Source organism: Pocillopora damicornis, chromosome 5 (assembly GCF_964200805.1).
Source record: "Pocillopora damicornis chromosome 5, jaPocDami1.2, whole genome shotgun sequence".
NCBI lineage: Eukaryota > Metazoa > Cnidaria > Anthozoa > Scleractinia > Pocilloporidae > Pocillopora > Pocillopora damicornis.
In genome coordinates this window covers 17959281-18031369 of record NC_142674.1, presented here as the reverse complement: position 1 = coordinate 18031369, position 72089 = coordinate 17959281, and the positions used below count along the sequence as shown (strand labels likewise).

The window sequence follows — 72089 nt, the reverse complement described above, 5'->3', positions numbered from 1 at the left end:
GTAATTCTGTGAGAACAGTATCGTTCGCGTACTCGGGAAAAGTAGAGAAAAACTTTCGGTTGAACAAGCCATACATTAGTGTTTCCATGGAGCAGGAAAAAAATCGACAAAGATCATGTTTTCATGCTATTAGTAATTATCTGGGAATACGCTTGGAAAATGCAGCAATCGCGCGCTCGGGAAAACTATAGAAAAACGTTCTGGAAAACAAGCTATCAGTGGCGTTTTCGTGGAGTAGGAAAACAATCGACGATTTTCTTGTTTTTTTGGCATTTACCGTTTGCAATTCTGCAGGAAAACGCTCGACAAATGCAACGTTCGCGCGCTTGGGAAAATTATAGAATAACGTTCAGGAAAACAAGCTAGACACTAGCGTTTTCGTGGAGCAGGAAAACAATCGACAAACATCATGTTTTCATGGCATTTACCATTGGTAATTCTGCGAGGAAAACGCTCGGAAAATGCAGCGATCGCACGCTCGGGGAAACTTGAGTAAAATGTTCAGGAAAACAAGCTATACAATAGCGTTTTCGTGGAGCAGGAAAACAATCGACAAACATCATGTTTTCATGGCATTCACCGTTAGTTATTCTGTGGGAAAACGCTTGGAAAATGCCTTGTTCGCGCGCACGGGAAAACTATAGAAAAACGTTCAGGTGAACAGGCTATTCATTGGTATTTTCCTGGTGCTGGATAACTTGCGATGAACTTCGTGTTTTTCCCAAGTTTTACTGAGGGTGAACAATGAATTTGCCGCACGTTTTCCGATATCGGAAAACGTCAGTTTAATGTTGAATTTCTCAGTCATTCACCATTTCGGAAAATTAACAATGAACGCATGTTTTTTTGCCGTGAATCGCATTTTTGGATTTATTGAATCAAATAATCTACTTAGTAGTCATCAATATGGCTTTCGTCCTGGATACTCCTGTACCTCTCAGTTGATACACCTTTTCCATGAATGGGCCAAAGCACTAGATAAACGCCTCTCTACCGATGTAATATTTCTGGACTTCGAAAAGGCCTTCGACTCAGTTCCTCATGACCGTCTTCTACTCAAACTAGAACGCTTTGGCATTACCGGCTCTCTACTTTCCTGGCTATCCAATTTTCTCCAAGGTCGATCTCAACGTGTTGTAATCGAGGGCTGCCAATCTGACTGGGCGCCTGTCACATCTGGTGTTCCACAGGGGAGCATTCTTGCCCCCCTGTTATTTATCCTATACGTCAATGACATCCCTGAATCTTTATCAAGTCCTGCAGAAATGTTTGCTGATGATATGTTAATCTATAATTACTGTACTCCATCTCAAACGTCCATCACTGCCCAGGAGAGTCTAGATCAAGTCACTGATTGGTGTGGCTCGTGGCTTTTAGGAACAAATGCTGACAAATGCGAGTCCATGAAGTTCACCAGGGCTAGAACTCCCTCTCCGTGCAACTATACTATTAATAGCAAGCTACTTACCCAAGTATCTACACACAAACATCTTGGGGTAGTTCTTTCCAGTGATTTATCTTGGAAACCCCACGTACTGTCTGTTGTTGCAAGATCGAACAGATTATTGGGCTTACTCAAGCGGACATTTGGATCTCACTCTAGGGCTCTATTTATCCATGATCCGTCCAATACTCGAGTACGCTTGTCAAGCGTGGAATCCTCACCAAGCATATCTGATTGAAAAACTTGAATGCGTGCAAAGGAACGTTACAAGATGGATCATTGATAAAGACACTCCGTATGAAGACCAACTGAAATCCTTGAAACTAGCGACACTAGTTCAGCGCAGAGAGTTTCTTAGTTTGGTTCAGCTTTTTAAGTTGATTAAAGGACACTCTTCTGTAAACACTAATAATTACATATCCTTCAGTAACAGGCAATCAAGAAAAAGTCATCAGTTTAAACTATATAAACCATTTAGCCGTACAGACATCTTTAAGTACTCCTTTTGGCACAGACATATCGACACATGGAACAGTTTACCGTCATCAGTAGTTGAACTTGACTCAATTAATGCTTTTAAGAAAGCTCTTAAATCAACATTTTTTAACTAGGCCTATGACTAAAAATTAAATTATTCTATGTATTATACATTATTTAGTTATAATCTTAAACAAAATAGTTATCTTAGATATGTCTTCTTTATTTAGATTTTATATTTATATAGATATATGCCTGTATGTAAAATGTTTCAGTATGTATATGTATATTGCATAGTATTAAATTTTTATATCTGGGGTATAGTTTACAATGAGGATTAAGTTCCTCCCTTCTATAACCCTTTTTTAATAATAATATGTTATATGTTATTATTTAAATAAAGTTGTTATATAAAATAAAGTTCACTCAATATAAGGAAGATGGCGAGAAATTTTATTTGAGCACAATGCAGATTATATAACTGTTGCAAAAAGGGACAAAGAAATCAAGCAGCGACAGACACATTTTGTATATGACTCGAACTTCCAAAACAACGCAATTCATCAGCCCCATTCTAAGGGAAACTTTTCGCTTGAACAATAATTGTTAATTAAGAATTATTAATAGCTGTATTGCAAACCTGACTTTGATCTCGCTGCCCCGGTCACAATAAAATCCGAAGGATGACTGATCACAAATGCATAACAAAGGCAATTTTCTTTCTACCTTGGAAAAAATTGAATCGATGATGAGTTAAGCTGTATCTAGGACTGAAAACATCATACTTTCATCATACTTTTGACAGTTACGTTGAGATACTAGAATATAACATATTTCATGAGTTTTTCGATCGGAGATAGAGCGTAATGACGAAGGAATATCAAAAATAAATTATGATAAAAAAAATACTTAAATCTGAGACGTTCTTGCTTCTTAATTATCGCTTTTTTCAATTGCTTTCAATCGTCTAACTAACACCATTCGATTTCTACGTTAGGAGGCAGCCGAGAACCCAAATCCTTGCAAGTTTCAGTTGAATCTTACCATAAATTTTCTCAGATTTTTTCTTTGTCAGAACAAAGATGTTTTTCAGAAATAGTAATTTTCATAGATTATTATCTATCTTTAGGTGAAAATTTCCCGGAACCTGCTGCTCTGACCAACAGTTTTCATTAAGACCATCCACCACCTAAGAATTACTTCTCTAGGCCACTCACAGCAAATTTCTGTGTATGTTGAAGAGCAATGTGACCATTGGTTCACCGATCTTTTAAGTACCTGCTCTCATAAGGCTGATTTCGCATAAAGATTGAGGCGAATCTTTTGCATGCAAACAATAAGGAATTTTCGCAAGAGATTTCCAAAGCCTTTTTGCCAGTCCCGCTTCTTCTTGGTAAAGATCTTTGTAGTCATATCAAAGACTGCAAACTATAGTTACTCCTTAGTATGTTTACCACATGATTTGATAAGAACATTATGATTCCTATAATCAATTTTCATTTTGTGTTGGCCCATCAGAAAATGTTGATGGGACAAAGCCTGAGAGATTTAACTTCTAAAGTATAAGGGGAGTTTCATCTCTTTCCTAATTCGGATCTTGAATGTCGATGAAAGGAGGGGAGGAACCCGTCGATTTAATATTGATCAGGTGCACTGCTACTAGGTTATATTAAACGAATTCTGAACAGGACGTAGATAGTTTCCACAAGTGTAATTTTCATATGGTAAATCTTCTAATCTGAGGGCTAGGAAATAATTTTTTTTTTTTTTTTTTACGAGAATTGGTCGAAATGCAAAACGTGACATGAACTGATAAATTAACTTCCGTCGTGTTCTAAATAGCTCAGATATCAAATTTCAATACAAGATAGAATTTCTTGATTTATTACGATAAAAGTCGTCGGAGACTCCGCGGTGAGCGAGGTCTATTACTAAGTTCATTCGACACACGTCCTGCATACTGCTATATGAACTTGGTAATAGACCTCCCTCACCGTGGAGTCGCTGTGACTCAGTAGTAGAGCATCGGGGCGCGGAATCTGAAGGTCCGAGGCTCGATTCCTCATGGGAATTTTTTCTTTGTCCCACGCTCGTGACAAGAGGAAAAACATCATTCTCTATCATCTTTCTTACATCAACTATATTCACTATCTCGTTACCAAGGCGAAGATACGGAAGAGGATAGAGAGAGGGCATCTTTAAAGTTCGGAAAGAAGACTTGAGTGACAATCAAGGGAGTAGATACTGAAGAAGATGAACAGGCAAATGTCGTCACCAAACCCCAGACGAGGCCATCATATTATTAACAATGGTGTGAAGGACATATACCGTGACATTATAAAACGTTTTGTCGATACCTTCGGTACAACTTATCTTGATAGCAATAATTACTTAAACCTTGTACAGCTGAATATCATAAATGAGGTTAGAAGGGGTGGTCTACCTGCAGACTGCGTGCTTCGGACCGCACCTTTACCTCATGAAACAAAGAGAGAAATTGTAGAAAACACTGTGTACACCCCAGAGAGAGAGATTTATACGAATTATAGAAACGCTGAAAGATTCGGTCGGGCTAAACAAATCCTTTTACTCAAAGTCACAATATTAATGCGTGATATTTGCCTCTCACTCAGAGAGGAAAACAAAATGCCTGACGATCTTGATGATAAAATGGGTGGGCTCCGTCAGTTCATTACTGACGACTTTAATAGTGATGTCTTTGTTGATGAGCAAGCTAAAGCTTGGTGGGAAAGAGAAAGAGGTCCAGGTGACGCCGATAGGCTCCAAAACTGGATACAGCAAGTGAATGAAATGTTGATGAAAACAGCTGGCAAGGGCACGATACAGCTTGTTATACATTGGGGACAATGGGCTTTTCGTGTGTCAGATACAATAATTTGCAATGAACCGGAAAATATTAAGTTCATAAGTTCTTTTCCATCCATACCCCAAATGGAAACACTGAAGGTTCAATTGTGAATTAATGATTGGCTTGAAGGAATCCATGTCGGTGTGCCGATATCTAATATACACAGTATAATAGCTGTCAATAGAGAATACGAAGGGGAAAATAATGATCAACGGCACGTAAGCGAATCAAGAACTAGGTTAGTTTTTTTTAATCGGGATTAATAAATACTTAATTTCTTCTGAATAACTGGATCAAACTGTTTATACAGGCAACAGAGATTGTTTATTGGATCGCAGCTTTCGCAATTAGTGCAGTTATTTGATCTTTTTGGCCTTGAATTCGGGCAGCTTAATCTCAGAAGTAATGTAATCTATTTTTCCAATATGATCGCTGGAGTTAGTCAGGTTAAGAGTCAGATGACTTTAAGCGACGATCTCTCCATAAAAATAAGAAATAACTTAAATAAACGAAAAAAGCTCCTTGCGAGTCCATCGGAAACCGAGTTGTTTAATATCCTCAAAAAAGCGCCAGTGATTTTCGATATTTGTGTATCTTAGTTTAGTGTTTGATAAGTTTTTACCTTTGCTGATAAACTTAGACTAACGTTGGGTCTACGATAGTTTAAGCACGACAACGGCAAAGGATAGACGGTTTCCTCCAATGTTCTTCGTAGTCGATGATTTCCCGAAGAAACCCATGCAATGTAGGGGGGGGGGGCCTCTAAGCTTTGTCTCGATCGGAAATTGTACTTTTGCTGAACAATTTCATCACACGGTTCTATCGATCAAGTTGGTCACGGATCACACTGGTTTTCATTTTGAAAACCTCTCACTAACTGAGTTGAGGTTGTAGTATTTTCCTGTCAAGTTCGATACACCTTTGCTCCTGCTCCTTTGAAACTAGTTATGATTACATGACCGAGCACGTTTAGTCAAAATATGACACTGCAGTTTAATCACAAGAAAGGGAAAAAAAAGAGCCAGTTTCGTGAACTCTAGCCAACTCGAAAATTTCCAGAGTCTCATTTACGACAAACACATCTTAAAATCTTGTTTGCATTAGGTCTTGAATAGGAGTCCTTACTTAGTGGGTAACTGCTATATGTATTAGAACAGAAATAAAGTTATTATTACGACATTTATTATTATTTAAATCAAGAGTTTCAAACAGTTTTTTGTGGTTTGTATAAACAGTTATGTTGCCTCTATATGATAGGTCACCCGGTGTCTACCCAAACTGTCTTAGAAGAGACATTCTTGCCAAGTCAACCATCATTTCATTTCATGTTATGGGGAGCACTTATGGACATGTTCTTGTTTGGCCAAATTAACAAAAATTGCTTCTTTATCAACTCTTTGTCGCAAGCGGAATAGAACCTTTTCAGGTCATACCAACATATTAGCCTGGAGAGGAACCTCCTCAGGAGGAGAATGTAGAACAGAAGGTAGAAGCCCAAGAATAACACACTAGTTCAAGGATGGGAAACACCATGTTCGTGTTTGATCTTCGTGCGGCACTTGTGTGCTTATGCGCTTATGCCAGTGGCAAATGAATGTCACTGCTGCCGAGAACTAGAGGAGCTTAATCAGAAGTGCAACAATTCAGGTTTGACTTATTATGTGATTATTCTCACGAGTATTCTGTTTGAGGCAGCCACTTCTAAGCTAAGAGTGACAAAAGGTCACCTACCATGTCTGATGGATGAAAATTATTGAAAGAGAGGGAAAGAAGACATTTTCTCTTCTTTTTGGGTACTGATAGGTGTTAGATTTATAACAGAACATCCAAAATTTGGCAATGTATGCTTGGACACGGGTGTTTTAAGCACAGCATCGGTCGTAATCCAGAATGCACAGCTCAATCCAATTCCCGACCACTATCATCAACAGGTAAACTGTCTTTTTCTTTCTTTTTCTGTAAGCATAATTAAGTCAATCACTTTTGTGACATTATATCATTTTGTTCTCTAGAACTTGGCGTTTGGCAGGCTACAGACAGTTTACTTGGGGGGCACATGGGCTTTAGGGAAAAAAAACCGGCGGAGAATCATGCCAGCATGCATCGTCACGGCCATACGGAAAACATTTCCTGAAGAGAGTGGCAATTATGTGGGGTTTTGAGAGGCAGATTTTGACTTTTGAACTTAATCCATAAACATCCTTTAATAATTATTAGTGGCATATCTTTTGCTAGTATAACATCAGAAGCTCCTATTTCCTTACATTTCTTTTTAAAATTTGCGTAAAATATACAATTACTCCTCAAGGATATGAATTACTGACACATTCTGCATAGTGATTCACTCAAAAGCCATGCAGAGCCAAATAAATGTCATCCTTACTGCAGTTATTAAATTATCCACATTGCCAGGAATAACTACGTGGCCTGAATGAAACAAACCTCAAACCTGTTATTGACAAAGTTATAGAAATTATCAAATAATTGACATCGATTTAATTACCTTTCGATATTTGTCATTCTGATAATGTATATATTTTAAAGTCTAGAGTTAAGAAATTTATTAGTGATCCTTCAGCATTTTTCCTTTTCATAAATGCTTTTCTTGAATTTATTATATTTAGTGTATTTATATTAGTTCATAGGTGATCTGTTTTTTGGGGGGTTGCAAACTCCTTTGCAGATTATCCTTTAGCCTCTTTGACCATAGATTGTAATAAATAAAAAGTAAATATAGTAGCGAAGGCTAGTAAATTGTCAAGAACATTTAGAAGAATAAACTCAAAGCCACGTTTCTGCATTTGTACATCCTTTCTTGCATAAGCCAAGAATTCAACCCATTATAGAGAACTTATAAACCAAGTTTAACACCAATTTCAAAATTTGATTTTCTTTTGGACTTCTAGCGACATTTTTAACAGTGTGCATTATCATACATGCCATTGCAAAATCCAGACTACAAACGCATTGCAAACTAATGTTAAAAAAGTAAAACCTGGTAAACAGAATGGAATATGAAATATCTTAAATTACCAGTCTATAAGAAAAATTGAAGTGGATCACGTACTAAGGGCAGATACTGAAGGTTTTCCAGACCATTCCTGCCAAAGAAAGAATCAGGCCCTCTTATCACACCTTTCAAAAAGATATGTGTTTCCACAATGCTTATGATGGGGCTATGGATAAATCCCAGGCCAGCAAGCTAGCAGCTGGCACAGGCTGTTATAGCTCTCATGCGCTTGCTCAAAAGTTTCCTTGGTTTGATCATGTTCAACAGAGTATGCCAGATGCAATGCATACTATTGCTGTGCAACATAAGCATCTGTACAGGTGCTTTGCTGGAAAAGCCTCAGAAAATTCCACAGTTGTAATAATGCAAGAGAAGGCCTTGAACAGGTATTGTCATCCAGACATGGCAAAGGCAAAACGGCACCAAAAAATTTAAAGTGAGGATCAAAGATCTGGGTCATTGCCATAAGCCCCATTTGTCTTAACAAAGGAGCAAATTGAAGATGCTGACAGAAGTTTTCATCAGTTAATGGAAACCTTTAGTTTTGTTATTCTTCTAATTATGCTTATAGGTTGCAGTTCAAGGGGTGCTCAAATACTGTGTGAGTGGTATGCTCGGAGAGAGACAACAGGAAGCTTTCGGGGCACTCCCCGTGTTAATGAGTAATACTGTTTTTCGTACTCTTTAGTTATGCTGACCTCAGTGTCAGGGAACTTTCTGGAACGTTTTGTCGAGTAATGCAATTATTGCATCATAATTTTTACGCAGCTATGCGTGATGCATGTACATCACAAGATTCGTTACCTGGCGCTTAGGTAGTCACTGCTCACGTGGGTTGTTTCAATGAGAGATACACTTGGGAGGGAAAAAAGCAACACGGTGCAGGAGTGCAAAGAAGCTTTTCATGGGGGTTTGCCTTTAAGGATTGTGGTGTGCATGGAACTTTGGAGGAAGTGGTGAGTTTGTGTTGAGGGTTCAAGTAAGATACTTAGGATCTAGGTTATTGTATTGTAAGTTATTATAAGGGTTCGGGTTAGGGTTAACCCTAAGTCGCTCCTAAGTAAGAATATTACCTGTAGTTTAATAAAGTAGTTTAGTTTATCAGAGCAGTGTTTCGCTGTCTGTTAGATGCCCACCCTTAAAAAAAAAGAGGGATAGAGAACTAACATCAAGCGGAAAAGTAGCTTTTAGGGCTACCTTTATGCTTTCTTCCTAACCTACATTTAAGCTTGCCCATTTATGAGCACAATTAACCAAGCTTTATCGACCTTACACTGTTTCCAGGAAATGCAGCTTTCAGTACTAAGAAATAAGTATTTTACAGCCGTAAGATTAGCATTTAAAAATTTTTAAGCAGCATTCAATTGCATTCATCATCATTATGTATGGCCTTAATGTAAGAACTGTTGTATATCTTAAGTCATTCGTTACTTTGCTTGTTTTTCTTTTAATCCAACTTAACTATTTTCCTTTTTAATCCCACCATAGGTAATAACAAATCACATACTGCATCACCCTCCTTCATTTGAAGGGATTGAGAGATTTGGACCTGTTCGTGGTACGTGGATGTTTGCCTATGAAAGGTTCAACTCATGGTTATGCAGAAGGGCTAAGAGTAGGAAAAATCCTGAGGCAACCAGCATCAGAACCTACAGGGTAATTATTTATCCTTTAAGTGGCCACCATGTATTCCTGGAAGTGTAAGAGGTCAATTTGTAGAGACTTTGGCAAACAGCAAGTGGGGTTTTAAAAGAGTTGGTTGAAATGTGCTACAGTCAATTATCTCTTACTGGACCACCATCAGTGCACAAGAATGTTGTTACTTATTGGCATAACTTGCAAAATAAGCCACACACTTGAATCTATTGACTAGTTCAAAAGTTATTGGCTAAAACTGGGCAGTTAAATGAAGCTACTCCCTTAGCTTAAGCGAGTCTTTGAAAGAATGTTTTAGGGGAAAACGAGGAGTAATTTACAAAGTATTAAATATGGTAGGTGCTTTCCTTCAAGAAATCCTCACTTCCAGGGTGTCAACTGTGTACACATCTCTAATAATTGTTGTTGATACACATAGCGCAAAATTGATTGAAAGCTGATCAACACTTTATCTAAAATCAGATAAAGTTTTCTCTTTTATCGTATATTTTTGAATGGTACCAGTTCATGGAAATGTCTGGAGTAATGAAAGATAACTTGCCCTTTAAACTGCCATCTACAGAGGAAATTGCCACCACCAATACCTCGCAGGATAATTCAATATTGCACCCTGTTATCAATAAATCCAGCAATAACCTCGAGCAGATGGAAAAAAAAACTTCAAAGGAAAAAAATTCATTATCAAATTGAGTGAATGGAGCAAGAAAAGCCCACTGGAAATGAAGGCTAACAAAGTTTCCCAAACCCATTTCACAATGGAGACCTCAAGAAGGCAAGTTGGAAGCACAGGCTGAAGAGGTGCTGTTGCAACACAGCAGTTTGGGGAAATTGGGCAAAGTTTTCCACACTCTTTTATCTCAAAAAAGTGCATGTGGGTTGCAGTGAATACATTTAAGGAGGAACAATTCAATGCCAGGGGCGGTTTTAATTGGGAAGAGAATGCCATAGATCCGCAGAGGGTTATTCTTCTTCCCAATGGTTCACCTCCTCCCACAGTGCCAACACAGGGCTCTACCATCTGGTTTCTCAATGAACCAACATTTAATTTGTAAATGCGGGGATCTATTTCCTTGGTTGACTGCTGGGCGTTAAGCCTTTGATAGGAAGTTGCACAACAAAGCTGGTGGTACTTCAAGCGGTACCTTCAGTGAGTCTCATACATTGCTGTACATGGAAATGCCGAAAGAGGTGAGATTGCCCTCTCTTTCCTCAATATGCTACTAACAGTACTCCTAAAGAGGAAGAATACCTCCTGACAAATTGGACAAGTCTTGTTACCAATAAATCAAAAGCAGAACAATTTCTGAGAAAAAGGAATAAATTTCTTCAAGAAGGGCTTTGATATCCACAGAGCCATTGTTTAGAATATAAAATTCTCGTGGAAATTTCTCAGAATTTTAGTGTAAGTGGTTGTTTTTTATGGATATTGTAATCAATTCTGTGAATGGCGGATTCAGTTGAGTGCACGTAGTGGGATTTGCTCCTGCAACTGTCGGATTACAGAATAATAACTAGAGAGAATATAGCAGGAGATACAACAATCACATTTGAGATTGTAATGGTTATGATTGTTAATAATAACTCACCTAGTAATCTACAAAAAGATATGTCATTGTTTACAACTGTCATAATTTTGAGATTTCTTGTACTTTTTACGTTAACTTAGACCACCTGGGATAGCATATGACAATTATTTAGCACTGTACACCAAAACTCCTACAGAGGATAAATTTATAACAAATCAGTTCTACAGGTTATGAAAGTCATCTTAATGATAAAGCAGGGATCGTGATGAACTCATTAACACCTCTTTTAAAGGCCTATGAATATATCATTGAAATTCATGGACCACAAGTTCAATACATCCATGTATGGATTTCAGGGAATATTCATGGCCCATTATTTTTGTTCTCCCAAAACAAATGTATTGTTAGCCCAAAAATGCTCACTGATTAGAAATCATGGGTCTAAACCCTAATTCATGGAAAATGCAGGGCTTAAAATAACCACATGAATTTCCATTTTGCAGCAATCAATAATTTCAAGGCCTTGGCATTTGACAAGTTCACTATAAAAGTAATCAATAGGAATAGTTCATAAATACTTTCATTAAACAGTGCCCAGCTTTTGATTGCTCCCTACAGTAGTGTTTCTGACAGCTGTTGGTTATTATAGGATATCGAATTAAGTGTACAAATAAGGGGCATGTGATTTTGACTCGAGAGGGTTTTGCACGATAGTTTTGAGTGGAATAAATCGAATTTATGACAAAAACGACCATGCCTTCTTCGTGTTTCTAACAGTAATGATGAGTTAGGCCATGCTGCAGGTTGTGCAATGACCAGTTTCTGCACCCTTGTTTCTTGTTTTGTCTGGTCCCGTAAGAATGTACAAACATTTTTGGTTCAATAAAAGGGAACTCTTTTGCCTCAAATAACTCTTATGCTTTTTTCTTCCTTAGCAACCACAGCTAAGTGGATACATATATACAAAAAATAGTATGGTCCATAAACAAGATGGTTTTGACTCAGACATCAAAGGATTCCAAAAATGAAAAGGACAAAGCTACTTCAGAAGCCAGATAATGACAAAAATGATTTGAGAAACATCATCATTGAGGATAAAGAAGAGGAGGCAGATAATGACAATGTAAGAGCATCAGGAAGGCCACATAATTATCTTTTTAATCATTTGAAATGGACAGAGGCATCCTAAGATGTACAAGCACTTCCTGAGTTTCAATGTCCCTGCTGGATAACCTTTTCCTTGTTACAAACAGCATGGTCTGCGGTTTAAAGTCGACGTGGAAAAGGAATCCCATCTTGTGGAGAGAACTGACTTTACGGAGACTATTTTCGAGGTTGGTAATTGCCATGAGCATCCATTATTTGTCATCACTTATAGAGTATTGGAAACATCATTAAGTTTGGGGCACCCCTAAATTTGCAAAGGTGATGCCAAGAAACAGACTCCTGGACATAAATATATATATTTACATCTGAGAGAAAACTCTAAGATACCAGCTTGTGACTCTGCTGACGGAGATACACTTTACCAACCAAGGCCATTCCTAGCGAGCTTAACAGCCAATTTATTTCACTGTTATAACCCATATAGCAAGTAGGCAGTGGAAGAAGCAAGGATCCAGTATAAGAGGTGCACCTCTCTCAAACAGTATATGCCAATGAAATCCATCAAACATGTAGTGAAAAGCTGAACCTCAGAAAACCTGAGGTCAAGTTCATGGGACATGTCCTCACCAGTGGAGGACTCAAACCTAACCCAAACAAAGGTTTGGGTTAGGTTAGAAACTCTCAGACAGGTCTTACCTTGTAGAAACGAGTGGAGAAGTGGTGCGCTACAACAGGCAGGCAATTAAACCATCCAAGCCCAAGCTTGTAGCAGAGGAAGACAGACCTAAAGCTGAAGGTGCAGTACCACAAACGTCCTCATCATCAACAAGCACAGACCGTGCAACTAGCACAACTACACCAGCAACAAGATCAAGCTCCAGGAACATTAGGAAACCTTTACAGTTCCAGGATTACATGTGCTAGAGACACTAAGTTTGCAGACTAATCTTACAAACATAGATACTTGTTTCCTGGACTTTAGAGTTCACATACTACGTTCAGAACTGCTGAACTTTTTTGCACAAACATTATTCTATGCAGGCTCCCATTCAATCCAGCTTGCCAGCCTGGATAAATGCAGCTCATAAATTAATACATAAAATTAATTTTCACTTTCAGCTTGTAAACATTATCAACTTAAAATCTGCATTTATAGATTCAGATTTGTCAACATATTTCACTTTTGATTGATTTGTTTATATTTATTATTAACTATTATCATTATTATTATTGCACAATACACAAAGAGATCCATTTCACAATGACGGCCTCAATGAGTTGGAGCCACACTATGAAGAGGTCTAAACGCTCTCCATGCATGCCTTCAAACTGTAGCTGCAATGTTTGCACAACACTGCAATGTTTGCACAACATTGGAAGAGCAAGTATTGTTTATTTTCCAACTGTGAATCAGGTGAGAAGTTTTGAGTAGTTGAACAAACTGTTCAATAACTTTGCTTCAGAGAAATTTGCATGGACAGCTCTTAATGTATTTACGAAAGAACAATTTGACTTCAAGTTTGGTCTATGGTGGGCAGAGAATTTGACAAAAAACTGTCACACTTCTATCGAATGTTTTACCACCTTTAACAGTTGCAACTGAGGACTACGCCATGTAGTTCCTTTCACATGAACATTGCAGTGGTACAGGCCAAGAGTAAGCCTGTTTACCAGAAATATGGTTGATCAGGCCTGTATTTGACTCCATTTTCAGTAGCATGAGTTGACTAAGAATATTTGGGAAAGAGAAGTCCTTATACTCATTGATTAACACGTCTATGTAACTGCTTTGTCTACATACTGTGGATTGTTCATCCAGCTTCCCTATTGTCAATTACCAGAGAAATTATTGTTTCCAACAAAAGAAACACACTAAAGTAACCTGAAACATTTTTTAAAAACAATGTGTTTTTACATCAGTCAAATTTTCTTTATGCATGTATTATTTTTCTTTTTTTTGGTAAATGCCATAACCAATCATATCCTGTAACAGCCTAACTACGTTTGAGAAATATCTGAACTTCTCTTTAAGAAAGTGTATATTAGTTTATAATACTTGGTGTAATTGGTGTAATGTAAAGCACTTTTAAATAATTGCATAGTTTTAAGCACAATATAAATGTTTGTTATTACAATTATGAAAAACTAGATAAATTCAACTTAATTTTTTTGAAATGTTAATTCATCTTGATTCTGACTATCTGCAGCCAAAGGCACTTCTTTCATTAAAACATATTTGTAGCGAGTCATTTCCAGGGGCAGTGTTTTCAATAAAGGCTGGCGGCCGGCAAAACTCGCCGGCTATTTCACACCAACTTACCGCCTACTTTGAAAATAAATAACCCCAATTTTTTTTTAATATCATGAGAAACATTCGCCCTGGATAAGGTTGCCATCGGTGGTGATGGTGCACTATTTGGGAATATGATCAGTCTTGGTCATGGTTAGTCAGCTTTTTGAATGTCGGAAAACGTTTCCTGAGAAGTGATGACAACTTTTTAAAACAGTTAAGTTTCAGTATGCTGAAATGCCAAATGATATAGATATGCTTTCTTCCAAAGGGGGAGAAAACTAGCAACAGCACCATATATTTGTTACAACTATAAAATATGATCTATATGAAAAAGTGCACATCGAGCCCCTGCACCTGAAAAATAATGGATGTGCCTTTCTCTTCACCTTAATCCTGGACTTTGCAATTGAAGCGTACAAATTACCAGAGAATATTGGTGGATTTCAGAGGGTAAACACAAGCTCTTCTTTCTCCAGGCTAATTACTAGCCTGAAAACAGAGGCAAGCCTTTCCAGCTCAGCGGAAAAGGTAGTCAGGTAGTTTGATGAGAGAAAAGGAAATCCTAGAGCATTTTCTTATTGATTTACAGGTGAAGAATCACATAGATTCCTGCACAATTCAGTGTACCTGATAAAGGCAATGGAAGTTGCAAGAGATCCCCAAACTGTTGGATCTAAACTACATGTGTTTACCTTTACATTGCCTTTTATTGCGTGATGTTGTCTCGCTGTTTTGTAGACTGCAAATTGACGAAAAAACAACTTGATAATCTTGAGAAAGCATGGCGGATTTTTTTTTGTTTCTTCAAGTAAACACTACAGTGTGGACCCTTGGCACTGTCGACCACACTGGGGAGACGTTTCAAATATACACGTGGGGTTTGGCCCTTAACTCAATGAAGGATGGGGAGGCCAAACATCAAGTAACTTCCAGGTATGCCCAAAACTAAAATTCCGCGAATCACTGAAAACAAGTTTTCCAACACAAGTTTGTTTCCTTTTTGCGCACACGATACCCTAAAAGGCACTGGTTATTTCGTCGATGCTTAAGAGGGTTCACCTTAAGAATCTGAGGTGAGTACTTCCCATTATGAGAAGAATGGAGGTGTAGAGGGAAATACCCCAGGGAATTGTGCAGTTGAACCTACACACTTGATATTCACCAGGGAGGGGAATGGACGTATTTGGCCTTCGGCTATTCCCTATTGAGTACAATGATGTAGGAAGAGCATTTGAAGGTCTCCAAAGCTGCGTAGTCATCCTTGTGGGAGTCCGAACTTCCTACACATGTGCATTGTGTATAGCCCAAATGACATCAACCGTGCTGTGTGCACACAATTTTTTTTTGTGTTTCTGCATTTCATTTTCACAAAGATGGAGCTGCTAACCCATGAAGCTAAAATTAAAGGGAAACATTTGGCATCCCTCGAGCTGTTCCTCCAATCTTCTATTAAAATCCCCTTGACTAGCAAAAAATGCCTGCAACTGCTCTATAACTCTTGAACTCTTATGAGCGATTTGACTGTCAAGTTATCTTCTTGATGGTCTAGTCGACCACAAGCTTGCACTTCATGTGAAACAATCAGTGTGGTCGAAGTTCTGGTGGACTTGGTGGTAGTACTACAAGTGTTAGAGCCTCTGGAACGTCTTTTTGGTTTCTCTACCACGAAAAGGTGTTTCGACTTACTCAGGATTTGCCTTGCCATGGATTTCGAGATAAAAAGCGAAGAACTATTCTGCCTAAAGCTCAAACACAACTCATCATCTCGTCATGGCTGTTATTAACCACTTTGAAGATCATTTTGATACTTAACTGGTCCATTCAGTTCTCTGGTTGAATCCCCCCTGGCTCTGTCCAGTCTGATCCTCTTTACTGCAAGCAAATGCATAGTATTTCTTCTGCTGACCAGAGAGCCCAAGTTCATCATCATCGAAAAAAAATTATAGGATCGGTGTATATTTCGCTGCACATAAACGGTTAAACGGGTCATTGGTTTTCTTTTTTGCAGCAACCAACGTCAACTAAACAAAAATTCTGCGAGCATTGCCGAGACTTTGTCTATACTATAACGTGCAGGCAGCATTTGGTGCACAACTGTGCAGTCCTCTTGCCCCCACCTACAAAAAAATGCAAGCATTGCCAAGACTTTGTCTATACTAGAACGTACAGGCAGCATTTAGTGCACAACTATGCGGTCCTCTTGCCTCCACCTGCAAAAACATGCAAATTAGATGGGGTCAAGAACCAAGTCCCTTTCATAGTGTGCCTTTGTGTTTTAGAAGTTGTTCCTGTCCCCCTTCAGGGAGGTGTAAGTTACTCAAGGCTTGACTGTATTTTTTATGTTGTCATGGTCCATTCAGCACTACATGTACATATAACAGTATTACACCAACTGCTATCAATTTTGAAGTGTTAATACCTTATGAAAAAATGTGTGCAGAATAACAGATGCGTAATTCTTTCAAAAAAATTATCAGATTTGGATGATGTTCCTATCCACAATCTCGAAGAAAAAGATTACCATTTAGTTCACAGTTTTAAAGAAATTGTCTATGGTGCAAGTCCACCTTCGCATGTCAGTGATATGTTCTATTTATTTATTTATTTGAGTATTTTTCGTAATGAATATTTTGGTAATAACATTTCCCTTTGGCTATAACAAAAAAACGATCTAAAAAAAACCTGATAAAATTTCAATACAAAACTGGAAAGTTTTGGTTTCTTGGTATGTTCCTAACATAGAATCGTAGGGTGTAGGCTGATCGATCATTAATGTCAATTTTAATTGCGTCAGATTAATCTGGAAATAATGTCCTAACATCCATCAATAAATTACATATACACAACTATGAATTCTTATAATTACTACTTCTGAAAACCATCTCTTTCTGACAAAGATAATAGTTCAAGAAAAGTCCTGATATAAATTCAACAAAAACTAACAAGTTTTTTTTTTCTCGGCTGGCTCCTAACACAGACATCGTAGGGCATTAATTGGTGGATTGAAAATGTAATCATTGACAAAAGCAGTAAATAAAGGGAAGTCAAGTTTACTTTGAATTTACGTTGGGATGTTAATAACTTGTAAACTCAAGGCATTTTAGGCTTAAGGAAAGTGTGTGTGTTCTGTGGTGTCCAAATACAAACAGAAACAAGCCTGTTACAAAATTATCCGGCCCCCTTTGTTGTTTTAAACAACAGGTAACATAGGTGTTAGATAAAAACAAGACGTCAATGAAAAGGAGAAGATATAATGGATTTTAATGAGATGGGGTGCATTCGGTTGCAAGATTGCATAAAAAAAATAAATTTAAAAAAAAAAAAAAACAGTAGGAACAGCAATCATCCCAAGACAAACCAGCCAGTTATTGTAAGGATGGAAAGGAACCAGCGGCTTAGGACCGAAAACAACGTTTCCATGAATTATTTTGTAATAGGCTATCGAAATGACCCTTAAGAAACGAAAATATAATTCATAAGAAGCTAAAGAGGGGTCGTTTTGACGCCATATAGATTCTAAAAGCTTGTAAATAAAAAGCTTTGCATAAGTTCTTTCATCAAACTGCGAGATGCTTGTACAAAAGTGTGCACGTACAAAGCGGGCGTGAAACTGCCTTATCGTTTAATGATATAACATGCTGCTCTGAACCAAATATGAATTTTCTTAGTCCTTCCATTTTAACGGTACTTTTACTCGGAATTTTAGCTCGTATTACCAGGATATTTCCCATTAATTGTTCTGTTTGGAATGGGAAATGGATGAAGAAAAATCTCTTTGTTTAATCTAAACATGTTCGATTTTACATTGAGGCCTCACTGTTCTGGAGAAAGCGTTATTTTATGAAACTAACACCATTCTATTAGTTTCCGTTTGAATAAGAAAGAAAAAAAGCTGTTGTATTGCTGAGCTGTTTTCCGTTACTGAATCTCCATTTCCATCTGGACTGTCAACAAGTTTTTTGAACCTGGTGTGCCCAATTCCAGCCGATTCGTTGAGAAATTGAAAATTCGACCGTTAAACTTTAACTCCTGTTCAAGAAACTGTTAAAATCGCTAAAACAAATCATTGGACTACTTTCCATAGTTAGGATAAAATCTTAATTTTAATTTTGTCTTGAAATATTCATTAACATGGGGGTGCTTCAAATTTCCAAATAAGCTTACTAGCATGAAACTCATGGCAAGCCTGGTCATTGCTAAAGTTAGGAAACTGTCTAGGTGACAAAACATAAAACTAGAGAAAAAACAAAACTGCAGGAGTCAAACAAAGTTACAGGAATTATTAACAGGAGTCATTGTAAATAAAAAATGCTTAAGAAAGCGGCTTTATCCACGCATCAAGATGTCTTTCAAACACATAATGATTCAGTCTGTAAACAAGCACTGTATGTGCTCTTTAACGGTCATAGTAACAAAACAACAAAACAGAATTCATGGTATTCTGTTTTGAATAGGAAACGGAATGAAGCAAAATCTTTACGTTGAAACTAAACATCTTCGACTTTACATTGAGGCCTCGCTGTTCTGGAGAAAGCATTATGTTCTGAAACTAACACCGTTTCATTCGTTCCATTTGAATATGAAAGAAAAACTATTTAATAGCTGAGCTGTTTTCTGTTATTGAATTTCCATTTCCATCTTGAGTCTCAAGAAGGTTTTTATGGCCGATTTAAGCCGATTCGTTAAGAAATTCAAAATTCGACCGTTGAAACTCTTAAAATCGACAAAACAAATCATTGGACTACTTCCGATAGTTAAGTTAAAATCTTAGCCAGATTTTGTCTTGAAGTATTCATTAACACTGGTGCTTCAAATTTCCAAATAAGCTTGCTAGCTTGAAACTCGTGGCAAGCCTGGTCACGGCTAAAGTTAGGAAACTGTCAGGGTGACAAAACAAAACTAGAGAAAAAACAAAACTGCAGGAGTCAAACAAAGTTACAGAAATTATTAATAGAATTCACTGTTAATAAAAAATGCTTAAGAAAGCGGCTTTATTCACGCATCAAGATGTCTCTCAATCACATAATGATTCAGTCTGTAAACAAGCACTGTATGTGCTCTTTTAAGGTCATAGCGACAAATCAACAAAACAGAATTCATGATATTCTGTTTTGAATGGGAAATGCGAGGCCTCGCTGTTCTGGAGAAAGCATTATGTTCTGATACTAACACCGTTTCATTCGTTTCCATTTGAATATGAAAGAGAAACTATTTTATTGCTGATATGTTTTCTGTTACTGAATTTCCATTTCCATCTTGACTCTCAAGAATGTTTTTATGGCGGATATAAGCCGATTCGTTGAGAAGTTAAAATTCGACCGTTAAACTTTATCTTATGTTTGAGAAAATGTTAAAATCGACAAATCACTGGACTATTCATTAACACTGGTGCTTCAAATTTCCAAATAAGCTTACTAGCATGAAACTCATGGCAAACCTGGTCATGGCCAAAGCTAGGAAACTGTCAGGGTGACAAAACATAAAACTAGAGAAAAGACAAAACTGCAGGAGTCAAACAAAGTTAGGCTTAAATTTAGATTAAAATTTTTTCTTGAAATATTAATTAACGCTGGTGCTACAAATTTCCAAATAAGCTCACTAGCAATTTGTTTGGGATTTTTGAATTGGGTCAACCAATAAATAAATTCGGTGTAAAACAATGCAAAACTTTAAACTTAAAATTTTATTCAGCGCAACTGATGTCTGACTTAAATGTTACCGTGGAGTAATGTTAATGTAAAGTAATGTTAATGTAAAGTAATGTTACTGTAAAGTAATGTTAATGTAAAGTAATGTTAATGTAAAGTAATGTAACGAAACCGGTAGCACGATCACCGTCGGATTTCTAGCGGTGGGTGCGAATAAACGCTTCTAAAGGAATGAAGAATAAAATTTATTTTGATCCAGTCTTTGCTGTATAGCAAAGCATTTTTGCCTACATGTATAGCGTCATTTACTACTTGAAGAAATACGTGTCCTTGTATCATGAAATGTGTACGTGCGCTCTTATTAACTGATTTGTGCATTTTTCGGTGTGAGCCTATAAACACGGCTGTTAAGTCTACACATTTTGTGAGAAAACTCTCAAAGCTTTCGCAACACGCAAGAAAATTCAAGAAAAAATATAGTGTCAAAATAAATGACTTCAAGGCTTTGCCTACTCCGATGATCGTAATCTGGACGACTTCGTCGAGGGAGTTTTAGCAAAGACGATAGATGTGCAACAATCTATGCAATTAACAATTTCCGTAGTAATTTTCGAGAATTCTTCCAACCTCCCAAGTATTTAGATGAGGATATGCAAACATGAAAAAATTCCCATATTGCTTAAGCAATGCACGCTGACTGGTTGTAAAAAATGTACAAACAACATTATGATATTCCTAGACCTTGTTGAAACTTTCAGCATTTCTACATTTTACACGTAGCGCCAACGAGAAAGTAGGAAAAGACGCTAACCTTAGAATTTTTGATGTTGCCATATGTGTCTTGCAGAGTCGATACCTATATCAAAACTTTTTGGGAAGAGAATTCATTTCACGTAAGTGAATTTAACAAGCGTGAAATCCACCAACGACAAAGTTTTTGAATCATTCCTGTATCTTTTCTTTGCTTCAGTGAATTAATTCTTCGCGTACATTGCTAATAAAATTAAAGAAGTCATGATCTAAAAGAGTGGCAGGGGTTCCAAGGAGACGTCTATATTCGCCATCTCATTACCCAGGCGAAGATACGGAATAGAAAAGAGAGAGGGATATTTAAAGTTCGGAAAGAAGACTTAAAGTGACAATCAAGAGCTTAGATAATGAAGAAGACAAAGAAGCACATGTCGTCACCAGACCCCAAGCGAGGCCATCATGTTATTAACAATGGTGTGAAGGACATATACCCTGACATTTTAAAAGGTTTTGTCGATACATACAGCAAAGCCTTTTTCGGTAGCAATAACTATAAAAACCTTGAACACCTGGGTATCATGAACGAGCGTGGTCTGCCGGTTGACTGCGTGCTTGGGATCGCACCTTTGCGTCCTGAAACATACACAGGAATACAAAACAGCACTGTGTATGCTTCAGGAAACGAGAAACACACGAATGATAGAAACGCTGTAAAATTCGGTTTGGCTAAATTAGGCCTTTTAACCAGAGTCAATTTCTTATTTTATGATATTTGCACATCACTCAGAGACAGAAAAGAAATGCCAAACGATCTTGATGAAAAAATGGGTGAGCTCCGTCAGTTCATTAGTGACAAATTTAACAGAGATGTGTTTGTTGATGAGCAAGCTAAAGGTTGGTGGGAGAAAGAAAGAGGTCGAGGTGGCGCCAAAAGGCTCGAAGACTGGACACAGGAAGTGGAGAGAATGTTAATGAAAATAGCAGGCGAGGACAAGATACAGCTTGTTATACATTGGGGACAATGGGCTTTTCGTGTGGCACAGGGATTCAAATGCAGTCATGTGAAATCAAAAGTAGAATACTAAATTAATAAGTCTTTGTCATTCATACTTCAAATGAAAACACTATAAGAATCAGTTGTGAATAAGTAATTGGCTTGAGGGAGTCAATAGTACATCAGTGCTACGTTGGAAGGAATCAATTGTAAATTGATGGTTGGCTTGAAGGAATCAATTGTAAATCGGTGCTTTTCTTAAAGGAATCAATTGTTAAGTAATGGATTGCTTGATGGAATCAATTATAAATAAATGGTTCGCTTAAGGCGGAATCAATTTTTGAATCAATGGCTCGTTTGATAGCTGCTTGCGGCGAACCAAACCTTTAACGCAAGCCTCATGGAGTTGCAGCAACCAACGTCAACTAAACAAAAATTCTGCGAGCATTGCCGAGACTTTGTCTATACTATAACGTGCAGGCAGCATTTAGTGCACAACTGTGCAGTCCTCTTGCCCCCACCTACTAAAAAATGCAAGCATTGCCAAGACTTTGTCTATACTAGAATGTACAGGCAGTATTTAGTGCACAACTATGCAGTCCTCTTGCCTCCACCTGCAAAAACATGCAAATTAGATGGGGTCAAGAACCAAGTCCCTTTCATAGTGTGCCTTTGTGTTTTAGAAGTTGTTCCTGTCCCCTTCAGGGAGGTGTAAGTTACTCAAGGCTTGACTGTATTTTTTATGTTGTCATGGTCCATTCAGCACTACATGTACATATAACAGTATTACACCAACTGCTATCAATTTTGAAGTGTTAATACCTTATGAAAAAATGTGTGCAGAATAACAGATGCGTAATTCTTTCAAAAAAATTATCAGATTTGGATGATGTTCCTATCCACAATCTCGAAGAAAAAGATTACCATTTAGTTCACAGTTTTAAAGAAATTGTCTATGGTGCAAGTCCACCTTCGCATGTCAGTGATGTGTTCTATTTTGGACGAGTGATCTGCGCAGTTGGTGCATACCTCCAATGCCACTTCTTTTGTACTTTGAGGAAAAAGTGCATCTATGGTGATCCTGAGTTAAGACCACAATAAAGTGATATAATTAACTAATTATAATTGATATTTATTAATTGAAGTGATCAATATATGTGTACTAACATACAATCCTGTTGAAGCTGTTCACTGTTTCTTAGCAGGGTTTTCATTAACTTTTAAAGTAGAAGGGCACTGCGTTGTGAGTAGGCAGGTACCCTTCAAAATTGAGGCCAAAGGCCCGAAACCTCTGGGGGGATCCGGGGGCATACTGCCCCAGGAAATTTTCAAAACATAAGTCTACCAGAAACGCATTTTCCTGTAGTCTGGAAGAGAAATCTTCTTGCAATAATGCATACTTAATCTAATTTTAGTAACAAGAATGGTACTCTGGTTGAATTTGTTTATTTCACTACACAGCTACATCGAAACACTGCTGTTGATCTCAGAGCCTCTTTTCTTCTTACAAGTACAGGTTAACACCAGCTTATAAGCTGATATAGAGAGAAACTAATAACACTCTTTGAAGTTTAAGAAAACTCAAAGTCAGAGCCATAGTCAGAAGAATCTTTGGCATCTAAATCTGGCAGCTCCAAGGCTTTGGAGGTTTCCTCTACTTCTTGTTCAACAGAACATAACAACTACTCGTCATAATCAGTGGCCTTTACATTAACATCGTGTACAATTACCACAGGAACATCCTCATTTGTAGATCCTGCACCTGGTGGTGGTGGTGGTGCTGTGTTCAAAATCTTTGAAGGGCACTTGCGACGAGGTTTAGCTGCCAACCAAGATGAAACAGCCAAATCAATGAGATCTTCAAATTCCTTGCTCCCAAGTGCTGGGAAATCAAAATGTGGAGAAGTGTTAAGCATGTCATTCGGCATTCTACTGCAGAGTCTGGTTTTGAGAAGTGTCAAGGCACTTGCTCCTCTCTCAGGCAACGCATATCAGTTAAACAGAACTGGGGTAAACAAAGAACCTGTTATCATGCCTTTAAGACTGGAATGCCTTGGACAGTGACTTGAAGAACTCTGGCACTGTATGTCAGTTTAGAAATAACCTTTTGAATCTTTTAATCTATAGCTTACTTTTGTACTCTTTTAATATTTGCAATTTTTATTTACTTTTAACAATTTAATGCTATTTCGGATTAGGACCTCTCTGTAGATCACCTACGAGTGAGAGAGCTTCCTGTTTAAATATCATTATACAAGCATTTTTCAGACTTAGGGGCGATCTTATGTGTGGGTAGGTTTTTGTTTGTTTGTTCTTTTTCTGTTTCATTTGATGAAGACAACAAAAGAGCAATCAGCATTCTATTAAAAGCAATCGCTTTGTTTAAGACACAAACTGATGGCAACTAGAAAAACGTTCAAATGCATTGAGGACTGATACTCGCTAAGTAATGTTGTCGAAATTTAAGGTTAAGTCTGTCAGCGGTAGGAGTTTTCTAACTCATTTTCAACACAAGCGAGCACAGAGTTGCACACTGGCACAGACACAACCATCCCTTACAGAGGTTTATGAGGCCGAAATAAGGCGTCTTTGGGAAGAGAACCACAATTTGAGAATTCAGCACAACTCCATTGCAACTCAGCTGAATGAAGTCGTAACTCAGCTTCAACAAGCAAATCCTGAAGGAATGCTGCTAAAGCAGAGAATTGCAGAGACTGAAAATGTTTTCTACAACACCAAACAGGACTTCTGGCAATTAACATCTGCAGCCAGAAATAATAAGAAAAGACAATTCAGGCAACTAGTGGCTCAATTGGTGGAAGGACTGGAGGAGTTTGAGCCCATCGAGGTACATAACAATTTTACTTTTTTGTAAAAACTAGAACTGAGACATTGACCAAAAATGGTGAAAACTTGTAATGGTCACCAAATCTCCTAAAGATCACACAATGCTTTCTCAATGGCACTTTGTAGGTCACAGAGAGAAGGTTCGCCGGGACCTACGGTTTGGAGCCAAGATCGCTTAATCTTGAAGATAAGGCTGGTCGACTAGTAAACATAACCTTAGCCTCACGGCATTTTCCAGTAAAAACTTGACAGAATTTCACTAATAACAAATTTCAGTCTTTTCCATGTCAATTAGTACAAAAGTTTTGTGTCTGATGTCTCTTGCTGTTTCTTGCAGAAAATACCGAAAATATTGCTTCTGCAAAAGGAAGACAGGAGTTACCGAGCAAATCAACAGTTACAAGTATGTTGAAAGCAGTAATATGTAACTGCTTACATGATATTGTTACAACTCAAATATTGCCTGAAAAATGCAAGCCAAGTTGCTTCTGAAAATTGCAAATTAAGTCACTGTCATAAAGATTTTTTCCAACCAAAATAAGTAGGATGTAAGGCTGTAAAAATTACACAATTGGGGGACTAGAAAATCAAAAAACTATGAAAGTAAAATATATTTGGCTCCTTAAATGTGATGGACCACCTATTTAAAACTAAATGTAAATCAATCTTTAAGAACATTTCCAGCATATAAAATAACTTTGATGTAACAACAATAACAATATCATTTCATTTTAGGGGACTAAATACAGGCCTGTGAGAGCCTTCCAGAAGAAGAAAAGGAGAAGATCAGAACAATACTTTGCATCATGGACCGATTTTCCCTTTCACTGAAGGGTTACCATGAGCTCACCCAAGTGGAAAAGGCCCTCCCCCAAACCCACCTTAAGGAGAGCTGTGCAAGGACTCCAGATAGGAAGTGGAATGTACAAAGAACTCCTGGTAGAGCACAAGGTGCTGAACTGCCTCTCTGGAAATTGGAAATTTTGTAAGTTGTATGTCTCTGATGAACCTTTTCATACATACCACAGAAAATAGTGACTTATGGGACCACCATTTACGCATTTTCTTCGCTTGCCTTAAGTCTACACTTTACTTCTTTTACAGGTTAAGAACAATGCAGTTGGCACTACGAAAATGAAAGTTAAAATATCAGGAGATGGAACAAGGATTTCCCATAGTAGCAATTTGTTCGTTTGCTCATTTGCCTTTGTGGAAGATATCAAAAGATGTTTGTCTGGTGCAGTTACACTATATACCATTCTTTTGTTGTAGGTTAACAAAATAATGACATTAACATGTACTTTTTCTTTAGGGAATCATACAATAGCTATAGTGAAGGGCAAAGAGGAATATGCAACTCTCAAGGAGTCACTTGTGAATGTGGTCAAGGATGTAAACAATCTAATTGAGAAGGGCTACATCATAGTTGATGAAAGACAGAAAAGGCCAGAGTTTTACCTCAGAGTTGATTATAAGGTTAAGAATCATACAAAAGTTAACCTTCAATAATAAATCAGCTCTTTATAAAGTAGGTAAAAATGATTCTTTTAGATTCATAAAAGTTTCAGGCATCAGTTTGATCTCCACTGTTTCACTTTTATAACAGTTCCTTCTGCTAGCCATGGGTATGAAAGGAGCAACGTCTAACAGTAGCTGCATTTGGTGCAAAATCCATAGGAACGAGCGTTACTTACCTTGCATGAACTCCATTATTTTAAACATTGTACTAACTTTCAAGGCTTTTAGAGTAAGTTCCCTAGCTTTCTACAGTCACCACAGCTTGAGACAGAACCTCTAGGAGAAAATGATAACTTCCTTCTCAAGAAATCAATGGATGTGATAGATATAAGTGAATGGCTCGACATCAAATTGTATTTAAAATACTGCACAAGATCTAACACAACCTTCAAAAAAGGGTGTACCATGGGTTCCTAATAAAGAGAGGGGTGCTATGCGTTGGGTAAGGGACCCTCCTTGTTTGGTTCTTCAGTGGGTGGATAGCAAAGTAGTATCATTGTTATCAACGATAGAGAGAGCTAATGATCATGGTTTTGTCAACAGGAAAAGAAAGGATGATGATGTGTGGGCCATAAGGGAAGTACAACAACCTAAAGTTATTGCTAATTACAATAAATACATGAATGGGGTCGACCACCCTGATCAAATTCTAGCCACAAATACCGTACTACATAAGACCATGAAGTGGTGGAAAAATATGGTTTTCCACCTAATTGACATGGCTGTAGTCAATGGCTTTATCCTTTTCAAAGAGCATCAGACTCAGTTTCCTGACGATGAAGCTCTAAAAAGGCCCTCTCATTATTCTTTGAGTGATTACCGGGAAGAAATTGTTAGGCAACTCTGTGGTTTCCCCGATTATGGTGGTCCCCCAGAGAATACCACGGTGAAATCACCCCCTTCCACCCCAGATGATTTTACAACTGTCCATATCCCAGTTTTCTCTGACACTCAGAGACGCTGGGTGGTATGTTATAAAGAGGTTAAGGGAGATTTTAGGGTTCGATCTTATTGCAATGCCCCTCAATGTCAAAAGTATATGCATGTCAGTTGTTTGTTTTTTAGCTTCTAGTTATTATGTGCACATGTGTTACTCTCACTTTAAAAGGGTTTTCATCATCATCATGTAACTAAAAAAGTTTGTTTACTCTTGCAGGCACAAAGGTGGGGAAAACAGATAATGGATATGTCTGGCACCGGTCCTGGGTATTCTCAGACCATAATCATCACCCCACACATGCACAACTTAGTGTACCATGTCCCAGTAATGTTGCAAAACCATGGAAGTCTTAAAATGTTTAGTGGCCAAGGTAAAAATCTTTTCTTTACTCTAGTGATCCATTGCAATAGTACTCAAGATAAATTTATTATTTGGTATTTGTTGGACATTGTAAGAGGCCAGTCATAATTGTAATTTTAATGTTCATTTCACAAAATACACTGCAAAACAATGAATCATGTCATTTGCACTGACAAAAAAATTTCGCAACCGGTGCAGAGATGAAGAATGATGATTTGCGGCATTAATTTCACCATAATATCAACAGATGGAATGCTGCTACAAACCTTTTGCTTGTGGAAAAAAGGCAGGAAGAGCTGCGGGACATGGAAAGAGTAAAGTGGCAGTATAAGAAGAGGGACAGCTCCTATTGGACTGATGGTGGCAAGCAGGCGGCAGCAAAGAAAGTTGCCAGAATTTCAACCTCAGTTCCACCAGCTACTCCATTGCCACCAGCAATGACTGAAAGTCAACTAAGAAAGAAGAACTCATTGCCCTTCTTAAGCAGAGAACAGGGAAGAGACTCCACGCCAAAACAAGAAAACAAGATCTAATAAATACTTTGCAGAGCTCAGACACCCTGCCCAGATCTGAGTAACCCTGTATTACTTACTCAAATCAAAAACGGCTCCTGTAGGAGCCACCCAGTCTGCTAAAATCAATGACCAACAAAAGAGTTTTAAAGTGATCACTTGTTTGTTCTTGGACTGTACGGGAATCCAATTTTCCAAGCCCTTGAGTTTTCAAGGCTTATTCAAAGCTATTTCTTTCACCCCAAATAAATATTTCAAGTGCAGACAAGAATGTAAGGTGAAAAAAAATTGCATTTATCATGGCGAATGTGTCAATATTATCCAAGTAGAAAGGAAAAATATTCCTACCCAAGTAAACTTCGTGTCGCTAGCCACTACCACCATTTTCTTCTTCTAACGTAAAAGTAGAAGTGCGCGCAGACAATCCTGTTGAATGACCGCATGAACCACAGGACTTCTGCCCAGGCCCTTCCAGAAAGTGTCAAATTTTTGGCGTATTTCTCGCCGCCACAACTGATAACTGAAAGAAACACAGGCGAAAACTGCCAAAGAAGATGTCTGGTTCGGGCAAAAATGATCACTCTATATCTCAGAGTCTCACAGTAAGACAGTTTCTTTGCAATCCCAGGCACCATATTTATGTAGGCTAGTGTAAATTGAAAATATGCATATATGGTGTGATAAATTAAGTCAGCTTTAGTTGGGGTTGCTGTTTTGAGACCTTCAGTGTACCTTCGGCCAGGGACTATGCCGAATGCAATGAGACAAAAGCTGGGATTGCCAACCACCTGGCGTTTGGGAACACTCGTGTGAATGATGCAAATGATGACTGGATCAATGTTGCTAGCACTGGATCTCACAGCTCAAAGGTTATGCATTTACCATCCAAGTCAACACACCCAATAGTCAAACAGACCGACCTATGGGAACCAGAAGCCCTGTTCCGACAAAGTATGATATCAAATGCCCACTTAATCTCACCATAGGTAATAACAAATCACATACTGCATCACCCTCCTTCATTTGAAGGGATTGAGAGATTTGGACCTGTTCGTGGTACGTGGATGTTTGCCTACGAAAGGTTCAACTCATGGTTATGCAGAAGGGCTAAGAGTAGGAAAAATCCTGAGGCAACCAGCATCAGAACCTACAGGGTAATTATTTATCCTTTAAGTGGCCACCGTGTATTCCTGGAAGTGTAAGGGGCAAATTTGTAGAGACTTTGGCAAACAGCAAGTGGGGTTTTAAAAGAGTTGGTTGAAATGTGCTACAGTCAATTATCTCTTACTGGACCACCATCAGTGCACAAGAATGTTGTTACTTATTGGCATAACTTGCAAAATAAGCCACACACTTGAATCTATTGACCAGTTCAAAAGTTATTGGCTAAAACTAGGCAGTTAAATGAAGCTACTCCCTAAGCTTAAGCGAGTCTTTGAAAGAATGTTTTAGGGGGAGACAAGGAGTAATTTACAAAGTATTAAATATGGTAGGTGCTTCCCTTCAAGAAATCTTCACTTCCAGGGTGTCAACTGTGTACACATCTCTAATAATTGTTGTTGATACACATAGTGCAAAACTGATTGAAAGTTGATCAACACTTTATCTAAAATCAGATAAAGTTTTCTCTTTTATCGTATATTTTTGAATGGTACCAGTTCATGGAAATGTCTGGAGTAATGAAAGATAACTTGCCCTTTAAACTGCCATCTACAGAGGAAATTGCCACCGGCAATACCTCGCAGGAGAATTCAACATTGCACCCTGTTATCAATACATCTCGCAATAACCTCAAGCAGATGGAAAAAAAACTACAAAGAAAAAATTCATCATCAAATTGAGTGAATGGAGCAAGAAAAGCCCACTGGAAACGAAGGCTAACAAAGTTTCCCAAACCCATTTCACAATGGAGACCTCAAGAAGGCAAGTTGGAAGCACAGGCTGAAGAGGTACTGTTGCAACACAGCAGTTTGGGGAAATTGAGCAAAGTTTTCCACACTCGTTTACCTCAAAAAAGTGCATGTGGGTTGCAGTGAATACATTTAAGGAGGAACAATTCAATGCCAAGGGCGGTTTTAATTGGGAAGAGAATGCCATAGATCAGCAAATGGTTATTCTTCTTCCCAATGTTTCACCTCCTCCGACAGTGGCAACACAGGGCTCTGCCATCTGGTTTCTTAATGAACCCAACATTTAAAATGTAAATGCGGGGATATATTTCCTTGGTTGACTGCTGGGCGTTAAGCCTTTGATAGGAAGTTGCACAACAAAGCTGGCGGTACTTCATACATTGCTGCACATGGAAATGCGGAAAGAGGAGAGATTGCCCTCTCCTTCCTCAATATGCTACTAACAGTACTCCTAAAGAGGAAGAATACCTCCTGACAAATTGGACAACACAAAGTCTTGTTACCAATAAATCAAAAGCAGAACAATTTCTGAGAAAAAGGAATAAATTTCTTCAAGAAGGGCTTTTGATATCCACAGAGCCATTGTTTAGAATACAAAATTCTCGTGGAAACTTCTCAGAATTTTAGAGTAAGTGGTTGTTTTTTATGGTTATTATAATCAATTCTGTGAATGGCGGATTCAGTTGAGTGCACGTAGTGTGATTTGCTGCTGTAACTGTCGGATTGCAGAATAATAACAAGAGAGAATATAGCAGGAGATACAACAATCACATTTGAGATTGTAATGGTTATGATTGTTAATAATAACTCATCTAGTAATCTACAAAAAGATATGTCATTGTTTACATCTGTCATAATTTTGTTACAAACAGCATGGTCTGCGGTTCAAAGTCCAAGTGGAAAAGGAATCCCATCTTGTGGAGAGAACTGACTTTAGGGAGACTATTTTCGAGGTTGGTAATTGCCATGAGCATCCATTATTTGTCATCACTTATAGAGTATTGGAAACATCTTTAAGTTTGGGGCACCCCGAATTTGCAAAGGTGATGCCAAGAAACAGACTCCTGGATATAAATATATATATTTACATCTGAGAGATAACTCTAAGATACCAGCTTGCGACTCTGCTGACGGAGATACACTTTACCAACCAAGGCCATTCCTAGCGAGCTTAACAGCCAATTTATTTCACTGTTATAACCCATATAGCAAGCAGGCAGTGGAAGAAGCAAGGATCCAGTATAAGAGGTGCACATCTCTCAAACAGTATATGCCAATGAAATCCATCAAACATGAACCTCAGAAAACCTGAAGCCAAGTTCATGGGACATGTCCTCTCCAGTGGAGGACTCAAACCTAACCCAAACCTGAAACTCTCAGACAGGTCTTACCTAGTAGAAATGAGTGGAGAAGTGCTGCGCTACAACAGGCAGGCAATTAAACCATCTCAGCCCAAGCTTGTAGCAGAGGAAGACAGACCTGAAGCTGAAGGTGCAGTACCACAAACTTCTTCATCATCGACAAGCACAGACCGTGCAACTAGCACAACTACACCAGCAACAAGATCAAGCTCCAGGAACATTAGGAAACCTTTACAGTTCCAGGATTACATGTGCTAGAGACACTCTTAGTTTGCAGACTAATCTTACAAACATAGATACTTGTTTCCTGGACTTTAAAGTTCACATATTATGTTCAGAACTGCTGAACTTTTTTGCACAAACATTATTCTATGCAGGCTCCCATTCAATCCAGCTTGCCAGCCTGGATAAATGCAGCTCATAAATTAATACATAAAATAAATTTTCACTTTCAGCTTGTAAACATTATCAACTTAAAATCTGCATTTATAGATTCAGATTTGTCAACATATTTCACTTTTGATTGATTTGTTTATATTTATTATTAATTATTATCATTATTATTATTGTACAATACACAAAGAGATCCATTTCACAATGAAGGCCTCAAAGAGTTGGAACCACACTATGAAGAGGTCTAACCGCTCTCCATGCATGCCTTCAAACTGTAGCTGCAATGTTTGCACAACACTGCAATGTTTGCACAACACAGTACTGAAGCACAGCTACACCCCAGTGAATGCCTTTATGTTTTCAACCAACACCAAAAAGGAAGAGCAAGTATTGTTTATTTGCCAACTGTGAATCAGGTAAGAAGTTTTGAGTAGTTGAACAAACTGTTCAATAACTTTGCTTCAGAGAAATTTGCATAGACAGCTCTTAATGTATTTACAAAAGAACAATTTGACTTCAAGTTTGGTCTATGGTGGGCAGAGAATTTGACAAAAAACTGTTACTCTTCTATCGAATGTTTTACCACCTTTAACAGTTGCAACTGAGGACTACGCCATGTAGTTCCTTTCACATGAACATTGCAGTGGTACAGGCCAAGAGTAAGCCTGTTTACCAGAAATATGGTTGATCAGGCCTGTATTTGACTCCATTTTCAGTAGCATGAGTTGACTAAGAATATTTGGGAAAGAGAAGTCCTTATACTCATTGATTAACACGTCTATGTAACTGCTTTGTCTACATACTGTGGATTGTTCATCCAGCTTCCCTATTGTCAATTACCAGAGAAATTATTGTTTCCAACAAAAGAAACACACTAAAGTAACTTGAAACATTTTTTTAAAAACAATATGTTTTTACATCAGTCAAATTTTCTTTATGCATGTATTATTTTTCTTTTTTTTGGTAAATGCCATAACCAATCATATCCTGTAACAGCCTAGCTATGTTTGAGAATTATCTGACCTTCTCTTTAAGAAAGTGTATGATATTAGTTTATAATACTTGGTGTAATTGGTGTAATGTAAAGCACTTTTGAATAAGTGCATAGTTTTAAGCACAATATAAATGTTTGTTATTACAATTATGAAAAACTAAATAAATTCAACTTAATTTTTTTTTAAATATCTATTCGTTTAGATTCTGACTATCTGCAGCCAAAGGCACTTCTTTCATTAAAAACAGTTTTAAAGCTAGATAGTTTAATTGTAATTTGCTAAAAGATAGGTATTACTTTTACATTTCTCATTCCCTATTCAGTTAAACTCGCAACACATAGGATGAGAAGTTGAAGAATATTCACAGTGATAATTATTAGATACTGCACACCCAAGTTGACATATTTGTAATGAATCATTTCCAAGGGTCACGAAAATGACCTTATTATGAAATCAGTGTTGGATTAACCATTGACCAATTTTCACAACCTCATAGAATTCCTGGGCTTTAGCATACCTTTGCAAGGATTTCACCAAGTACTTATTGCTCATGAATTTAGCTATCCAGAAACATATCTTTTCATGACCCATTAAATAATTTTTGATAGCAGTTCATATGGTATGAAATTCATAGTAGTGAGTTTCAAGGAAAATTAATGTTCTGTTTACAACAGTAACACTCTTGCTTCATCTCAAATTACCATCACATTGTTGTAAATAAAGCAACTAAGAAGTTATCATTTGTTGTAAAAAAGTTGTCTGTGATAACATCTGTAACAACTGGTAGCAGACTGAAGTTGTCTGGTACCTTCTATTGAATGTTTATGATACAAATTTGGTGTTGTAAGAAGTGTTTGAGATGTCAACAAAGAAATATGAGTTGTACCATGTAAAACACTTGCAGTGTGCTGATGAGGACAAATTACACATCCCTGTTGGGGCCTAACCATTCAAACAGTTAGAAATCCCAAAGGGAAATGGCTAACACCAAGTTATCATGATGAAAGGCAACAGTAATGTAAACAAAAATCTTTTGAAACAGCATGGAAGTACCAAAACACTGCTTGAGCTTAGTGTAAAAATCAAGACCATGTTCAAAAGACTTGAACAAGCCAGTGCAGAATATGAGTTATTTCTGGAACTTAAAAGATTACAGAAAGCATTAGAAGCTAACTGAAAAGGCCATTGCCTTGAAAATATTGAAATTATGATCAACAAAAGAGGAAAGGAAGTGTTTTCAGAACCCTCTTGTGATTATGCAACTTTGCTAGAGTTTGAGTCTGCAAGCTCTAACAGTTCATTCTTGCACACAAGTGAAAATGAAAGAAACCCTTGTATGATGGGGTTAGAAGTCAAAAAAGCAAAGAGAGAAGCTCAAGGCCACAAGAAGAGGAGCAAAAGCAAGCCAGAACCGGAAAGACAATTTCAAGAACACCAGCATATAAGAGAATTAAAAAATGAATTCTAAATGTTGGGATCGAGAGCACCACTTGAGATGATTAGTTAGGATGGAGGAAATCAAGAGGATATTGAATACGTGAATTTGAGAATGCTGAAGTTGCAACTATTTGCCATGACATTAAACCTGGGGTATCAGAAAATGCAGGCATTTTCAATAATCCAGATGACCCTTCACCTCAGCAAAGTTTTAAGCTGCAACTGTGGTTAAATTGTCCACATTGTATGCTCACACTTCTCACAAAGTCCTCTGCAGGGGAAACGTACATTCACAGAAGCCTAAGTGTAAGTCCTGAAGATTTGAGCATACACCTAATAAAAAAAGATTGTTGAGTCTTTCTTCTTTGAATAATATTACACTCTGCACCTTGTTAGAAAGCCTAAATCTGAGAGAGGCTGACATGTACCCAACCAAATGTCATTTGCACTACACCATAGGCTCACTGTCATTTGATTACATCATGCACCATCAAAACTCCACTTCCATAATTTGCAGAGTTTGCAAGCCACAGTAGGCAGCAATCAACAAAAAGACACCAAAACACCTACCACAGAAAGAGAATATGGTACATTTTATTCATGTTTCCCTTAGAAACAAAAACAAATTGTACAACTCATTTGGACTCACTAAGAAAGAAATATAGAAGACAGTTTGCTATTTATTTAACCAAAAGGTTCTTTTTAACAGATACATTCATTTGCTCATTTAACAACAAAGTGCTTGAGAAATGCACCAGTGACAAAGCTTTGAACAGCGTGACCACTGTCTGCTTTTTTGCAACATTAATCACAGAACAACCAGCAGATTTGTGATGTTTTTAAGAAAAATTAGCAATTTTATGGCAAGTAAATAGCTCCACCAGCCCAGGTAAGTTCAAATATATTGTCAGTTTCAAATACGTTATAGCAACATGTATTTGGCAAGATTTATTGCTTAATTTGTGGTATTTTGCAGGTTTTGTTGAATTTCACAGGATTTACTTGAAACTCATGGCTCTACAACTGCTTAAAATATCAGAAATCCTGTATCAGTAACGTTCTTAAAACGAAATAGCTAGTCAGAAACAAAATGTTTCCTGTTACTTGAATAACCCTACTCTTTAATTAGCAATAATTAGCAATGAATAATGACTTTTTCTTGCATTTTATTTTGGAAAGTATCCAAAGAATTTATGAAATGAATCACGGCTGATAAATATTTGGTACCCCCCCCCTCTAAAAACAATGGCAAATCACTTGAGCATTTATTTACTTACCTTCACTGCTGCTCCTTTTAAAGTGCTTTCATGATTAACTGATGATAGCTTTCCTTGACACAAATATTGTAAAACAGCAGGGTGAAGAAATGACAGTGAAGGTCCACTTTGCAGAATTGACACAACCATCAGCTTAGCAGCAATCCCTTTGATTTCATACCACCATAGTATCAGTTGGTTTACCCATGGAGAAAAGAGCTCTTTTAACATAATCCAGAATTTCTGCAAGGGAAACATAAAATATGCTGTGATATTGTTGTCATGTTGACCATGGAGCTCTATTGGTCTATGATTGAGTCAATTTATATCATAAAAAATATATAAGTCAAACAGGTCAAAAAGTGTTCTGCTGAAGAAACATTTTTAACCTCTTCACATCCCTACACTTAAATTTATGTACCAAATCTGATTTTGGAAAAATCCCATTGACACATTCACAAAATATATCCATAAATTAGCCTAGATGTGTCGAGGGGAAAAGGCAAAAGGTACTGTATTTACCTGCCAATAAGCCAAACCAGCGTATGGGCCCCACCCCAAACATATGATCAATTTTGGTGGAAATAATTAGTGCATTGCAATCAGAAATAGCACAGCTGTCTTAATGAAACCCATTAACAAAAAGAGTTGTCAAATTTTTATTGGGCTGGCTTACAATAAAATGACCACAATGCCACAGTATGCCATACAGAGTAACAAGCCAGTTTGAAAGCTTTTGGAGCAGTCTCACCAAAGGAGACTCAAAACACCTTAGTTCTTTCAATTGTTTCCCACCTTTAACACGAAAATTTTCACTTTAAACTTCTTTTTAGAGTTTATACTAAGTATCATTGAACAAAAAAATACTATATGGTTTAAGTACAAATCCAACACTATTTCAAATTTCAATTGTTTGCAATCTGATGCAAAAAAAACGAGTTGTGGGGACAGTCAAAGGTCATCGGCTGATTAATTCAATTGAAAAATCCTACGTCAACATTAACACCTGGATTGATGGCTATTAGCTTTTTGAAACACTTTAACAGACCAGAATAATGGTGCACTAAATTCAAAATTCATGGAATTTACTGCTGCATATCTCTTAATTTCACTCAGTTAAAAAAAAAAAAAAAAAAAAAAAAAAGGAAGCTTGCAGTCACAATGAATATATATTCCAAGGTACATCTTTTGGAGGCAGGAGACTTGGTGCCAAAATATTTGTTCCTACATTTAAGCCACACCCCTAACTTTTGTCCCATTTCACCCAAAAAAAAACTGCTGCCAAGCTGAGGATAAAGATGGTACTATAAGTACTGGAATGGCATATCAATAATAGCTAATTTTCTTTGCACATTTTATTACATTTTCCACTTCACAAATATCGAAAAATTGGAAAATTTTGGAATTTAGTGCTTCAGTATCAATATTGCTTCATGCTAGTTGATTATAGCTAAATAACTAAATCTGTGACCCCAATCCAAACTCAGAGACAACTCTTTGGCATATGGTCACTGCTTTTTGTTACATTGTGTGCTGTATTGACTAGTCAGTTTCACAGATGGAAAGATAAGTGCACATAAATCATCCCTCAAACTGATATCAGTTCACAATACTCTGGTCAAACTCATAGAACAATCAATCAAATCTTTACTCAAATGAGTTTGTTAAAAAATTTTAACATGCAATTCCACCATACAAACTGCAAAACACTGCACTATCTCTTAGATAAAACCAAAATCCAAAACAATTTCCACCATATTTTTTTTCAGAAGGTATCTGGCAAGTGAGCTGAGAACTTCTGCCAGAGATTACTGACATCCATCACTTTTGCAGATGGTACTAAGTAACAACCACTGATCTTTCTCTCCTATAAATCACATGTCTACAAAAATTTCTCCGCTAGCACAGCCTGTATGCAATTGGTCCCAGTTAGTGCAAAGCTTCATCTTACAAAACTCCAGCTAGACTATCTTGTGCACATCAGCTCAGACAGTTTTCTTTTATTAATTTCACAAAGCAAGGTTGCTTTGAGAAATTAAAGAAGAAAGAAAGAGTGAACCAGTAAATGTGCCCAAATCATATGCAACGCCATGTTTTCTGTTCGTTCGATTCGTTTCTCTGACTAGTCACTCTGTTACCAGTCACGAGTCATGAGTCATGCCATGCAATTATTAGTCAGTCACATTAGTCAAGCAAGCTCTTTTTGTGTGAATGGATATTATAGTTCCTTATCCCACAATGAACAGCAGGAAGGTGTTGTTAATGTCAGCTTACGCTGTTTTGTCAGAATAAAATTATGATTGATTGTCAAAACCCTTTCAAATTTTTGTGGTGCCTATTTGCAACAAGGTTTTTTATTCCCTAAATCTTTATTCCTACCCCTCCCCACTTCTTCCCCACGCAGATTCTTAAAGCCCCTACAACTTTTCTCATCTCCTTGCCTACTTGAAAAATTATTGACAGCCCTGCAGGGGGGTAATACGCCACAAACCCAGCACAAATGCCAGCTATAATGAGTTAACAACTGTGCAAAAATAACAAGTAAAAATATTAAATCAAGACATATATATTAAATTACCATTATCCAAAATTTAAACGCATGCTACATACATATCGCTCAGGAGGCTTTGTAACAATCTTCGGCCCAGTTACATATAACACTGTCTTTCATATAATGGATATGAATCGAGTACGCAATTCACGTGTAAGAAGCAAGTAAGACGGGAACTAACTGAGTCTTAAATCGAAAAACTTCCCGAACATATATATCAAAAGTGCACACGTGCGTTTGACAGCTCGCTGTAGTCACGACTCGACACTCACCTGAAAAAGCGTCCCTTCATCTCGCTTTATCGCGGCAATCCACTTCGATCTCTGTGAAGAATTTTTAGGAAAGTTGAAAAACGACAAATTCTGACCACTTTCGTTTCGTTTGTCGTTCGTACAGTAATTTACACAGCAATGATCGTGAGCCATATTTGCGAGTTATTTCCACTCAAACTCCATGTAACGCAACCCTCCAAATGACCGCATGCCCGTCCACCCTCGTTTTGGTGCGGCACTCGATCAAAAATGGCGGTGCGTGATATCGGTGTATATGCCACGTCTGCTTATCAGGTCCGTCGGCTGTTTCGTTCGATCGTTGAATTGCACGGTAACAGAACTTTAAAAGATCCGATACACTTGTTCTGTAATAAATGAAACTATGGTGTCGATTTCCACACCGACAAAATTGAAAGGAAGGCAAAAGATAGCTGAATACCGTGGTATCACTGCTCGGCTGAAACATTCCGCCATTTTCGATCGAGTCACGCGGCGAGCATGCGCACTGACTTCTTGTATGGGTGTCATATCGTTACCGTTCCCAGTCCACTTAGAGTCCAATTCTATAATTAATCATATGATTACAGACCGAATTGGACGACATGAATTACTGTCACCATTACTAAATCGGTAAAATATCCGCACAGCCCCATACTACATTATGCATTCAGTTCTTGGATAGAGAAAACAATGACAAAAACAATAGATTGCCATTGGGAAAACAGATTTGTTTTACAATAGTATGGGGCTGTGCGGAAATTTTACCATGTTTTTCCACTGAAATCCTTGAAAACATTCTCAAAAGATCATGTCCTTTTGAGTTCTTTTTTAAGCAGTTTTACTCTGTCCTTCTCTCAAGTTGCTCTCTACTTCGCTTTTTACTTCTACTTGGTCATAGCTTTGATCTCAGTCCATAAATTGCGTTGTAGAATCTAAAGAAATTCAGTCAATGGAATCTGCAATAGTTCCCTCGAGTTCAGAGAAATTTCCTCATTCAACGTCAGTTTTACGGCAGAAGAAAGAAAGGATTTTCAGGCGCCATTAAAGGGAACAAACATTTTAACGATGACAACTTTTTAAATTTTTTAACACTCATTTGAACCTAATTAGAGTGAATTTCCTTGCCATTTGTAAGTGAACAGAGAAGAAAAACCTGCGTTAATTATAAATTAAAGTGTCTGACAATCAAAAGATTTTCGATTACTCCCATTCATCTCCGAAAACAGACCTTTCCGTGAGCTGTGATTGAAAAAATGATAAATGCCAAACGATCGAAAATAGTTAATTTTTGTGTCTTACCTCATCTTGAGAGATGCGAGTTATTCCAAAGTCGTTTTAGTCGATCGTTCTTTGTGGAAAATATCACACCATGGGGAACTCAGCTGGCTATAATTTGCAGTCACTGTTTATAATTTTCATTTTTCTGTTCCTTTCTAGGAAGTTTTTCTTGGCAGAAGTGTGTGCGTACAATTAACTACTCTTTTCCTTTGCTCTCCAGCCGTCTTTTAAGAAATTCACGGAAAACGATGTGAAATAAGGGAGCACACTGTTCTCTCTCCTTATTATGTGCAATGTCGTAACATGTTCAGAAAAGTACCCAAGCTGAGATAAGATCCGCACACACAAGAATTCGCGGACACGAGTTTCACTTTATTCTTGAACAGTTCACCGACGATAGACTCAATCTTGGTCAAGTTTGAAAAGGAAAAGTCGTTTCCACAAGAGTCGGTTCTAGGGTAAAAAAGAAACAACAAATGTTGCAAATACACTAGAAAACAAAAGCCGAAGGTACAAAACCTACAGGCAAGACATACAAACCTCATCGGCGTTTTTCATAGACAAGAAACGGCAAAACTTGAACTTGGATGCAAACTGAACTAAAAAAACGTGCAAGGTACAAAACGTGCGTAATGAAGGGTGTTGAAGCTTATAAGAGTCCCTTGTGACCTAACGCATGGTAGATCGTGCATAAAACGAAAACAAAGAAAAAAAGAACCACCAATTAAGAAGATGCTAATGCACATACCGCAGTAACCACCAAGCTGAGATAAGATCGTGTGTATCGACCGTTTTGCTCAAACTGTTGTTATTCAAATTGAGACCAAGAAATGTGCATGCAATGTATGCATAGGCATCCTTCACGAATCATATCACTGTTTAGAGATTTTTCTGGTCGCATCAAAATTACAGAAGCCGTTTAGACTTGATCTTATTCTCAGTTGTTAACTGCTATAAATGGACGAGATGGGGTTACTTTGATTCTAGTTTTTTGATATCGTGTGCATATCAACAATCCCCTATAGATTTTTCCAGATTACACTCGTTAGCAAACTAAAACTGCTGCTTTTTTCAGTGTAAATTAATTTGTTATCATGCTAACTAGATACAAATTAACCAAGCAATTCAGAACCATGAAATTCAGATTCTTCTGATAAATTATTGGACCTGTTGCAAAGGTTTAGTCTTGAGATTTTGTAACAAATTTGGTTTGTCCTGACCAAGAAAGTTATCTCAATTTCAAAGCTTAACAAAAAATGTCTCTTTAGCACAAACTTGGGACCAGATGGTTTTATGAAACCGTAATTAAAATATAAACGTAATTTCTCCTTTTTTAAGAATGTCGATATCTTTCCCCTTACTTTCTGCTAATTTTTTAGGTAGACAATTTTTCCATGACAGGCGGCGCATTTGTTAAGAAAATGATACTAGTGTAGACTAGGATTACAACAAGACAATTTAGAATATACTTGTTCTAGTTCAAACAGGAAGATGGATAAAACTTTACAGTGTTAGTATCACCTGATTTTTTTTTTCAGCTGTGATGTGATCTTTACAAAAAAACCAAATGTGCAGTGTTAACTTCTTTTTTTCCCTGCAAAGCCTTCAACATTGAAGTAACGTCTGAATAAAACATAAACATAATTTTCGCTTTTATCCTCGTTTGCTACGAGTCTACAGAATGACTGTCGCTCAAGAGGGTCTCAATGGGTTGATGGCGTTTACGGCTAACGGGTAACACTGCGCCATTGTTGTCACCAGAGATTTTTTTTACGCTTAACTTTATTTACTACTAACCGTTAGAATTTTTGTAAATTTCTCCGCCTAACGGCTTAATTTTTTTGGCCGTTTAACGGCTAATAGTTAACCCCATTTACCCATTAAGACCTTCTAGAACTAATACACCAAATGAGAGTAATACGGGCCGATCAGAACTAAGGGTAACATTACAACGAAAACCACGCTCATCCTACGCCACGCCCAATCGAAAAGCGCTCTTTTAGAGTTAGCAGAGGATTCCCTTTCGTTGTTTTGAATTCCTGGCCGGTTGCAACTGTTATACGACAATTAATTGCGTAAGAAAGGTTGTGTTTATTCATCGTGGTGAATAACAAAAGCTAAGTTTTCACGTTTGTCTCACGATGTAGTCACGTGTGATGACATGACATCGTAAGACAAACGAAAAAACTAAGCTTTTATTCTTTTATTATACTAAAGTTGTTCTAGTTTTTGGGTACTTGCAGTTCTTAGTGCTTTTTCCTCCAATCTCTAAAATATTTTAATGGCATTTGCCTTTTGCCAAAACGGTTTTAAGCCTACTACACAGAACTTGATAATCATATTTCTTATGTAACGAAACTGCAACCGCTATTTCAGCGAAATCACTTTGGCTAATGTGATGTACTCGTTCTTACAGTTTGGGCTGCCTGTGGTTGTCTCGAGCCGAGAAGTCTTTGCACCGATTAATCGTTGACCAAATATCACACAATGTTTCTTTAAATACAATAGACTTCGCAAGAATCGTCAATAATCGATCATGATCGGTCTTAAATGACAGTCAGTACATTAAACAAGTATGCAGAAGGCAGTGCTTATGACATGCAACAAATATCTCAGTCTTTAAGTTCTTCTCATTCTATTTAAAGTTGCTATAATATCTTGCCGGCTTATAATTGAAAGCAAATCGTAATTTCCTTATGAAAAAAAAAAATCTTTTAGTCTCCTGCATGGGATTTTGATTCTATTTAAGTTGCTGGCTGGGAAAATTAAGAATTTGTTCATGCTTAGCGTGCGTATATCGAGTTATGAATGCACGCGGAAAGTTTGGAGAGCACGAAAAATGCGTGGGAGTAGCTCGAGGCGTAGCCGAGATCAGCTATAGCTTTCTGAGTGCTCTCCAAGCTTCCCAAGTGCATCCATTATACTCGATATACGCACAGCTAAAAGCATGAGCAAATTCGTTTATAACAGAGCGACAACAAGAATCTGCGCGAAGAAGCCTTTTATTGAGAATTCTCACTACGCCCAAAAAAAAGTAAACAAACGTCCCTATTGGCTGGTCAACATTTATTACTTTGGTTTCAGCGAGAACATGTGATCCAGTTGACCGATAACTGTGAATGAAAAGCTCAAAATTTATGGGAAAAATGGAGAAAATCAAAGCCAGATCAACTCGTGTCACTAAAAAATGTTTTAAAAGTCAGAGACCCGAAGTTATCAAGGGTTTTGAATATTCAAAATGATGTTCACGCTTCCGAAAAATTTGCGAAACGTGTAACTTGCGAGTTTTTTTCAGCTTTTTTTTTTGTTGCCTGTTGGATCAGGACCTAAAAGGTCAATGCCGATAGAAAAATTGAGCAGTTCTTCACTGGTTTCTTCCATATTTCAAAGAGAAGGGAAACTGCACTGCACCTTAACAGGACGAAAACTCTGAAGCCAAGTAAACAAAATGCTCACGTCATCTTATTTACGCACGGGCGTGCGTAAATTAAGAATTTGTTCCTAGCGGCTCAATAGGACTTATATAGGGCAAGCACGCGCTCTATGTTATAATGATCCTTTTCATTCGAAAGTGGAAAAATTGAGCTTCTAAAATGTAAGTCACATTCAAGTTCTTTAACTGTACTAAGTCTTTTTTTTCTGTTTCAAGAGCTGTAAGGTCTGAATTGCAAGATGTTTCGTGCCATCATCCTATTCAGTGATAAACGAATCCTTTGTGGTGTCAATGGTTTCTAACATAAACTTACACGCATAACTGCGCATAGGCCTCTTTGTCGATAAAAGAAACATGCAATGAGATCATTTATCTTTTAGCGTCTAAACGGATACTGAATATTGATTGAATACTTTTTTGCAAACAGCACAAACTTTCAAGGAATCATCACTCGACAGCTGAGCGTCTCGAGAGCATCGAATCAGTGTAACTGTGATTCCAGGATAAACTCGAACTAATGGCGTACAAGTACATGGATCATATTAGTCTACAATGAATATGTAAAACACACCTTAATTGTTTAAATTCAGCGACAATATTGGGTACAACTAAAAACAACAACAACTAAATACAACAACCATGAATAAAACATCAAAGTACACCCGCACTCAGAGCCAACCTGCTTCAGCTACAGCAGTTTCTACGTTCCATCGTCAGCGTTTATAACATCCATAACTGAAGTCAAATTCCAGTTCCAAGACGTCCCGTGCCATTATTTTATTGATAAAAGAATCCTTTGTGGTGTTAATGGTTAGTAGCATAAACTTACACGCATAACTGCTTCTGAACCTAGTTGTTGATAAAGGAAACAATGAAATCATTTATCTTTCAGCGTCTAAACGGCCTTGACTACTTTTCTGTGAAGAGAACAAACTCTCAAGGAATCATCACTCGCGGCTGAGAGGGTCGATTCAGTCTAACTGTGATTCAAAGATAAAATCACACCCATCAAAGGTAAGCATATTTGCGTCGCACAGTGATTCAAAGAGACTATCATACGTGAGATTGAAAACAGTGTATTTAAGCTAGAGTTCTTCCAGACCCAGGTTATTATAGCTAGCTAATTCAAACTACAGAACTGCTCCAGGTTAATCAATTTGCTCAAAACTACTCAACACTACACCTTAACCAAACCAATCTACACCCGTAATCACACACACTACACCGACTATACCGAACCAACGTCCTACACGTACACCGATTATATTAGTCTACAATAAATAAGTCAACCACACCATAAGTGTTTAAATTTAGAGACAACATTGGTTACAACTACATACAACAAAACCTAGCTACAAAAACCATGAATAAAACAGAAAAGTACATATCCTTCAGCTACAACAATTCCAATTCCATCGCAATTTGGGCGTGCAAGCGAAACCTTGCACTTAAACAAATTCAAATCCTGTATTAATACTAAATATAAACGAATGCTTACATCAAACCAAGTAAACTAAATACTTAACAACGTTGTGATGTTGTCTGTAGCTCTGATGGGTCTCACAATTTGTCAGTTACCGAAACAATTTTATGCCAAATCCACGAGATAATCAAATATTATTATCAGCGCAAGTTACATGATCCCATTATCCTGAGAATTCAATTTCATCGAAGACTGATAGAATGCAATCGCACAGACTTGAATACATTTGCTCAAGTAAATGCTAACGTTTACCAGTTACGAAGGAATCATATATGAACCAAATCCTATTCAGTTAACAGTTAAGAAACTAATTAACATAGCGTAGACCTTCATAATAAGTTTACCCAATTTGTGTGGCTAATTACAGGAGAAAGGTAATCCTTTCCTGAGAGTTAAACCATTATAATGTCTTGCTAGCTGGTAATTGATATCAATTCAAAATTTGCTAAAAGAAGATAAAAAAAATGACTCTTTCATTTTCCTGCGTGGGATTTTGATTCTATTTAAAGTTGCTGGCTGGGAAAATAATCCTTTTCGTTCAGGTTGGCTGGCAGTAAAGAAAAGCCCAGCGTTCTTTTTGTTCCCACGAAGATTAATTGTTAACCAAATATCACACAATATTTCTTTAGATAAAAAATACTTTGCAAGAATCATTAATAATCGATTAGGATCGGTCCTAAATGATAGTCAGTACATTAAGCAAGTATGCAACAAAACAGTGTTTATAACATGCGATAAAATACCTCAGTACTTCAAGTAAATGTAAATGTAATGTAGTCGTGGAAACGAAACACAACTCTGCACAAAGAACTCATGAGTGACTGTAATAACACGACGAAAAATTTCAGATATTGCGATACGATCATCACTTTCCACTTATCTCTTATTGATATAACAAGGCGAAGGAACTGAACTGAAAAGTGAAATGAAAGCAAAGACTGTAGCTAAAAATTTGACATTAATTCTACACGCGTTAAATAGCTGCAACATTGTCTACAAAGAAGACAAAACAAAACAAAAAACAAAAAACCAAAAAAAAAAAAAAAATAGACCAGGATGGATAGAGAAGAGGCGGTAAAATAATTTATAACTTTTATCAGGAGCCCATTACCCGAAGCTCCCATCTTCCATACTTACCCTTTGAGTCAACCCTCTCCCGCTTCTTTTTATTTTTAGAAGCACCTCCCACGGGATTTTTCGCGGGTGTTTACATAATAGCCAATCATAAGAGAGCTGTAGTCCTCTATTGTTTATGTCACATGCAGGCTGCACGAAAGTATTTCAATAATAGCGAAAAGCGCGGAAAATTTACCATTCATGCCAGGGTGTCGAACGAACGTCAGCGTGTTTTCGCGGGAAATTAAAGAACCCCCAAATATATCACTTCTAAAAATAAAAAGATACGGGACAGGGTTGACTCAAGGGTACAGTTGGTATGGAGGCTCCGGGTAATGGGCTCCTGCTTTTATGTAGTTTGTTGGGAGGTAAAAACGTATTTGTAACGACGATTCGTTCCAAACATGACAAGTAAGTAAACTGAATGCTGCATATGGAGAATAGACAAACAAAGCAATGTCTATATTCAATAGCGGCTGAAGAAAATCTATGTAATTAGGCATAATCCTTACGTACCGTGAACGCTTGACACTACAGCCCGCAATTTTGGATACCTCTGAGCATGCTACTACGAGTTTCCGCTGGACTGCCTCTTAAAATATCGCGGGAGCAAAATGTCATTAGTTGTAGCTAAATTTCTGCGATATTTCTGGATGAAACCCTCTGAGACAAATGTTAAACATCAAAGTTGTCGAAGGTAAAAGTATATACTCAGGAGCCTTTTAAGTACTTCGGTATCTTTGTGTTTGGAAATGAATAAAATAATACATTATCGTTACTCACGAAGCAAAAATGTCACGTAAAAGCTCTTTCAGTTGGTCATCACCAATTTCCTTTATGACCTCACTTTATAATTACATCTAGACTAATTGTTATTTTCTTTTACTGTGTGAAAATAGTCCATTTAACTTTGAAAAATACTTACTTTATTAACTTTATTAATTACTTTATTAATTTTGATTGAGAAATACTTTCTCCAATCGCGAATTAGACAAGGAAAACAGATATTCGGTAATCAGACCTTGTGGAAAGTTATATTCCAATTAGACAAACGAAATAACGCAAGACAACCGTTCTCTTTATGTGATCTGATGACGATGGACAAGAATTGACGGCGCAGTAACTGTTTCCTTTATAAACTGACGAAAAAAGTTTCCTAATATCTATTCCGGTTAGTATTCTATACTGCAGGGTAGTTTTTAAAAGTGTACACGGAATACAGACATAATCAACTTGAGTGTTAGAGAAATCCTAAACTTACTTCTAGCATCTAATTGCTTAATAAAACCGACGTTTGTACATTCAAACCAAGGTAATCGCTTAAAAATTGTCTCTTTTCTTTGCAGTGCAAAATCATCATCATGTCTGAGCCTGAGTCAATTTTTCACGATGTGACCGTCATTGGGGCTGGTTGGTCTGGGTTAATGGCGTGTAAGTACATGCTAGAGTTTGGACTGACTGTTACCACCTTAGAGAAACGTTCAGAGGTTGGTGGGCTGTGGTGTTACTCAGAGGACCCTAACATTGTCACAGTCATGCGGACAACGAAAACGACTTCGTCGTCATCCGTGACAGAAATGTCGGATTTTCCAATGCCGGAGGAGATTGGATACTTTCCTAAGCACGCCGACATCTTCACCTACTTGAAATCCTACTGCGACAAGTTTAAGTTGTGGCCTCACATTCGACTGAACCACGGGGTGAAGTCAGTAGAGAAGAGAGAAAATATATGGCGAATTGAGTGCGAGAACGGAAGCCTGTTCACTAGAAAATTCTTGATAATTTGCACAGGCTGTGTATAGAAGCCTAATCGAGTTCTGGAGCAGACTCTCCTTAAAGATTTCGGTGGCAAAACTTACCACAGCTCTGAGCTCAAGTCATTTGTCCCTGAGCATAAAGGCAAACGAGTGATGCTGATTGGTGGAGGCGAGACTGCCAGTGACGTGGTTGAAGAATGGTGTGACAATGTTGATCGCCTTATATGGAGCATACCTCGAGCGATGCATTTCTACCGTAAGTTTGCGAAAATTCTGCCGAACCTACAGCCTCAAGTCCTGGACAAGGCTTCATCTCGTGCAATGAAATTCGTCGCTCCTTTCACAAAGGGAAAACCAGGTAATCCCAGTAACTATTATGTCATTTTACTGAGTTTAAGTTTTCTTTCTTGAGTTTACAGATAATTGTTCCTCGGCACAAATCAGACTGGAGGAGACATGGGTGCCAAAAACTGATGATTAAGCAAAATTCGAATTTTGATAAGACAGCGCTGATCAGCAGTATTAATTAATGTGGCTCTAAACGTGTTCGTAATTTTTGAACCGGCCAATCCTTCGCTTGAGTTTTGATAACTTTTCTGACACAAGAACATTACATAATAATACCATAGCCTCTAAAAATAACAATTGCAAGTTAGCAATAAAAAAAAAGCAAAACATGGGAAATAGTTTTTTCAGGTATAGACACATTAAGCTAAAATTCAGGGTGTTTTTGAGAGAGTCTAGGCAGTGCTTCCAGGGTAACTTTGTTTATCAGTAAAGAAATAATTACTTCTCGACAAATCATTAAGTATTTTTAAGGACCACTTCCGAGAAAACAAACGAAAAAGAGAAGAAGCCATTATCCACTATAGACTAGGTATATTAAAATGGATATAGTCCGTTTTTAAACGGCTGTTGTTCTTTTAAACACAAAGAGGGTTTATACAAAATTCAAAGTAAAATAGATCCAGGGGATGATGGTCAACAGTTATGTAAACAACTGACCTGTCTATAACTTAATTACGACTGGTATTTGTCTCTACTCACGATGGAGTAAATTTCGGATCGATTTGGGAACGGACATAGTTGACTTCAAGATACAAAGTGTTGATTGGTCGCACTGGGTGCTAACTTATTCCCTAATTTAAATATTACCATTTGTCATATTTTTGCCTCACAATAATGTTGGTCCTCCTTTCCCTTGCAGGGCTAGCATGGGTATGTAAGTGGACGACGAACGGTTCACTACTCGCCTATCAAGGTCATGGTATATCCGAGTGGAAAAATGACGCCAAATTTTTCCATTCTTTTATCAACAAAAATGGTCACGTGCTTGATAGGGTTGATTATCACCACTGTGTTCCAAAAGGCGCAATTGAGAGCGTGAAAGGTACCAAAGTACATTTCTGTGATGGCACAGAAGAGGAGGTTGATATCATCATTCAGTGCACCGGTTTCAAGGCAGAATTTCCAATGCTCCCCGCGGAAATAAAAACGGTTCCTCTTACCCACAACTACAAGTATCTGTTTAACGTCGAGGACCCGACATTGGCTTTCATCGGATATGTTCGGCCGGTGATCGGATCATTAATCACGATGGCCGAGGTTCAATCTTTTTTTACCGCGAAAGTTTTCTCAGGACTTTGTGAGCTTCCTTCCCGAGATGAAAGGCAGAGAATAGCTGTGAAAGACAAGTTATTTTGGGACGACTACTTCAAAGATTCCTCCCGTAGACTTTCTACCTTGGTGGAAGCCTTCACTTATGGAGATGACATCGCTAGGTTATGCGGAATATTTCCTGATTATTGGAAGATGCTCAAAACAAATCCCCGTGGAGTTATGACGGCGATTTTTGCTCCCTACGATGGCAGCTGTCTTCGACTAAATCAGCCAGAATACCAAGAGACGGTGTTACGGCACTTGCGGCACCAGATGTCCGGGACATTCTCTCCAATACATTTACTTCTCATCCTCTTCTTGCGGCTAATCTGGTTCGACTTCTGGCTGGATGTCCTAGGCGAGATTAAGTACAAGATTCAGTGCGCAGGATGGTGGAAAAAAATACGAGATTGTCGACCCATACGTTTCTTAGATTGGTGCTGGCAGGCTCCTAAGAGATGGCTCTTTGATTGTAAAACAAGAGCCTAACAATTTACCAACCTTAACCGAAAATATTTATACCAGAGTGCTTACTTACGAACACTCCTCGGTTGTTGTATATTTCGAGTGCTTTTAAACTGCAGCGTAGGTAGGATTTGTTAAGAGGGTCGCGCAAGGGGTTTTCTGAGGCGTACTTGCCCAGGCTACCGTGAAACGACTGATAATTACAAGTTTAACATTGCATTTACAAATATCTTCGCTATTAAGCTATCATTCTATGTTATTATGCATTACAATACCGGGTGTTGGTTTATGATATCAATTTTTACCGGGTGTTGGTTTATGATATCAATTTTTATCCATGTAAGCTGACTTAAAATCACTTCTGTCATCAGAGTAGTTCATCAATTATATTCTTGAAAGGGTTTTCTTTAGTGAAATGTTTCGTGGGCCAAAACCCACCATATGGTGCTGCTTAACTGTATCAGTCTGTCATAGGGGAAAGTCTTCAGTCCGCTTCTAAGAAGGCCTGATTGTCTTACAACAGTTCCATCGCAAAAAACTTTCATGTCGATTACTGAAATTGACAAACGTCATTATCTAGTGGGCACTACCTAAATGTTACTATGATTATTAAACTTTTTTGAAAATGTTTCTTTCTGTGTTTCAGTTCTCAGTTTGTTATTTCGTTTTATTTCAGTTTGTCAGTTATTTTCTTTTCGGGATTATAAGTTTGATTGTCTTGTCGATTCAGCTCGACTGCAACACATTCGCTAAGGCTTAAGTATCAATCGCTAGTGATAAAACTCAATTGATATTTTAGCACTAACGATCGAGTTTTATCACTAGCGATTAATAACTTAGCACTAACGATTGAGTTTTTTTCTGTAGCGATTGATATTTTTGGCAAAAATGGCTCCTCACAAATTGTCCATGAAAGAGAACACAAAATGAAGTCCGCAAATTTCTTGATCGAGCACAAAAGGCCTCCTCCCCTCCCCACCCCCACCCCCTCCTTGCCTACCATTATGATAAAAGTAATGAAGAGCTTACGTACTGACCCAGTACTTGGTGATAAAGTGACCTTGTCCTTCCTCTGATCTGTTTGCTTATTAACCGACTGCGACTTCTCACAACAGGGTTTATATTGGATATCTTTTTTTACCAGGAATCCTTTTCCTAACAAGATGCTTGCCAACGACTTGCCTGTATTGGTGTAAACTATTCCCCATTTTCACTTCGTTGCAAGTGCAGTTGACATAAATAGAATTCTTAGAAATGCACAGATTTGCTTATTAACGAAGGCTCAGTTTTGCTCAGGGTAATCTCAGTTTCGCTCACGATAATTCTCAAAGTTGCCTCAAGGTTCTCAAAGATCACCAAGAGCTGACGGGCTTGTTTGAGATCAGTTCGCCTGACCTTGGCATCGATCCCCGCTCATTTTCAATGTATTTGTGTGTAAAACAATTTCTTAAAAATTTTATTTTTAATGTCAACAACGTACCTTTGACTCCGATTTGAATTAATCCTTTTCCACCATCCTGCGCACTGAATCTTGTACTTAATCTCGCCTAGGACATCCAGCCAGAAGTCGAACCAGATTAGCCGCAAGAAGAGGATGAGAAGTAAATGTATTGGAGAGAATGTCCCGGACATCTGGTGCCGCAAGTGCCGTAACGCCGTCTCTTGGTATTCTGGCTGATTTAGTCGAAGACAGCTGTCATCTTAGGGAGCAAAAATCGCCGTCATAACTCCACGGGGATTTGTTTTGAGCATCTTCCAATAATCAGGAAATATTCCGCATAACCTAGCGATGTCATCTCCGTAAGTGAAGGCTTCTACCAAGGTAGAAGGTCTACGGGAGGAATCTTTAAAGTAGTCGTCCCAAAATAACTTGTCTTTCACAGCTATTCTCTGCCTTTCATCTCGGGAAGGAAGCTCACAAAGTCCTGAGAAAACTTTCGCGGTAAAAAAAGATTGAACCTCGGCCATCGTGATTAATGATCCGATCACCGGCCGAACATATCCGATGAAAGCCAATGTCGGGTCCTCGACGTTAAACAGATACTTGTAGTTGTGGGTGAGAGGAACCGTTTTTATTTCCGCGGGGAGCATTGGAAATTCTGCCTTGAAACCGGTGCACTGAATAATGATATCAACCTCCTCTTCTGTGCCATCACAGAAATGTACTTTGGTACCTTTCACGCTCTCAATTGCGCCTTTTGGAACACAGTGGTGATAATCAACCCTATCAAGCACGTGACCATTTTTGTTGATAAAAGAATGGAAAAATTTGGCGTCATTTTTCCACTCGGATATACCATGACCTTGATAGGCGAGTAGTGAACCGTTCGTCGTCCACTTACATACCCATGCTAGCCCTGCAAGGGAAAGGAGGACCAACATCATTGTGAGGCAAAAATATGACAAATGGTAATATTTAAATTAGGGAATAAGTTAGCACCCAGTGCGACCAACCAACACTTTGTATCTTGAAGTCAACTATGTCCGTTCCCAAATCGATCAGAAATTTAGTCCATCGTGAGTAGAGACAAATACCAGTCGTAATTAAGTTATAGACAGGTCAGTTGTTTACATAACTGTTGACCATCATCCCCTGGATCTATTTTACTTTGAATTTTGTATGAACCCTCTTTGTGTTTAAAAGAACAACAGCCGTTTAAAAACGGACTATATCCATTATAATATACCTAGTCTATAGTGGATGATGGCTTCTTCTCTTTTTCGTTTGTTTTCTCGGAAGTGGTCCTTAAAAATACTCAATGATTTGTCGAGAAGTAATTATTTCTTTACTGATAAACAAAGTTACCCTGGAAACACTGCCTAGACTCTCTCAAAAACACCCTGAATTTTAGCTTAATGTGTCTATACCTGAAAAAACGAGTTCCCATGTTTTTTTTTATTGCTAAATTGCAATTGTTATTTTTAGAGGCTATGGTATTATCATGTAATGTTCTTGTGTCAGAAAAGTTATCAAACTCAAGCGAAGGATTGGCCGGTTCAAAAATAGCGAAAACGTTTAGAGCCACATCAATTAACATTGCTGATCAGCGCTGTCTTATCAGAATTCGAATTTTGCTTAATCATCAGTTTTTGGCACCCATGTCTCCTCTAGTCTAATTTGTGCCGAGGAACAATTATCTGTAAACTCAAGAAAGAAAACCTAAACTCAACAAGATGGCATGTGAGTTACTGTGATTACCTGGTTTTCCCTTTGTGAAAGGAGCGACGAATTTCATCGTACGAGATGAAGCCTTGTCCAGGACTTGGGGCTGTCGGTTCGGCAGAATCTTCGCAAACTTACGGAAGAAATGCATCCCTCAAGGTATACTCCATACAAGGCGATATACATTTGCCTTTATGCTCACGGACAAATGATTTGAGCTCAGAGCTGTGGTAAATTTTGCCAGCGAGATCTTTAAGGAAAGTCTGCTCCAGAACTCAATGATGCTTTTAAACACGGCCTGTGCAAATTATCAAGAATTTGCTGCTGAACAGGCTCCCGTTCTCGCACTCAGTTCGCCATAGGTTGTCTCTCTTCTCTTCTAACTTCACCCTGTGGTTCAGTCGAATGTGAGGCCACAACTTAAACTTGTCGCAGTAGGATAACAAGTAGGTGAAGATGTCGGCGTGCTTGGGAAAGTATCCAATCTCCTTCGGCATTGGAAAATCCGAAATTTCTGACGCGGATGACGACGAAGTCGTTTTCGTTGTCCGCATGACTGTGACAATGTTAGGGTCCTCTGAGAAACACCACAGCAACAGTCAGTCCAAATTCTAGCATGTACTTACACGCCATTAACCCTGACCAACCAGCCCCAATGACGGTCACACCGTGAAAAATTGACAAAGATTCAGACATGATGATGATTTTGCTCTGCAAAAAAAAGAGACAATTTTTAAGCGATTACTTTGGTTTGAATGTTCAAACATCGGTTCGATTAAGTAATTAGATGTTAGAATTAAGTTTACGATTTCTCTGAGACACAAGTTTATTACGTCTGTATTCCGTGTACACTTTTTAAAACTATTTTGCAGTATGGAGTACTAACCGGAATAGCTATTAGGAAATTTTTAATCAGTTTATAAAGGTGACAGTTACTGCACCGTCAATCCTTGTCCATCGTCATCAGATCACATAAAGAGAACAGTTCTCTTGCATTTTTTCGTTTAGTCTAATTGGAATATAACTTTCCACAGGGTCTAATTACCGAATATCTGTTTTTCTTGTCTAATTCGCGATAGGAGAAAGTATTTCCCAATCAAAATTAATAAAGTAAAGTATTAATAAGTTAATAATCATTAATAAAGTTAATAAAGTATGTATTAATAAAATTAATGATAAAAGTAAGTATTTTTCAAAGTTAAATGGACTATTTTCAGACAGTAAAAGAAAATACAATTAGTCTAGATGTAAAATGAGGTCATAAAGGAAATTAGTGATGACCAACTGAAACAGCTTTTACGTGAGATTTTTGTTAAGTGGCTTACGATAATGTATTATTTTATTATTATTAAATTATTCATTTTTCCAAACACAAAGATAACGAGGTACTGAAAGTGCTCCTGAGAATGATATACTTTTACCTTCGACAACTTTGATGTTTAACGTATGCCTCAGAGGGTTTTTATCTAGAAATTTTGGAGAAATTTAGCTACAACTAGTGACATTTTGCTCCCACCATATTTTGAAAGGCAGTCCAGCGGAAACTCGTGGGAGCATGCTCAGATGTATCCAAAATGGTGGGTTATAGTGTTAAGCGTTCATGGTACGTAACGATTATGCCCAATTAAATAGACTTTCTTCATCCGATATTGAATATAGACATTGCTTTGTTTTTCTACTTTCCATACGCAGCATTCAGCATACTTACTTGTCATGTTTGGAACGAATAATGTTACAAATATCTTTTTACTCCCCAACATAATTACATAAAAGTTATAAATTATTTTGCCGCCTCTTCCCTACCCATCGTGGGTCTATTTTGCTTTTTTTTTTAATTTGTTTTTTCGTATGGTTTTGTTTTGTTTTGTTTGTTTGTCTGTTTGTTTGTTTTTGCACTGATTGCAGGCCTGGTTGCTTTTTTCAAAATGGCGAACACATTTCCTTGGAACACCCACTGACTTTCGACATGCTTTTTTGCATACTTGCTTAATGTACTGACTATCATTTAAGACCGATCATGATCGATTTTTGACGACTCTTGCAAATTTAGTTGTATCTAAAGAAACATTGTGTGATATTTGGTTAACAATTAATCTTCGTGGGGAAAAAAATCGCTGCGCTTATCTTCATTGCCAGGCAACGCGAATGAAAAAGATTACTTCCCAGCCAGCAACTTTAATAGAATTAAAATCCCATGCAGGAAAAGTAAAGAGTCATTTTTTTTTTATAAGCAACTAACGATTTTCTTGCAATTACCAGCCAGCAGGACATTATAAAGGTTTAAGTCTATGAATGACTCTGTCGTAACTCGATCGTAGACGTTAATATTTAGTTGAGCGAATGTATTCAAGTCTGTGTGATCGCATTCGGTCAGTCTTCGATGAAATTGAATTCTCAGATCATACAATTTGTGCTAATAAAAATATTGATTACCTCGTGTATTTGGCGTAAAATTGTTATGGTAACTGACAAATTGTGAGACCAACGAGAGCTACAGAAAACATCACAACGTTGTAAAGTATTTAGTTTACTTGATTTGATTTAAGCATGCGTTTATACTTAGTATTAAAACAGGATTTGAATTTGTTTAAGTGCAACGTGTCGCTTGCACGCCCAAATTGCGATGGAACTTAGGAATCGCTGAAGCTGAAGTAGGTTGGCTCTGAGTGCAGGTGTGCTTTGATGTTTTATTCATGGTTGTTGTATTTAGTTGTAGTCAATGTCGCCGCTGAATTTTAGCGATTAAAGTGTTGTGGACTTATCTGTTGTAGACTAATATGGTCAATGTACGAGTAAGCCGTTAGTTAGATATAGTCGGTGTTGTGTGCGTTATTCCGGGTGTGAATTGGTTTAGTTAAGGTGTGAGTTTATCCTGAAATCACAGTCGACGCTCTCGAGGTGCTTAGCTGCGAGTAATGATTCCTTGAGAGTTTGTCCTGTATCTGAAAAGTATCTGAGGCCACCTAGACGCTGAAAGATAAATGATCTCATTGTTTCCTTTATCGACAAAGGGGGTTATGCGCAATTATGCGTGTATGTTACAAACCATTGACACTACAAAGGATTCGTTTATAGGATGGTGACACGAAACATCTTTCAATTCAGACTTTATAGCTCTTGCAAAAGGAAAAAATAGACCTAGTACAGCTATAGAACTGGAATGTGACTTTATTTGTAGATGCTCAATTTTCCACTTTCTCGCACTCCTTAAAAATTATGATAGGTGGAGGCTAAACACAAACTAGAATTTCTTTGTGTGCCATTTGGCACACATAGAATTAATAATGAATTTTTTTGGCAAGATTCTTCGCTTTCGTTTCACTTTTCAGTTCAGTTCCTTCGCCTTATATCAGTAACATATTAGTCTACTGCGACTATAGAAGCGCAATATTTGAAACTTTTCGTTATGTTATTACTCCCGGCTACTAATGAGTTCTTTGCACAGAATTGTGTTTCGTTTCCGCGACTACATTACGAGGGAACACACACTGACTTTCGAAATCACATTTACTCAACATCCTTATTTGAAGTATTCAAAATTTCTGTGTTGATACAACTCAGTGAAAAACCAAACAGTTCTAGCCTTTGCCACTTTGTCTTCAATCAAGGAATATCTAAGTATATTCTACGTACGTTCTTGCTCATATTTATGAGGCAGCTTTTTGGCCCCTTCAAACATTTCCAAAAGTTTACCAGGCGTACTATCATCTCCTTTTACTCCATGCTCAATAGCCGCTCTTAGTGACAGTTGTGATCCTCCCTTTACTGCTTTTCTCTTAGCCTCATGAATGTCTCGCTCGCTCATATAATCCGCTACCTCTCTCTGAACCTCCTCCGCATCTTCACCTCGAAATGCAGCGGTGGCTATCTCATAAGCTATGTGCACAGCGGTGTCAATTACTCCTTCTCTTTCCTCAGGGTCAAAGACATCCAAACATTTAAAAACAGTGTCTATGGAATATCTCACTTCATTCTTGATTGGAATTTGGCGGTCAAAGTGCTTCTCTAATTCCTCCCAGAATCCATCCTGTTCATGTTCAGCGATAGTGGCCATGAAGTTGCGAAGGTTTCTAGTGAGTGCGACTTTGAAACAATTGCACTTGTTAGAAATTGGGGTAACACCTGAAAGGCAAATATTTGACAAATGACGTACAGACTATTTATCAGGATTCTTATTTCCCCCACCTCCACCTTGCGGTTTGTCGCGCATATAGGTGACTGTTGCGAAACTGATAATATACATGGAAAACTTACTCAGTTCTGATTGCTTAAGATAAATGCAGTTTTCAGGTAATTCAGTGCAGAAGAGGGTTAATTCAGTACAAAGAAAGTAACAAATCAGACATTCTGATTGGTCAATAATCAAAGAAAGTTGGAGCCCTGCAAGATTGAACATGGTAGAGCAAAATAACCTTGTTTTGAATATCTTTAACAACACCGCCATTGACTCATTTAACCTGCAGTTCCAGGACGCGAAACATGCAATAAATATTTGCACATATTCTCATAAGCAACAATGAGTTGAAAAATGCGTCTTAATATTTCGAGTTAGACTATGATCGCTCACTGAATTAAAGATTTGACGAGATGAGACTCTTGTCTAACTCTCAGCATTTTTTCCGATACTATTGATCCATTTTACCAAACGTGTCATAAAATCCGAATCTGTTATGTTTTGTAAAAAAATCCTAACACTTTCGATACACTCTTCGAAGACTTGGACTTTACCTGGATTTTTATTATACCAGCATAGCTTAGCTACAGAGTCTACATATACACCATGTTTGTCCTTTTCAATTAAGATGGTAGTAATATTTCTCACGCATGTTAATTTGTCCTCATAACTCTCGGGCATCTCTCCTCTATCTGTGAGGCTTTTATGGATATCTAGCATTACACAATTAACACCAGTTAACAGTGCTATTTTGGCGCAAACAAACTCCTGAGCGTTTATGTCATAATGTGGCCCATTAAACGGCTTTTCCATTGTCATACAGTCAATTTTTCTCTTAATTTCATAAGGGATATCGCAGGACTGAAGGAAATCGTCGTTCGGGAGACCATGTTCGTTAATGATTCCTCTACTTTCTAGTTCTCCATAATTAAATTCCTTCGTGAAATGTTCTTCTTCGCCCCCTAAGACATCGAAAAAATTCTTAATTATGTCTTTGTAAAGCTTAGTGACTCCTTTGTTGATAACATGATGGCCTCTCCTAGGTATTGCAAATGCGTTGTCTTTCCTCTTTAAAACATATTTTATATCATTTAGGGCGGGTTCTATAATTTTAGGATAATAGCGGTGTAAACTTCGGAGTGCTTGCATCAGATCCTCTTCGTACGACATTTGTGTGGCTCCTCTCTCGTCAGTCATCGTGTTATTTTGGCCTTCTCTTACTCTCTCCTCTCATCTAGGGCCACTTCTTTTTACCTAAGAACGGGATAGTGGTTATTTTGGTCCTTGTTAGGATCACAGAAAGTACAGCGGTTTCCACAATGGGTTTCCACAGGTATGAATTATGAAACGAAGGTGAAATTTAAATGCACTCAGCAAAGCTGCCAGTACTGAACAACTTGTCGAGTCGTGTTTAGTGTCAGATTAAGGGGCGAGTTTCTTTTCTTATCCGTACTTGCCCTATATTATGGCGTTTCTTGTGATTTTAGAAGAGACTGTTAGTGCATACGATAGGTGAAAAGTCGCACCGATGAGGAAAGATGCATTTCAGTGGATAGACAGGAAAGCTTGAAAAGGAATGTGGCTTAAAATATAACCTCTAAACGCGCTCGAGACTTTTTCACACCCGCAAATAAGGAGAAGAAACGCGATTGCAAACGGCTTTACAAAAACATCACCTCTAGCTGCGAAAAATTGGACCAAAGTACATATTGAAGCACTCAACTTTCATCCTCGACGCCGGGTATTTTAATTTCACTTAAGAGTTGAAGTAATGTTGAGTAGTTTAGTGCTAATTGATTGAGCTGATATAGTCTGTAGTTTTAGGTAGTTAACTGTATTATTTAATTCTGGAAAAGTTTGATGTAGTCATGTACTGTTAGTTTAAGTGATATACTTTCTCAGTGGAGTTAAGCGTAACTGGTGAGTCGAGTGTAATTTGTACACCTTGGTCTGGCTAAATATCATTCTTTTATCAATAGGATGATCGCACGAAACATCTTGCAATTCAGAATTGATAGCTCTTGAAACAGAAAAGAATAGACCTAGTACAGTTAAAGAACTGGAATGGGGCTTATATTATAGATGCTAGAATTTCTTTGTAAAAAAGGTATTGCAGCTATTTAGCACATATAGAATTAATATTGAATTTTTAGCTGGAGTTTTCGCTTTCGTGTCACTTTTCAGTTTAGTTCCTTCGCCTTGTTATATCAATAACAGATAAGTGTACTGTGACTATCGAAGCGCAATATCTGAAATTTTTCGCATGTTATAACTAACACTCATGAGTTTTTTGTGCAGAATTGTGTTTCGTTTCGACGACTACGTTACAATGGAACACACACTGACTTTCGAAATCACATTTACTGAGACCTAGGTCTGACAAAATGTAACTCAAATGTAGTGTTTTCACTCTCACGTATGGTAGTCTCTTTGTGTCGCTGCGCGTTACAAATATGCTTATCTTTGATACAACACAAACTAGAATTTCTTTCTAGAAAGTATTGCAGCCATTTAGCACACACAGAATTGATATTGAATTTTTTAGCTACAGTCTTCGCTTTCGTTTTACTTTTCAGTTCAGTTCCTTCTCCTTGTTATATCAATAACAGATGTGTGCTGGGACTATCGAAGCGCAATATCTAAAACTTTTCATTGTGTTATTACTCCCACTCATGAGTTCTTTGTGCAGAATTGTGTCTCATTTCCACGCCTACATTACGATGGAGCACACACTGACTTTTGAAATCACATTTACTAGAAGGACTGTGATATTTTATCGCATGTTATAAACACTGCTTTTTTGCATACATACTAAATGTATTGACTATCATTTAAGACAGATCATGATCGATGCAAAATATATTGCATCTAAAGAAACGTTGTATGATATTTGGTTGACAATTAATCTGTATGGGAAAAAAATTTGCTGTGCTCATCTCCACTGCCAGCCAACCTGAATGAAAGAGATTATTTTCCCAGCCAGCAACTTTAAATAGAATTAAAATCCCACGCAGAACATTTTAACAGTCATTTTTTAATTAGCAAATTTCGAATTGCTTTCAATTACCAGCTAGCAAGACAGTATGACGGTTTAAGTCTCAAAAAATTATTACCTTTCTCTTGTAATTAGCCACAATAATTGGGTAAACTTATTATGAAGGTCTACTCTTTGTTAATCAGTTCCTTAACTGTTACCTGTATAGGATTTGGTTCATAAATGACTCTGTCGTAACTCGTAGACGTTAACATTTATTTGAGCAAGTGTATTCAAGTCTGTGTGTTCGCTTTCAATCAGTCTGATAACAATCAGAATTCTCAGAATTGTGGGATCGTGTTATTTTCACTGACAATAAAATTTGATTATCTAGTGGATTTCGCACAAAATTGTTTTGGTAACTGACTAAAGTGTTTAGTTTACCTGGTTTGATTTAAGCATTCGTTTAAATTTAGTATTAAGACGAGATTCTAACTTGTTTAAGCGCAATTTTTCGCTTGCACGCCCAAATTACGATGGAACTTAGGACTTGCTATCGCTGAAGCAGGTTGGCTCTGAGTGCGGTGTACTTTGATGTTTTATTCATGGTTGTTGTAATTAGTTGTACCTTAATGTCGTCGCTGTATTCTGGCGATTAGGGTGTGGTTGATTATTTGTTGTAGACTAAGATGGTCAATGTACGTGCAGGCCGTTATTTGGATGTAGTCGGTGTAGTTTTTGTAGTTCCGGGTGTGAATTTGTTTGGTTGGTGTAGTGTTGAAGAGTTTAGTGCAAGCTGATTATCTTGAAGCAGTTCTGCAGTTTGAAGTAGCTAGCCATAATTACCTAGGTCTGAAAAACTTTGGATCAAATGCATTGTTTTCACTCCTACTTGTATAATGCTAAGCGGTGCAAATATGCTCACCTTTTATGGGTGTGAGTTTATCCTGGAATCACAGTTACACTAATTCGACGCTCTCAAGGCGCTCAGCTGCGAGTGATGATTCCTAGAAACTTTGTTCTATTTACAGAAAAGTATTCAAGGCCGTGTAGACACTGAAAGATAAATGATCTCATTGTTTCCTTTATCAACCAAGGGGTTCATGTGCAGTTAGGGATGTATGTTACAAACCATTGACACCACAAAGGATTCATTTATCAATAGGATGATGGCACAAAACATCTTCAAATTCAGACTTTATAGCTCTTGCAAAAGGAAAAAAATAAACTTAGTATAGTTGAATTCTCCGGATCTTGGGATCATGCAATTTGCACTGATAATGAAATTTGATTATCTCGTGAATTTGGCATAAAATTTTTTTGGTAACTGACAATTTGTGAAACCAATGAGAGCTATAGAGAACACCACAACGTTGTAAAGTATTTAGTTTACTTGGTTTAACGTAAGCATTCGTTTATATTTAGTATTAGGACAAGATTCTAATTTGTTAAAGCGTGATTTTTCGCTTGCACGCCCAAATTGCGATGGAACGTAGGATGGCTCTGAGTGCCGGTGTACTTGATGTTTTATTCGTGGTTGCTGTAATTAGTTATAGTCAATGTCGTCGCTGAATTTAAACAGTTAAGATGTAGCTGGCTTATCTATTGTAGAATAATATGGTCAGTGTACGTGCAGGCCGTTAGTTCGATATAGTCGGTGTAGTTTGTGTAATTATGGGTGTTAATTGGTTTGGTTGGTGTGGTTTGAAGTAGTTAGCCATAATTACCTAGGTCTAAAACCCTACCTCAAATGCACTGTTTTCACCGTCACGTATGATAGTCTCTTTGTAATGCTGAGCGATGCAAATATGCTTACCTTTGATAGGTGTGAGTTTATCCTGGAATAACAGTTATACTGACTCGACGCTCTCGAGGTGCTCAGCTGCGAGTGATGATTCCTTGAGAGTTTGTTCTGTTCATAGATTAGTATTCAAGGCCGTCGAGACGCTAAAAGACAAATTATTTCATTATCTCCTCTTTTGACAAAGAGGTTCAGAAGCAGTTATGCGTGTAAGTTTATGTTAAAAACCATTAACACCACAAAGGATTCTTTTATCAATAGAATGATGGCACGAGACATCTTAAGTACTAGAATGTGACTTCCATTTTAGATGTTGTAAACACTGCTTCGTTGCATACTTGCTTAATGCACTGACTATCATGTAAGACCAATCAATGAATCTTGCAAAGTCTATTGTAACCTAAAAAACATTGTGTGATATTTGGTTGCCAACCAATATTCGAGAGAAAAAAATAATTGCTGCACTTATCTTCACTGTCAGCCAACCTGAATGAAAAGGATTGTTTTCCCAGCCTGCAACTTTAAATAGAATCAAAATCCTAGGCAGGAGTTTTTAAACAGTAATTTTTTTTTACTTAGCAACTTTCGAATTCCTTTCAATTAGCAGCCAGCATGACATTATAACGCTTGAAATTTCAGAAAAGTATTTCTCTTGTAATTGGGTAAACTTATTATGAAGGTCTACGCTATGTTAATAAGTTTCTTACCTGTTAACTGAATAGGATTTGGTTCATAAATGACTCTGTCGTAACTGGTAGACATTAAAATTTACTTGAACAAATGTATTCAAGTCTGAGCGATCGCATTCAATCAGTCTTCGATGAAATCGAATTCTCAGAATCATGAGATCATGTAACTTTCGCTGATAATAAAATTTGATTATCTCGTGTATTTGGCATAAAATTGTTTTGGTAACTGACAAATTGTGAGACCAATGAGAGCTACAGAGAACATCAAAACGGCGGTTTGTGAAGTATTTAGTCTATCGGTTTGTTTTAAGCATTCGTTGAAATTAGTATCAAGATAAGATTTGAATATGTTTAAGCGCCATGTTTCGCTTGCACGCCCAAATTGCGATGGAACGTTGGAATTGCTGTAACTGAAGCAGGTTGGCTCTGAGTGCCGGTGTACTTTGATGTTTTATTAATGATTGTTGTATTTCATCTAGTCAATGTAGTCGCTGAATTTTAGCGATTGAGGTGTACGTGCAGGCCGTTAGTTCGCTCTTATTTAAAAGATTGATTTTCTTCAGAAATTTTTTATTTCTAATTTTCGTTTTTATTGCGCGACTGACCATTCCAATTTCACGTGAGGAAAGGAGATAGGAAACGAAGCATTTAAAAGGGTGGCCTTGAATTTTTTGAAAAAATGGATAGTCAGAATATGAAAAAACTGACTCAAGTCGATTGTTTCATTGAACCGAACAGGCGTTGACTGTCAGTAATTTACTTGAAACGCGATAATATCTGGTAGGTGTAAAACCCAAATTTACAAGATCTTTAGACATTGCTATCATTTTATTTGAACTCGGTTGACTAGCTTGCCTAGCACCCATATCCCTTATTATCTCGATCAAATGCCGCAACCTAAACAACGCCAGCCTCGTACTGACGCTTTGTACAAATGAGCGAAACTGCCGTTTTAGTATTAACTGCCGGGGACCTCGGTGTTTGATCGGGGTCCCGACCTTCGTTTTTGTTCGAGCTAAAAAGTAATTATATTTTCATAGAAAGCTCTACTCTGACTAACTTCCGTAACAACTTGTGAGTTTTATCTATGAAATTGTTCAGGGAATAACAAATAATCTTCAAAGAAAACCAGTCGATAGTTAGTTGTAGCGGGACGTAGAGAAGAACTCCTCCCTGGATATCGTAGGATGGGTAAAAAGGAAAGCGAACTATCTTGATAAACAATGGACCCCCATTGCTTGAAAAAGGCAAAATATAACATAAATCGCATGAACATCTTTAGTATTGTTTGTCCCGATATGTAGAGTCACCGTCAATTGGAGCTGCCTTTACTTTCCGTCTCTCGAATCATATGGAGGTCATATCCTTCGGCATGTTCTCGAGTGGCCTCCGAGCGAATTCTATTATTTATTAGTTGTCTCGACTAATCACGAACCTTTCTTCGACTGCAGAAGCAAAACTGATTACCCATGCGCACTAAGCGCATGAATTGTAAAATGCCTTCCGTTTCTTCGAATTTTTGGTGGATAATGTTAGCATGGTGTTGATTGTCGACTTCGGTGGAGTGGGGGGTAGGGAATTATTTGAAATATGTTTGAAATCTTTGATTTGGTCTCCCGAACGACGATTTCCTTCAGTCCTGCGATATCCCTTATGAAATTAAGAGAAAAATTGACTGTATGACAATGGAAAAGCCGTTTAATGGGCCACATTATGACATAAACGCTCAGGAGTTTGTTTGCGCCAAAATAGCACTGTTAACTGGTGTTAATTGTGTAATGCTAGATATCCATAAAAGCCTCACAGATAGAGGAGAGATGCCCGAGAGTTATGAGGACAAATTAACATGCGTGAGAAATATTACTACCATCTTAATTGAAAAGGACAAACATGGTGTATATGTAGACTCTGTAGCTAAGCTATGCTGGTATAATAAAAATCCAGGTAAAGTCCAAGTCTTCGAAGAGTGTATCGAAAGTGTTAGGATTTTTTTACAAAACATAACAGATTCGGATTTTATGACACGTTTGGTAAAATGGGTCAATAGTATCGGAAAAAATGCTGAGAGTTAGACAAGAGTCTCATCTCGTCAAATCTTTAATTCAGTGAGCGATCATAGTCTAACTCGAAATATTAAGACGCATTTTTCAACTCATTGTTGCTTATGAGAATATGTGCAAATATTTATTGCATGTTTCGCGTCCTGGAACTGCAGGTTAAATGAGTCAATGGCGGTGTTGTTAAAGATATTCAAAACAAGGTTATTTTGCTCTACCATGTTCAATCTTGCAGGGCTCCAACTTTCTTTGATTATTGACCAATCAGAATGTCTGATTTGTTACTTTCTTTGTACTGAATTAACCCTCTTCTGCACTGAATTACCTGAAAACTGCATTTATCTTAAGCAATCAGAACTGAGTAAGTTTTCCATGTATATTATTAGTTTCGCAACAGTCACCTATATGCGCGACAAACCGCAAGGTGGAGGTGGGGGAAATAAGAATCCTGATAAATAGTCTGTACGTCATTTGTCAAATATTTGCCTTTCAGGTGTTACCCCAATTTCTAACAAGTGCAATTGTTTCAAAGTCGCACTCACTAGAAACCTTCGCAACTTCATGGCCACTATCGCTGAACATGAACAGGATGGATTCTGGGAGGAATTAGAGAAGCACTTTGACCGCCAAATTCCAATCAAGAATGAAGTGAGATATTCCATAGACACTGTTTTTAAATGTTTGTATGTCTTTGACCCTGAGGAAAGAGAAGGAGTAATTGACACCGCTGTGCACATAGCTTATGAGATAGCCACCGCTGCATTTCGAGGTGAAGATGCGGAGGAGGTTCAGAGAGAGGTATCGGATTATATGAGCGAGCGAGACATTCATGAGGCTAAGAGAAAAGCAGTAAAGGGAGGATCACAACTGTCACTAAGAGCGGCTATTGAGCATGGAGTAAAAGGAGATGATAGTACGCCTGGTAAACTTTTGGAAATGTTTGAAGGGGCCAAAAAGCTGCCTCATAAATATGAGCAAGAACGTACGTAGAATATACTTAGATATTCCTTGATTGAAGACAAAGTGGCAAAGGCTAGAACTGTTTGGTTTTTCACTGAGTTGTATCAACACAGAAATTTTGAATACTTCAAATAAGGATGTTGAGTAAATGTGATTTCGAAAGTCAGTGTGTGTTCCCTCGTAATGTAGTCGCGGAAACGAAACACAATTCTGTGCAAAGAACTCATTAGTAGCCGGGAGTAATAACATAACGAAAAGTTTCAAATATTGCGCTTCTATAGTCGCAGTAGACTAATATGTTACTGATATAAGGCGAAGGAACTGAACTGAAAAGTGAAACGAAAGCGAAGAATCTTGCCAAAAAAATTCATTATTAATTCTATGTGTGCCAAATGGCACACAAAGAAATTCTAGTTTGTGTTTAGCCTCCACCTATCATAATTTTTAAGGAGTGCGAGAAAGTGGAAAATTGAGCATCTACAAATAAAGTCACATTCCAGTTCTATAGCTGTACTAGGTCTATTTTTTCCTTTTGCAAGAGCTATAAAGTCTGAATTGAAAGATGTTTCGTGTCACCATCCTATAAACGAATCCTTTGTAGTGTCAATGGTTTGTAACATACACGCATAATTGCGCATAACCCCCTTTGTCGATAAAGGAAACAATGAGATCATTTATCTTTCAGCGTCTAGGTGGCCTCAGATACTTTTCAGATACAGGACAAACTCTCAAGGAATCATTACTCGCAGCTAAGCACCTCGAGAGCGTCGACTGTGATTTCAGGATAAACTCACACCTTAACTAAACCAATTCACACCCGGAATAACGCACACAACACCGACTATATCTAACTAACGGCTTACTCGTACATTGACCATATTAGTCTACAACAGATAAGTCCACAACACTTTAATCGCTAAAATTCAGCGGCGACATTGACTACAACTAAATACAACAACCATGAATAAAACATCAAAGCACACCTGCACTCAGAGCCAACCTACTTCAGCTTCAGCGATTCCTAAGTTCCATCGCAATTTGGGCGTGCAAGCGACACGTTGCACTTAAACAAATTCAAATCCTGTTTTAATACTAAGTATAAACGCATGCTTAAATCAAATCAAGTAAACTAAATACTTTACAACGTTGTGATGTTTTCTGTAGCTCTCGTTGGTCTCACAATTTGTCAGTTACCATAACAATTTTACGCCAAATACACGAGGTAATCAATATTTTTATTAGCACAAATTGTATGATCTGAGAATTCAATTTCATCGAAGACTGACCGAATGCGATCACACAGACTTGAATACATTCGCTCAACTAAATATTAACGTCTACGATCGAGTTACGACAGAGTCATTCATAGACTTAAACCTTTATAATGTCCTGCTGGCTGGTAATTGCAAGAAAATCGTTAGTTGCTTATAAAAAAAAAATGACTCTTTACTTTTCCTGCATGGGATTTTAATTCTATTAAAGTTGCTGGCTGGGAAGTAATCTTTTTCATTCGCGTTGCCTGGCAATGAAGATAAGCGCAGCGATTTTTTTCCCCACGAAGATTAATTGTTAACCAAATATCACACAATGTTTCTTTAGATACAACTAAATTTGCAAGAGTCGTCAAAAATCGATCATGATCGGTCTTAAATGATAGTCAGTACATTAAGCAAGTATGCAAAAAAGCATGTCGAAAGTCAGTGGGTGTTCCAAGGAAATGTGTTCGCCATTTTGAAAAAAGCAACCAGGCCTGCAATCAGTGCAAAAACAAACAAACAGACAAACAAACAAAACAAAACAAAACCATACGAAAAAACAAATTAAAAAAAAAAGCAAAATAGACCCACGATGGGTAGGGAAGAGGCGGCAAAATAATTTATAACTTTTATGTAATTATGTTGGGGAGTAAAAAGATATTTGTAACATTATTCGTTCCAAACATGACAAGTAAGTATGCTGAATGCTGCGTATGGAAAGTAGAAAAACAAAGCAATGTCTATATTCAATATCGGATGAAGAAAGTCTATTTAATTGGGCATAGTCGTTACGTACCATGAACGCTTAACACTATAACCCACCATTTTGGATACATCTGAGCATGCTCCCACGAGTTTCCGCTGGACTGCCTTTCAAAATATGGTGGGAGCAAAATGTCACTAGTTGTAGCTAAATTTCTCCAAAATTTCTAGATAAAAACCCTCTGAGGCATACGTTAAACATCAAAGTTGTCGAAGGTAAAAGTATATCATTCTCAGGAGCACTTTCAGTACCTCGTTATCTTTGTGTTTGGAAAAATGAATAATTTAATAATAATAAAATAATACATTATCGTAAGCCACTTAACAAAAATCTCACGTAAAAGCTGTTTCAGTTGGTCATCACTAATTTCCTTTATGACCTCATTTTACATCTAGACTAATTGTATTTTCTTTTACTGTCTGAAAATAGTCCATTTAACTTTGAAAAATACTTACTTTTATCATTAATTTTATTAATACATACTTTATTAACTTTATTAATGATTATTAACTTATTAATACTTTACTTTATTAATTTTGATTGGGAAATACTTTCTCCTATCGCGAATTAGACAAGAAAAACAGATATTCGGTAATTAGACCCTGTGGAAAGTTATATTCCAATTAGACTAAACGAAAAAATGCAAGAGAACTGTTCTCTTTATGTGATCTGATGACGATGGACAAGGATTGACGGTGCAGTAACTGTCACCTTTATAAACTGATTAAAAATTTCCTAATAGCTATTCCGGTTAGTACTCCATACTGCAAAATAGTTTTAAAAAGTGTACACGGAATACAGACGTAATAAACTTGTGTCTCAGAGAAATCGTAAACTTAATTCTAACATCTAATTACTTAATCGAACCGATGTTTGAACATTCAAACCAAAGTAATCGCTTAAAAATTGTCTCTTTTTTTTGCAGAGCAAAATCATCATCATGTCTGAATCTGAGTCAATTTTTCACGGTGTGACCGTCATTGGGGCTGGTTGGTCAGGGTTAATGGCGTGTAAGTACATGCTAGAATTTGGACTGACTGTTGCTGTGGTGTTTCTCAGAGGACCCTAACATTGTCACAGTCATGCGGACAACGAAAACGACTTCGTCGTCATCCGCGTCAGAAATTTCGGATTTTCCAGTGCCGAAGGAGATTGGATACTTTCCCAAGCACGCCGACATCTTCACCTACTTGTTATCCTACTGCGACAAGTTTAAGTTGTGGCCTCACATTCGACTGAACCACAGGGTGAAGTTAGAAGAGAAGAGAGACAACCTATGGCGAACTGAGTGCGAGAACGGGAGCCTGTTCAGCAGCAAATTCTTGATAATTTGCACAGGCCGTGTTTAAAAGCATAATTGAGTTCTGGAGCAGACTTTCCTTAAAGATCTCGCTGGCAAAATTTACCACAGCTCTGAGCTCAAATCATTTGTCCGTGAGCATAAAGGCAAATGTATATCGCCTTGTATGGAGTATACCTTGAGGGATGCATTTCTTCCGTAAGTTTGCGAAGATTCTGCCGAACCGACAGCCCCAAGTCCTGGACAAGGCTTCATCTCGTACGATGAAATTCGTCGCTCCTTTCACAAAGGGAAAACCAGGTAATCACAGTAACTCACATGCCATCTTGTTGAGTTTAGGTTTTCTTTCTTTCTACAAAACTTTTTCGAAGTTTTGTATGATATAAGAGGGAATTCGAGCGTTTTGGTAATGTTTTTTCTTGAAGTGACGTCCTAGTCACGTCGGTCACGTAACTTGCTTCTTGAGCTCAAATACGCTTATATAAATCGCTCTAAAAATTCGTAGTTTAAGTAGCCCAGAGATTTTATTGCAGTTTCTAAAAGAGGAAGCCTTTTTATTGATAATGGTTATTTTCTTAGTTTATGGAGCCTTGTAAGAATGGCCGATTTTAGTCGCCAAAGTTGATGTATGTTTTGATGGGTGAAATTTTACCTGAAATAGAAAACTCGTAAAAAAATCATTTTTTAAGGAATCTTGGAAAAAATGCTTCAGAACCTTTGCAAACATCTCTTGATTCAGAATTTTTATGTAGTTTCCGAATTGCTCGTGAAATGAGTTTTATATCGGCCGTTATCTTGAGGTGCACTATTTCACCGGGAAAACACGATTATGAAACCCCAAAACACAAAATGCCACCGCTCTTCCAAAATAATTTTTTTTCGGCATCTTTGATATTTTTCCGTAACTAAGGCCATTCATACCTATGTTCTGGCAAAGTTTGAAAAAATTTTCAATTTCTTTTAATTTTGAACACCTCTGCTCGATTTTTACAAACGACCACTCTTAAACAAAACTATCCTATCATGAAACCCTTCGAGAAACGCCTCTTGGCGTGTCGCAATAATCAACGAATAACGAGCTATAAAGGTGTAAGAAAACTGTATACCAGCGGAAAATTCAAATTTTACCGTGTAAGAAAATAATCATAACATTAATTATCATCATAAAATACCAACAAGAAAGATAAAAATGTTAGTAATCGTGAATAATAATCGAAACAATTGTAATGTCAAAAAACTAAAGTTATTCGCTGCAATTCAAGTGATATGATACAACAAAGTCGTTCACCGGACGAGTTCTGTGTTGATCGGTGATACTCCAACTGGATTCGCTTGGTCAGTACCGTAACGAAAAAAAGAAAAATCCTTAAAGTTGCCATTCTTTGTTTTGCCTGGGAAACTTCTTAGAAGAATTTGTACGTTCATGAGGATTCCTACAAAATGGTTTCCCAAGGTTGTTGAGAAAGGTAGATAAGAGAAACAAATGATTTATGACGTTTATGTTAATAAAAACCTCCTAACTGACTTTCATGTTTCCGTGTTAGACTGAGCCGAAGAATATAGGTGACTTCGCGTCTCACTGCTGGAGTAGTTTGAGACGGATTTGTAACCTGGCAATGTATAAAGAATACTTCAAAATCAATTAATGTTCTGAGCAAAGCCCGAAAAAGACCGAAACGATATTCATAGACTAATCATGGGGTTTCCTAAAAACAAAATTTTATTTCTAGATAGAAAGTGAACTTATGAATAAAATTGAGGCGTTTTTTTTTCCTTTTTTTTCCAGAAAAAGGCAAGTTCAGTAATCGTCTTGAGCGTTAGAACGAGTGATATCTTCGACGAGAGATAGGATTTTACTTCGAAAAGAAAAGACAAAGACTGCTACGGAGCTTATGGAAGTCCTTGAATAGTTTGTGATGAACTTGTAAACGGGCAAGAGTATAAAGAATAACGAAAAATCAATTAATATTCTGATCGAAGTCCGAAAAAGACCGAAACGACATTCATAGACTAATCAAGGGGTTTCCTAGAAACAAGTTTTCATTTCTGTGAAAAAGGAAAAGCTGAATGCAAATTAAAGTCAATTCAAAGTCCTCCAGGCTTTTAATGTTGACTCAAAACATGTTTATTGTCTTTAATAACGAAATCTTTGCTGCTCTAAACCGTCAGTTGTCTCCCTCTTTATTTGAGAAAAAATGCTAGAACTGTGTAACAATTGATATTAATAACATTAGTCATTGCGGATCTAAAAACATTGGCAAGAAGATTTTCAAACAAATTCTAGACTTAGTAGTTATTATTATTAGGAGGATTTTTCTTCTTATAATCCAATTATTCCAATGTGAGCTCAAACGATACCTTTCCTTAGATTTTTAAAATTTAGAAACTACAAGAAACAGTGCCTCTGAAGTCAACCCAATTGATATCCTTTGGAGAAATAAGAATAACGAAGAGTATCACAACATAGTGGGACTCAATGGGCCATGTGTTTTGTTTACTTCAAAGAAAGATCGAGTAACCCATGTGTTATAAACGAAGTTTTACTTCAGTTTCTGTAATTAACAGCAAAGTTTCCTTTCAAATTGTTACTGTTATGGTGCCTTTGCCTTTCTTTCTGGGATAGCTTAAATCAATCGCATCATACAGTGTTACTGGTACACATATTCCCCAACAAAATTTGAGGAATAGTAGATAAAAAATTATATGAAACGACGTGGCTCCTTTCAAATCGTGACCCCATAGTGCTGATTCGAAACGAGCACGGGCCATGTCGCTGAAAATCAGCACCGAACATGTTGCAACAAAAACGATAACGAGTAAGGACTTCTTGTTTTCTGTCCAAGCTCTCCACGACCGTAACAAGAAACGTGAATCCATCGCGGCGTCTGATTTTGGTGACACGATCTCCTTGTTGCTCTCAGTATCGTCTTTAGCCAAGGTTACGGAAACCAAACAGAAGTCAATAGACATGGTCAAAATCAACGTAACTTTGAGGACGACTTGAAAAATGGGCGTTTGCAATAAGCAATGGTGCCAAAAGATCATTGCAGAAGCGATGAATCTCAGAAGAAGCATCGCGTACAATGAAAGGCAAGAAATTGTTTTATGTTCTTCATGTACTGAGGGATGTTCATAGCACACTTTCATGATTGCCACCAGGTTACTAATTTGAAAAAACATCATGGACAAGGAAAGAACCCTCAAGACATTACAGGATTCCGTAGCTTGAATACGGAAACCATTCCACCATCCCGCGGCATCCGCGACCAGAATTACAACTTGGCAAGCGACTTGAAGACCTAATAATATCCAGCACTTTTTGATAGATCTGTATTTTTTTTCATCTTTGTAGCAGCTCTGTAACAGTAGTCCGTTGAAAAAGATTGCGGCTAAATCCATTACGAATATCAAAAGAAGAGTTGGCACGGTTAAGGACATGACGCGATAGCGTAATCTTCCTCTCCTCAGTGTGTGGTTGAATTAAGCTGAGCTGTATTGACGTGTGTCTTGAGAGCACACACTTATCTTATCTGCATCGGGGAGGGCCAAGGGAGGTCTGGACAAGAATAAAAAACATAGGAGCGGTTACTTGACTATGATTCTTATCTTACGCATAAAAAAGGTTACGGGGTGCA

At 37.6% G+C, this 72089-nt stretch overlaps 6 protein-coding genes and 1 pseudogene across 9 annotated transcripts; 3 read left to right on the top strand and 4 right to left on the bottom strand.

The window, feature by feature from the left end:
• Window positions 1–4163: 4163 nt before the first annotated feature.
• On the top strand, window positions 4164–5325 carry LOC149045738 (uncharacterized). The gene has a single exon (XM_089207130.1). It carries the CDS (start codon window positions 4175–4177, stop codon window positions 4898–4900), a length of 726 nt encoding a protein of 241 aa, XP_089063256.1. The 5' UTR covers window positions 4164–4174; the 3' UTR covers window positions 4901–5325.
• Window positions 5326–21187: 15862 nt separating this feature from the next.
• LOC149045737 (uncharacterized) lies at window positions 21188–22169 on the top strand. Its single transcript, XM_089207109.1, has one exon. The coding sequence runs from the start codon at window positions 21188–21190 to the stop codon at window positions 21863–21865; it is 678 nt and encodes a 225-aa protein (XP_089063235.1). The 3' UTR covers window positions 21866–22169.
• A 722-nt stretch (window positions 22170–22891) lies between these two features.
• On the bottom strand, window positions 22892–38613 carry LOC113679451 (uncharacterized). Of its 3 annotated transcripts, none has more exons than XM_089207119.1 (3): window positions 38127–38613; window positions 35325–35546; window positions 22892–23596 (listed from the first exon to the last, which is right to left on the bottom strand). In XM_089207119.1, exons 1-3 carry the CDS (start codon window positions 38277–38279, stop codon window positions 23561–23563), a joined length of 411 nt encoding a protein of 136 aa, XP_089063245.1. In that variant the 5' UTR covers window positions 38280–38613; the 3' UTR covers window positions 22892–23560. The 3 variants fall into 3 exon arrangements, with proteins under 3 accessions (XP_089063245.1, XP_089063244.1, XP_089063247.1); XM_089207118.1 differs by having other exon boundaries at window positions 23205–23656; XM_089207121.1 differs by lacking the exon at window positions 22892–23596 and adding an exon at window positions 25990–26415.
• Window positions 38614–43466: 4853 nt separating this feature from the next.
• Window positions 43467–49962, top strand: LOC149045736 (dimethylaniline monooxygenase [N-oxide-forming] 2-like; annotated as a pseudogene). The gene is made up of 4 exons (XR_016186804.1): window positions 43467–43647; window positions 43730–43851; window positions 46783–47551; window positions 48401–49962. The product of XR_016186804.1 is annotated as a dimethylaniline monooxygenase [N-oxide-forming] 2-like (transcript).
• Window positions 49963–51018: 1056 nt separating this feature from the next.
• LOC149045735 (uncharacterized) lies at window positions 51019–52655 on the bottom strand. Its single transcript, XM_089205952.1, has 2 exons — window positions 52517–52655; window positions 51019–51674 (listed from the first exon to the last, which is right to left on the bottom strand). The coding sequence occupies exons 1-2, from the start codon at window positions 52629–52631 to the stop codon at window positions 51019–51021; spliced, it is 771 nt and encodes a 256-aa protein (XP_089062078.1). The 5' UTR covers window positions 52632–52655.
• A 2975-nt stretch (window positions 52656–55630) lies between these two features.
• On the bottom strand, window positions 55631–60672 carry LOC149045734 (uncharacterized). Its single transcript, XM_089206144.1, has 2 exons — window positions 60554–60672; window positions 55631–56602 (listed from the first exon to the last, which is right to left on the bottom strand). Exon 2 carries the CDS (start codon window positions 56532–56534, stop codon window positions 56106–56108), a length of 429 nt encoding a protein of 142 aa, XP_089062270.1. The 5' UTR covers window positions 56535–56602; window positions 60554–60672; the 3' UTR covers window positions 55631–56105.
• Window positions 60673–70541: 9869 nt separating this feature from the next.
• LOC149045733 (uncharacterized) lies at window positions 70542–71909 on the bottom strand. Its single transcript, XM_089207106.1, has one exon. The coding sequence runs from the start codon at window positions 71890–71892 to the stop codon at window positions 71032–71034; it is 861 nt and encodes a 286-aa protein (XP_089063232.1). The 5' UTR covers window positions 71893–71909; the 3' UTR covers window positions 70542–71031.
• Window positions 71910–72089: the final 180 nt, after the last annotated feature.

Excerpts from the sequence above, each read along its gene's own strand:
- LOC149045738 (XM_089207130.1), top strand. The coding sequence starts at position 4,175 with ATGAACAGGCAAATGTCGTCACCAAACCCCAGACGAGGCCATCATATT.
- LOC149045737 (XM_089207109.1), top strand. The coding sequence starts at position 21,188 with ATGAAGAAGACAAAGAAGCACATGTCGTCACCAGACCCCAAGCGAGGC.
- LOC113679451 (XM_089207118.1), bottom strand. The coding sequence starts at position 38,279 with ATGGCTCACGATCATTGCTGTGTAAATTACTGTACGAACGACAAACGA. Across the intron at positions 35,547-38,126 it reads ATGAAGGGACGCTTTTTCAG|AAATTCTGGATTATGTTAAA; the intron begins GTGAGTGTCGAG and ends TTTCCCTTGCAG. Across the intron at positions 23,657-35,324 it reads TAAAAGGAGCAGCAGTGAAG|CACTTGGGAGCAAGGAATTT; the intron begins GTAAGTAAATAA and ends TTGATTTCCCAG.
- LOC149045735 (XM_089205952.1), bottom strand. The coding sequence starts at position 52,631 with ATGCATTTCTTCCGTAAGTTTGCGAAGATTCTGCCGAACCGACAGCCC. Across the intron at positions 51,675-52,516 it reads TTTCACAAAGGGAAAACCAG|GGCTAGCATGGGTATGTAAG; the intron begins GTAATCACAGTA and ends TTTCCCTTGCAG.
- LOC149045734 (XM_089206144.1), bottom strand. The coding sequence starts at position 56,534 with ATGGCCACTATCGCTGAACATGAACAGGATGGATTCTGGGAGGAATTA.
- LOC149045733 (XM_089207106.1), bottom strand. The coding sequence starts at position 71,892 with ATGTCCTTAACCGTGCCAACTCTTCTTTTGATATTCGTAATGGATTTA.